The sequence below is a fragment of the Alexandromys fortis genome, unplaced genomic scaffold, assembly GCF_014885135.2.
Source record: "Alexandromys fortis isolate MF-2015 unplaced genomic scaffold, M_Fortis_MF-2015_v1.1 scaffold_266, whole genome shotgun sequence".
Classification (NCBI taxonomy): Eukaryota; Metazoa; Chordata; class Mammalia; order Rodentia; family Cricetidae; genus Alexandromys; species Alexandromys fortis.
This window is the reverse complement of record NW_026068155.1, coordinates 125288-197199: the sequence shown is the minus strand read 5'-3', so window position 1 is coordinate 197199 and position 71912 is coordinate 125288. Positions and strand designations below refer to the sequence as shown.

General features: G+C 43.3%; 1 protein-coding gene, 2 long non-coding RNA genes and 1 pseudogene across 3 annotated transcripts in view; 1 reads left to right on the top strand and 3 right to left on the bottom strand.

Moving 5' to 3' along the window:
• Positions 1-8409, top strand: part of LOC126491574 (phosphate carrier protein, mitochondrial-like) — an 11520-nt pseudogene extending 3111 nt beyond the window's left edge.
• Positions 8410-13506: 5097 nt separating this feature from the next.
• LOC126491581 (uncharacterized) lies at positions 13507-21868 on the bottom strand. Its single transcript, XR_007589421.1, has 5 exons — positions 20847-21868; positions 19637-19715; positions 18331-18411; positions 14428-14489; positions 13507-13895 (listed from the first exon to the last, which is right to left on the bottom strand). It is a non-coding gene; the product is annotated as an uncharacterized lncRNA (long non-coding RNA).
• A 7718-nt stretch (positions 21869-29586) lies between these two features.
• LOC126491582 (uncharacterized) lies at positions 29587-62996 on the bottom strand. The gene is made up of 3 exons (XR_007589422.1): positions 62610-62996; positions 39384-39540; positions 29587-32281 (listed from the first exon to the last, which is right to left on the bottom strand). It is a non-coding gene; the product is annotated as an uncharacterized lncRNA (long non-coding RNA).
• A 5743-nt stretch (positions 62997-68739) lies between these two features.
• LOC126491573 (cationic amino acid transporter 3-like) overlaps positions 68740-71912 on the bottom strand; it is a 4728-nt gene continuing 1555 nt past the window's right edge. Inside the window, exons 4-12 of the mRNA XM_050127324.1 lie at positions 71813-71912; positions 71622-71694; positions 71502-71562; positions 71321-71411; positions 71135-71237; positions 70250-70416; positions 69638-69804; positions 69230-69338; positions 68740-69112 (exon numbers count right to left, since the gene is read on the bottom strand). The exon at positions 71813-71912 is cut by the window's right edge and continues 19 nt beyond it. Coding sequence (XP_049983281.1) covers positions 68982-69112; positions 69230-69338; positions 69638-69804; positions 70250-70416; positions 71135-71237; positions 71321-71411; positions 71502-71562; positions 71622-71694; positions 71813-71912 — 1002 coding nt within the window. The 3' untranslated portion in view covers positions 68740-68981. The remainder of the gene's footprint in view (positions 69113-69229; positions 69339-69637; positions 69805-70249; positions 70417-71134; positions 71238-71320; positions 71412-71501; positions 71563-71621; positions 71695-71812) is intronic.

Below are 71912 nucleotides of genomic sequence, written 5' to 3'. Positions count from 1 at the left end.
CAGAGAAGAGACGCGAAAGAGAGACTGGAAAACCACACCTCTGCTTTCTGGGGGTGCAGTTTAAATATCCTGTGTGAGTGGTCTTGATCATCTCTGGGGGAGGGGTCACCATTTGGTGGACTTTCTGAGATGTGGCAGGGTGCAGAGAGAGATGAAGGAGGAGGCTTGGGGTGAAGCTTCCACCAGAACATTCCAGACTCTGTGTATTTGATGTCAGGGACTGGGGTGAAGCTTCCACCAGAACATTCCAGACTCTGTGTATTTGATGTCAGGGACTGGGGTGAAGCTTCCACCAGAACAAAAAACACAAGTTCTCTTAACCACTGAGTCATCTCTACAGCCTATACCTCACCATGTTTGATCATTCAAACACTGCCAAATCATAGGTTTTGTGTATTTTAGAAAAGAGCTTCCTCCGTTTCCGTCTGGCAACAGAATTTCTCTCAAGAGTCTCCCTCCCATAGCAGGCAGAAGTACAGAAGTACCTGGGCTCTCTTGGCATTGTCCTGGAGGTTATCCTTGTAGTTAGGGAACAGCAGCAGAAAAGATAACATCCAATCAGGATGCTCATGGCTACTCAGCCAAAGCCATACACTCAGAGATATAAGTGTTCACCAGCACCATCCTTTGCTTGCTTCATAATCGTATCTCTGGATCTTCATAGTGAAATGGGTTAAATCTGTTACAGTCTTAATAGCCAATGTTCTCAGTTCTGGACTTTGTGTGCTCAACTTCTGTTCAAATTTTATTTCTTCACATTTACAGTTGATCCATACTCAGATGGTCCTACACAGCAATCCAATTTCATCTATCTGAGTTCCCCGATCATCCTCCAATGCCTGGAAGTCAGCAGGACTGGAGAACCTAAACCCCTTTATAATCCCAGTGTCAGCTGGAAGCAGCTAGATTGACTTGATGTCCATATTCTAAATAATTTTAGGGTCTCAACTCTTGAGGGGAGAATACTATTTAGCTAGACAAATGTTAGCAGGCTTGGAGGCAACTAAGGAAGGACCTCTCTTGCACAGAATCATTCTCCTTCAAAATTTCTGAGACTGGCCAGGCAGTAGTGATGCACAGCTTTAATGTCAGCACTCAGGAGGAAGAGGCAGACAGTTGTCTCAGTTTGAGGTCAGCCTAGTCTACAGAGTGAGTTCCAGGACCACTAGGGCAACGCAGTGCAATCCTGTCTTAAAACACACACTCCCCCAACCACACACAAGGTCCCATTGATGAGGATGCCACTCTTGTCCAGAGAAAACAGTTACCAGGATGACAGCTGTGCCCACCCCTTCACCTGTTGTGAAAAATAACAGTATTCACTTTATAATAAGGATACTGGGCCGGGCAGTGGTAGCACATGCCTTTAATCCCAGCACTCGGGAGGCAGAAGCAGAGTTCTAGGCCAGCCAGCTCTACAGAGTGAGTTCCAAGACAGTCAAGGCTACACAGAGAAACCCTGTCTCAAGGGGGAAAAAAGATTACTGAATGGTTTTACAAGAACAAAGTTGGGTGGGTAAAATTGGGGGAATAGATCTAAAAGGAATGGAGAGTAGGGGTGAATATGATCAAAATACATTGTAGGAAAAAGAACTAATAAAAAAAAAGGGGGGAAGAGTGCTGGAAACGTAGAGAAGTGAAAACAAAGTGGTTTACTTTATGATTTTGCCTCAGTTTGGAATGGCAGGTGGCCTGAGTGCTTGAAGTTTATACACCCCAGCACATGACCTTCCCTCAGGAGGACACACTCTTAACATTTCATCTAGGTATTATTTTTCCCTGCCTCGCATTTTTTTTTCCTCAACCAAAAGGTGTGTGTGGGTTCATCTCTACATTTTACATCTTGTTTATTTGAAAGCTTATCAGATGCATAACCTTGCAGGCAAGCTTAGCTCTGAGTAATTTAATTCTCTCCACTTCTAGGTGGTGGTGGCAGCGGGTGTAGTTTAGCAGAGTTTGGGGGTAGAGAATAGCTAGCCGAGCAGGGATGAGAAGGTGCTGGCAGGGACTAGTGTTTTCTGCACCTTTGTAGCTGGACTTAAAGCTTGATGCACCTTTGAAAATGAACCACCTATGGTATTCTAGCAGCTGTCTGAGAGAAACCAAACTCAGGAATGTTAGCCAGGGCCATGCTATTTTGCAACATTCTTCCAATAACTTGTTTTTCTGGATTCTTGTTCTCTCCACCCTCATAGCTGCTTCAGTTTATAGGCCCCAGGCTAATAGGCTCCCTTCTTCCCCACTGCCAGTCAGGATGAGACAGCAAGTAAGTCAGTCCATCAGTCATGTGGTGTGGGACTTCTCCTTTTCTCTAAAATTATAATAAGGGACCCTCACTCTGACATGTGGGCCTTATCTTTCCAAAGGGTCCCCACCACCCGCTCTGTCAATCAATGTCATTAAGAATCTCTTACTGAAATAGGAAAAAAGCTGAAGGTCCATGTGTCCTCCACAGTATAGATTACCAGGGAAGTGATCTGGAGCCCAGCAGAAACCTGGACCAGGAGGCCTCCAGTCACTCTCAAGAAAACAATCATTTGGGGGCCACAGAGTGCAGAGAGAGAATGAAACAGATGGCCAGGTTGGGATGAATCTGTAGAAAACGTCTCCAAGGCTCTGGCAGCCATCAGACTAGGAGCTCTCCTCTCTGAAGCATCTCCACCAAATCAAGGACATTTGGAGGTGACGCTCAAGATGTCTGACTAGTCAGCCACCAGCAGGATGAGAATGGTGAAAGTGCTGTGCAAGACCAGGACAGGATCCACCTGCAGCACTTGTAGGCCAGGCTGCAGCCAACATGGTCGGGGAACCCACCACAGACAGCAAGTGGCATTTAATGCAGATTGTGTATCGTGCAGTTTTACTGAATTTGAAGCTTCCAACCAAACATCGAGTTGTAATATCATAATTTCTAGGTGGAGTCTTTGGGGTGTGCCATGTAATGTTACGTCAAGCATTGCATGCAAGCAGTGGTAACAACACATCCTGTCTTCCAGTTGGGTGCCTCGTATTAATTTTTCTTGCCTAACTGCTCTGGTTTATACGTCTGCTGAATAAACGTGCTGAAAGTTGGAATGTCTGTCTAGTTCCAGATCTGAGAAAGCTCCTTCCATTCAGTATTTATTAGTGTCAGCTGTAGGATTGTTATATGTGGCCTTTATCACCTTGCACATTCTGTACCAGCTTGTTAAGAGAGCTTATCCTTTCTCTACTGGAAACGTTTGCCTTTCATTATGGTAACAAATGACTTTATATTGAAACATCATTGCATCCGTGAGATCACTCTTACTTGACTGTGCTGAATAGTCTTGTTAATGTTGTTGGATACAGTTACTAGTGTTTCACTGAGGGTTATACATGTTGTGTTCAAAATAAGGATGTTAGCTGGGCGATGGTGATGCACGCCTTTAATCCCAGCACTTGGGAGGCACAGGCAGGCGGATCTCTGGGAGTTTGAGGTGAGGTCAGCCTGGTCTACAAGAGCTAGTTCCAGGACAGGTTCCAAAGCTACAGAGAAACCCTGTCTCAAAAAAACAAAATAAGGATGTTAGCTTGGAGGTTTCTCGTTTTGTGCCATTTTAGTTTGGACGCCTGTTGTGGATGGACCACACTGTCCTCCACCATGACATGGCCATTGCCTTCCTGAATCAGGTCACCTATGATTATAATGGGAGGAGACATTCCTTCAGTGAAGGAGGGGGAAGGTCATTCAAACTTTGCTCCAGCCAGCATCACACCCTAAACTGCCTGCAATCGGGCCAACTGCCTGTGGTCTCGGATGCTAGAGGAAATAGGAGGTGGAGGTTGGGCTGAATGGGGAACTCAATCCATGCAGCTTTCAGAAGGCTATCATCTATGCAGGGGTGTGACTTTTTGGTAATGGAGAGACTGTTATTTACATTCCTGTAAATAACCCCTCATCAATGCTCCTGTAAATTAGCTTAGTAAACTCAATGGTTCACTAACCTGGATTCAAATGGAATTCTTTTCTCTCTCCCCCTCCCCCCCCCCCATGGACTGCTGTTGCCCTGTCTGGAGTAAATGGATGTTTGTTTCCACACCCCCAGAAAAGGTAACACTATGTAGTTCTGGCTGGGCTGGAGCTCACTATAGCCACCAGGCTGGCCTTGATTGCAATGCTTCTCCTGTCTCTAGCTCCCAAAGTGCTGGGATTGTGGGAAGGCACCATTATGCCTGGCCATTTCTTTTCTTTTGTTGAAATAATTTGAAAATTGATGTCAACATTTCAGCCTTCCTTCTCTCTTTCTTCCTACCACCATGCTTGTTTCCTTTTTGTTTTTGGTTTGTTTTTATTTTTTGATTATTTACTTTAGTTTTTGTTTGTAGGTTCCTTAAATTATCCCTAAAACAACTTAAAGTTGGAATACTCTATTTTTTGTTTGTTTGGTTGGTTGGTTTTTCGAGACAGGGTTTCTCTGTGTAACAGTCCTGGCTGTCTTAGAACTAGTAGACCAGGCTGGCCTCAAACACACAGAGATCCGTCTGTCTCTGACTCCTGAGTGCCAGAATTAAAGGAATGAACCACCACCACTGCCCGGCTATTCTATTTTAAAATACTAAAAACTTAATTTTGATAGAAACATTTCTATGCACATTCCTTCTTCTGATATTGACTTTTTGATATAATTTGAACAATTTGAATGTTTTTGCTATGTGCACCTTCATAAATCACTGTAGTTATTTTAACATTTTTGTTTTGAAATATTTATGTAAAAACTTGTTCAATACACTATTTTATTCTCTTTTTAATCAGAATGTGTACTTAACTTCTGTGTACCAATACATTCAATTTTTTAATTCTATATCCTCATTTTTTCCACCTGGCAAATTATTTAATTAATAATGAGAACCTAGGGTTGTTTTCTTCTCATAAAACACATAGAATGCTGGAATAATTTTTGCCATTTACTTCAGTGCTTGTTTCATTTATAAGTTCTGTTCTTTCTTTTATCCAAAAAGTGGAATTTAGGAATCATCCCCCAGGCAGTGGGTCTCATCTTGTAGTCAGTTTCTTTTACTAATCTTCTTGGTATTTTGTCTTCCCCCCATTCTCCAACCTGGAGCTGAGGACACAATCCACAGTCTAGCTAGCAAGCACTACCGCTGAGCTAAATCCTCAGCCCTCAGTAATCTTTTAGTTGTTGCCCGAGAGAACAGTTTTCCTTTTTGTTTTTTTTTTTCCCTCTCTATTATCTGCAAGCTCTTACTCTCCTATATTCACACTCTTCTATTCAGACTGTTTTCTTTTACTTTGATGATTCCACTTTTTACATGGCGTGCTAGAACATTATGAGTATGAGACAAAGACAATATAGCCAACTTGCACACATCACACAGATTTCCTCGGGAAATTACATTTCCCATAAATGAAGAACAATACCCAAGCCCATTAGCATTGCATGTTATCACATGCATAGACTTGTGTAATGAGCACAGTCATGGAAACATTGTTTTCATCTGTTACAAACTGCAGAGAAAGGCCATGCATAAAGGAACAGCAGCAGGGATGTCACTATAACGATGGATGCAAATGCTGCAATAAAACCCATTGCTTTATTTGCTAATTTGAAAAATTAATTTCCAAAAGACTTCATGAATGATTTTATTTTACATGTGATGAACTTTGTTTATTTCCTTACTACTTGGAAACATCTTGTATGCTATAAGAAATAATAAACTGGAGGGTATTGGCCGTTATGGTGAGCTTAAGCAAAGCAACTCAGAGTAGAAATACTGCGCAAACAAGAGCGCATTAATAATGTATAAGAAGCATCAAAGTGTAGAGAAGAAGTTTCGCTGGCCCCAAAAACAAAGAAATCAAAGCGGCTACAGGGAAGCCAGGGCAAAAAAATGTGGCCAAACAAGCACAAAGGGAAGTTTGGAGGGGGAAGGGCTGCCTGCAGGATGCCAACACATCTAGCCAAAAAGAAAGTGATGATTCACTGCCCGCCAGCACCACAAAGGAGCCTTTTCCTTGCAAGCACACCGTGGTTTGCTGAATTTCATCCCAGTTCAAGAGATGAGAGCATTCAGGACTACTGCTGTATCTTGTCTTCCCTTTGGGATCCTTTTTTTCTTCACTAAGTCTCATCTAGTCATATCTTTTGCCTAATTACCTATTTTTCCTCTAAACTCTTTCAAACCATAATGACTTTGTTTATAAGCAAAGCAAGTTAGAGTTCTTCTGAATTGTTTGGGGTATATTTTATCATAAATGTTTTTATTTACAGTTACATATTTAAATGAATCTTTAAGGACTTTAGTATTAAAAAAATGACTGCACCTAGACGTGGTGATAAAAACCTTAAATTCAACCTAAAACTCAAGAGGCAGAGGCTGGTAGATCTCTGAATTCCAGGACAGTCTGGTCTACAGAGTGAGTTCCAGGACAGCCAGGCTAAATCAAGAATCCTTGTCTCTTAAAACAAAGCAAACAAAAAATTACCGCAACTTTTATTTCTCATTGTATAGTCTGAATAAAATTATTAGTAATCATTTGATCCTCAATTATTCTTCCGTTCTGGCCCTTTTTGGCAGCTAAAGCATATTTTAGACAAAACAGTATTATCATGAAGACCAGTCATAAAAAACAAAGGCGTTCAGAAAGACAAGGTTAAAAGGTCTATCCAGGAGCCAGGAAGATGACTCAGTGGGTCAATATGTCTGCCGCAGGAATCAGGTTGGCAACACTATGTCTGCTCACCTAAAAGCAGGACGCGCAATGAGGATGACGCGCAATGAGGATGACGCGCTAAAAGGACGACGCGCAATGAGGATGACGCGCTAAAAGGACGACGCGCAAGGATGCTAATATCTTCATGCCACCTAACAGGACAGTATCCCTCTCTCAGCCCATGTTTCAATGTTTCCATGAAGGAGTAATTTTAACTATCAAGTTTAATTATGAATCAAACTTCTCTTTTTTCTTCTTTTGCTACTACTGGGGACTGAACCTAAGACCTCAGTCATGCTAGTAAAGCACTCTGCCGCTGAATTACAAATACTAGCAGTGGCATTATACTTCGTGATCCATGGGAGTGCTGATTGAAACAGCAACACTGGGGCTTTAGGGCATTGAGTTTAGTGATGGAGCACTTGAGTTGTGTATTCCATCCACCTTCTCATAGGAAAAAAATATCAAAATTAACAGGAGTTTGGACAAAGCTGATTCCAACCCTAATGGTGATCTTGGGGATGGGTCAAGATTTTAGCAGAGGAAGAAACCTAAGCTGTAAGTAAAAATATCAAAAGTAATTCGGCCTCTGTGAGCCGCAGCCTTGCCGAGCGAGCGGTTGAGTGTTCGCCATCTTAGGGAGGATGTTCTCGTCCGTGGTGCACCTGGCCCGGGCGAATCCGGTTCCTTCAACGCGCCGCACCTGCAGCTGGTGCACGATGGCCTCTCGGGTCCCCGCAGCCCCCAGAGCCCGACCCGGCGTTCCCGCCACCTACCCGCCGCCGCCATGGAAGAGTACAGTTGTTGAGTTTGGCTCCATGAGGTATTATGCACTGTGTGGCTTTGGTGGGGTCTTAAGGTGTGGGCTGACCCACACTGCTGTTGTTCCCCTGGAATTAGTAGAATGCCGCAGGCAGGTGGACCCTCAGAAGTACAAGGGCATATTTAATGGCTTCTCCGTCACCCTGAAAGAAGATGGTGTTCGTGGTTTGGCGAAAGGATGGGCCCCGACTTTTATCGGCTATTCCATGCAAGGGCTCTGCAAGTTCGGGTTTTACGAAGTCTTCAAAGCCTTGTACAGCAGCATGCTTGATGAGGAAAACACCTATCTGTGGCGCACATCACTATATTTAGCTGCTTCTGCCAGCGCTGAATTCTTTGCTGACATTGCCCTGGCTCCTATGGAAGCTGCCAAAGTTCGGATCCAAACCCAGCCTGGCTATGCCAACACATTGAGGGAGGACGTTCCAAAAATGTATAAAGAAGAAGGCTTGAATGCGTTCTACAAAGGTGTGGCTCCTCTGTGGATGAGACGGATCCCATACACCATGATGAAGTTCGCCTGCTTTGAACGTACTGTTGAAGCATTGTACAAATTTGTGGTTCCTAAGCCCCGAAGTGAATGTACAAAGGCGGAGCGGCTGGTTGTGACATTTGTGGCAGGTTACATAGCTGGAGTCTTCTGTGCAATTATTTCTCACCCCGCTGATTCTGTGGTCTCTGTCCTGAATAAAGAGAAGGGGAGCACGGCTTCCCAGGTCCTGCAGAGACTGGGCTTCAGAGGTGTGTGGAAGGGCCTCTTCGCCGGAATCATGATTGGCACTCTGACTGCACTGCAGTGGTTCATCTACGACTCCGTCAAGGTCTACTTCAGGCTCCCTCGCCCTCCTCCACCTGAGATGCCAGAGTCTCTGAAGAAGAAGCTTGGGAACTGAGTAGATAGTACATCAGAGAAACATGGACTGAATCTGCTTTTTGATCAGTGTTGAAGAAAGTGAAAAGGAACTTTTATATATTGGACAATGTATGAAATTGTCTGTTCCTGGTATAATTACTTTAGTACCCTTGCTTAAAGCAAGAGTTTCAAACTTACTGCTAAATAAACCCATCCACTCAAAAAAATATCCAAAGTAGAATTAGGAAAGGAGTCTAAAGATGTTACTGAATCATTGGGCTTGGTGGGAATGGCTCAGCAGGGAAGAGGACCAGCTGCTCTAACAGGTAAGTTTCCCAGTGCCCACATGGCAACTCACATCTGCCTGTAACTCCAACTTCAGGGCCGCTGACTTATTTTTCCAGTTTCTGTGAGCATATGCGAGCATACATGCATGCACACGCATGCATGTGTCCCCCCTTGGAAAAAAATCCTAAAAAAAAAGATATTACGGAATTACTGCAATTTTATGAACAAAACTAATGGATGGTGAGTTTGTTTTGCTTTCTTATAAGAAAAAGATCAGGTTTTTTTTCTGCCTGGCGAAGATACTGCAAACACTGTGTGTCACAAAGAATTGAAACTAGTACACTTGCTTAGTTGATAACACAGTACAAGTGTGCATGAAAGCAATAGCTGAACTAAAGTTCAAACACAGCATGCTGCAGAGAAATTTTGTCATGAGAGGAAGAGGCAAGTGATTCGGCAAACTGTACTGTTTTATGTCAACAAATGCTCAGCTATGCATCACTATGGGCCAAAGGAGGGACTTTCAGACAAAAGGTTTATTCAAGGCAGCAGCACAGTATGGTCTGAGGTAGTGCTTTAGGCCACCCAGGGAAAGCAAAGGGTGTTCTTTTAAGATCCCGTAGCGAGGGAGAAGTGTGCCACAAAAAAGCCCCAAGTTGGGCTGAAGAGATGACTCAGGGGTTAAAAACTTTGGCTGCTCTTCCACGGGACCTGAGTTCAATTTCCAGCACCCACACAGCAGTTCACAACTGTCTGTAGCTCTAGGATCCAGGGGACCTGATACCCATGGCAAAACGCCAACGCACATAAAATAAAAATTAAAGAAAGCCCCAAGTTGGTTGGTATTACCAAACTGGGATAAAAGGCACTATAAATTTTGTGATTTGGGCTGGGCTAGGTACATCTCAAGCACATCTTAAGATAAAAAAAAAAAAGCATCTGGAGGTGGTGGCACACACCTTTAATCCCAGCACTTGGAAAGCAGAAACAGATGGATCTCTGTAAATTCCAGGCCAGCCATGTCTATGAGCAAGTTCTAGGACAGGCTCCAAAGCTATAGAAAAAAACCTGTCTCAAGGGAAAAAAAAAGCATCTGGAAAATTCCACAGGACAGTGAGCCTAATGAGTATAGAACTTATATGCATTGTACCAGTTCCCAGCAGCTTCTAGGCCCTGGGCCTAGTATGACCTTGCCTGCAGCTCTCTCTGTTTGGGGCCTTGCTACCTGGAAGGCCCGTTCTGAGGACATAGTCCACACTTTTTTTTTTATTTTGTTCTGTTTTGTTTTTAGAGACAGGGTTTCTCAGCTTTGAAGTCTATAGACCAAGCTAGCCTCAAACTCACAGAGATCTGCCTGCCTCTGCCTCCCAAGTGCTGGGGTTAAAGGCATGTGCCACCACTGCCCGGCCACACTCCTCATTTACATGACATAATATTTTCAGCCTTTTTGTCTGTGTAAAAGGAACAGAGGGACAATTTTATAGAAAAGGAGGTGGTGGCAGAGGCTAGGTGGCACTGAGATCATTCTGGACACTTGCTGCTGAAGTAAGACATGGTTATCAAGCGGCAGTCTTTGAATCAGAGGCGGGTATCTGAATTCACACATCGGAGATAGTACAGGCTTGGTGGTTTGATAAATCTGGATGGTGGACTAGAGAAGGACTTATCAAAGTGGTGACAGCTGGCTGGGTAGTACAGCTGGGTGGTGCACGCCTTTAATTTACTTCCAGCACTTGGGAGGCAGAGGGAGGCGGTGTACAGAGTGAGTTCCAGGACAACCAGGACTGTTACATAGAGAAACCCTGTCCTGAAAAGAAAAAAAAAGTGGTGACAGCTGGCATGAGACAGTCGCTCAGGATGAGTTCTAAAGCCATTTGTTCCAGAATTCTGATAACCGCTTCCAGTTTTTGAAATACAGCCAAGTCTGTTTCTGTAACCTGACCCAGGCAGAATGACTTACAGAAAAACACTACTGCTTTCCCCCAAAGAGTCCAAGTCCCCTTGTCTGTAATCAAGTAATTCAGGCCGCTAGAGTGATCACTGACAAGGAATCAACCCCTACCTGATACTAGGCTCTTTTTTTTTCTTTTTAAATATTTATTTTATGTGCATGAGTGTTTTGCCTGTATATACGTATATGTGCCACATGAGTGCCCAGTGCCTGCAGATGCCAAAAGAGTGTGTTGGACCCCCTAGAACTCTTGGACTTAAGAGTTGCAGGCAGTTGCGGGTGCTAGGAACTGGCGAGGGACCTGAGCCCTTACCCCCACCCACTGCCAAAGCTGGTCTCCAGCAAGGAACTAAACCTAGATTCTCTGAAAGAGCAGCAAGTGCTCTTAACCTCCGAGTCAGCTCTCCAGTCCCACTCTTAGATTCTTGTTAGAAACCGAGAAACTTCATCAAGGATTTCTTGTATGTCTCAGATAAGGAATAAGAGTGCACAAAGGATGCAGTTAGACCCTTATTCCTGTGCCAACATCAGTCATTAACCCTTTGATCATATCGAAAGGATAGGCTTAGTTATGTGTCTTTTAGCCTTTATGGACCAGTCAAAGGAGCTGGGAAGCTTTGACTATTGGTAGCGGCATTTATGTTGGGGGGCATACATTTATCGGGGTGAAAGTTCCAGTCTTGCTGATGAGAAGATACAGGTCAAGGTGCCACTGAAGAAGAAGCCTTGTTCAAATATATAGATGTTAAGATTAAGGGAGAGGAAATGGAGTAATTGAAAGGATCCTTGTTTGGGGGGGTTGGGGTCATCCTCCCATACTGAAAGGGAGCCCGCTAAGGCTAAGGTTGCCCCCATCAAGTGTTGAAGTGCGATGCCATGGAGTGCACGTGGAGGTCAGAGGACAACAGCACTCAGGAGTCAGTTTTGCCACTGGGCTGCTTTCTCCAGGTTAACTGATCTGCAAGCTTCCGGCTGTTTCACCGGTCTCTGCCTCCATCTCTCTGAAGGTGTGCTGGGATTCCAGATGTGTGCTACTGCGTGCAGCCCTTGTTGCTGTTGTTGGTTCCAGGAACCAAATTCGGTGCTGAGACTTGCACTGCAAGTACTTTTACCCAGTGATCCATCCATCTCCCTGGCCCAGCCCTAAGACCTTGAACTAGGTAGGAGGCCTGAGCTGTCTGCTTTTCTGCAAACTAGACTAGAGTACTACAGGAGGAGCTGGCTGGTTGTAGGTCCTGCATCAAAACAAGGTGAATGGCATACAGAATCCTGAAAGCCTCTTTTCTCCTTATTCCTTATGTGTTCTTGCCATCTCATACATACACCATAGAAAAATCACACAAGCTAAAAAAAACCAAAAATCCAAGAAAGAGAGCCATGAAAATATGAAAACTGTGTGAGCTGTGTTATTCATAGCAAGGTAGTCAGGAATCGATCTCGGGCAGCTCAGAAGGACCGAACACCCCCACCACGATTTAGACCTGCTGGTGCTGTACCATAACCTCCACCAAAGCCCATGTAAAGTGGCTTCATAAAGATAGAAGAAAACACCTTGGAAAAATAAAATGGAACTTAAACTTTAAAAAAAAAAGACATAATAAATCAAGCAGATGAGGCATATTTTCTGCCAGTCACAAGGCTAAAGGATGTCATCAAACACTAAAAATCAAGGACTGCTACAGGACTAAAGACAGTTAGTTACATGGAACATCTTGAAGACCTTTAAGAAATAGCACAAAAGCCACCTGAGGGTGACATAATTCTTTAGGAAATCAGAGGTTAGAGCTCCTTGTCAAACTCCCTGTAAAGCTGGGGCATCACTCCAAGAAAAACAAGCCACGTGTTCTGCCTTCAGCTGCAGAGCAGTGGGGCAGATGCGGAGCCCAGGATGCAGGGAGACACAGCCCAGAAAGGCATCCTTAAGAAAACTGATTTGGGACACAATGATGGGGGGGGGGGGGAGAAAGCAACAGCCTAGGGATGCTCCCAGTCACAATAGAATTGGTGATGAGCAGCAAACAGGAAATTCTAACTAGCTGAAAGCAATAAACTAAAGAATGAAGAACCATGGTCTAGTTTCGCAGAGAAAACTAGTTGATTGATCACTCAATCTATATAAAACCTCCCTAGAAGGAAGTGAGAGATCAAATCAAATAAGAGAACAGGCTTACAAACTTGTTATATGCTTGGAAGTAATCAAGCATAGTTCAGAAGCTTACATATGCCCCATTTTCCATTGGGGTGCAGGAAAGGGTGGTGTGTGTACAGTTCAGGGGGTGTAGTAAAGGGATTTTTATGGGACTTCACTGAACTTAGAGAAACATGGAATGGGGCTACGACTTTCTACTGAACCTATAGATCAGTGGTTCTCAACCTGTGGGTTGTGACCCAGTTAAACCTCTATCTTCAAAGAATATTTGTGATACAGTTCACAAGAATAGCAAGATTACAGTTATGAAGCAGCAATGAAAATAGTTTTTTTTAAGATTTCCAAATCAATTTATTCTTAATGTCCTGACAGTTGGCAGCACCAAATGTTAACAAAACCAATTAAAATTAGCCAAATATCTAAGATAAGACACATGTACAAAAGATATACAAATTAAAACCATTTAAAAAGCAATGGATACCATAATTTGTCTGTGGCTCTACCATTTACATTCTGAAATGATTGTGAAATTAAACCCCAAGATTAAAACTGTCCATTGTGAACTCTGAGTGACTCCCATTCTAAACAAAGGTAGTCTTTCATTCTTACACATTTAGTGTCTCTGGTGGGTTGAGAATGAAAATAGTTTTATGCTTGGGAGTCACCACAGCATGAGTGTTGCACTGACGGGCTGTAGCATTGGGAAGGTTGAGAACCATCGCTATTGATAGACAACTGCTTGTGGATGCTTTTCTTTCTTTCTTTCTTTCTTTTTTTTTTTTTTTTTTTTTTTTTTTGGTTTTTCGAGACAGGGTTTCTCTGTAGTTTTGGAGCCTTTCCTGGAACTAGCTTTTGTAGACCAGGCTCAAACTCACAGAGATCTGCCTGCCTCTGCCTCCCTAGTGCTGGGATTAAAGGCGTGCTTCACCATCACCCGGCTTGTGGATGCTTTTCTTTGGACCACTGAATGAAGCTTGAGAACAAGGCAATAGTGTGTGGCAGAGGGATGTCTATGTGTATATAGTTTCCAGTCTTTCTCCCTGTGACAAAATCAGTTTAATGAACATGTAAAGAAGAGCCAGGAGTAGTGGTGCATGCCTTCTGAGTTCAGGGCCATCCCGGTCTACACAGAGAAACCCTGTCTCAAAGGAAAAAAAAGAATTCAAGAAAGAATATAGAGGTAATTATTATATTCTTCAGCAGCTCTGAGCTTTGTAAGCAGACAGAGTTATACTTTTCTAGAATCTTCTGCTCTCGTTTACTATAATGAGTATAAATAACAGAGCATCATATTTGGGAGTAGCTATTCTTGGGCTCTTTCATAGGCTTCAAATACTCCATTGAAAAATGACATAAATTCATTTGAGTCACACCCTGGGACAGGTTTACCAAGAGCCATGAGAGATAGTTCATTGAGTTGAGTTGGCTCTGCAACCAATGAAGGCCTGAGTTCAGACCCCAAGCCCATCTGTAAAAGCTGGGGATGGTGGCACACTGCAGCACTAGTGGGCAGAAACACGTGGGATTCCACGGGCTTGTTAGCCGGCTAGTCTGCCTAAAGCGAGCAGCTCCAGGTTTCAGGAGAAACCCTATGTATTAGTTACTTTTCTAGTGTTGTGATAAAAGATGATCAAGTCAATTTAGAAAAGAAAGAGATTCTTTGGGCTTACAGTTCCAGAGGGTTAGTCCAGGAGGGTGGAGTTGAGGCAGCGGCACGGTAGCAGGAGAGCAGCTGGGAGGAAGCATGATGCGGAGAGGGTGAAGTCAGAATGGCGCAAGTCTTTAAACACTCAAAACCTGCATCCAGTGCCATGCCAACGAGGTTGGACCCCTTGAGCTTTTCCAAACAATGCCACCCATCAACTAGGGACCAAGTATTCAACTGTCTGAGACTATGAGGGACATCTCATTCAAACCTCTACACCCTGTCTCAAAACCATAAGGTGGGGGCTGGAGAGATGGCTCAGCAATGAAGGGCACTGGCTGATCTTCCAGAGGACCCAGGTTCATTCCCAGCTCCTGTTTACGATTGCCTGTAACTCCAGTTCCAGGGGACAGTTCCCTCTTCTGTCCTCCACCTGGGCACCAAGCACACAGTAGTATGCAGACATACAAGCAGGCAAGACATCCATACACATAAAATAAATTTAAAAGTTAAACAAACAAGGTGGAGAGTAATAGAGGAAGACACCTGAAGTTAATCTCTGAACTCCAAATTACTATGCCTGCACACACATGCACACATACATGCGTGCCTGGGATAAAAACAATAGATTAGCTTGCAATTAATACAAACTAATGGTTAAATATCATAACAAGAGCAGAAATTAAGCTTAAGTTTAATTTTGTTCCCTCCCAAGAGTGACATCAAGGATACCTTGGGCTACAAAGTAAAACTCTGCCTTCAAAACAGGAACAAACAAACATTAAAAATAGAAACAAGCCTGGCGAGGTAGCGCACGCCTTTAATCCCAGCACTTGGGAGGTAGAGGCAGGTGGATCTCTGTGATTTTGAGGCCAGTCTGGTCTACAAGAGCTAGTTCCAGGACAGGCTCCAAAGCTACAGAGAAACCCTGTCTCAAAAAGCCAAAAACAAACAAACAACAAAAACATCAGCTTACCTAAACAAATGAAAAGCAAAAGCCGCCCCTCAACTATTGGTCCAGATGCCCTGATTTCAAAACCAATGAGAATGCAAGTGAGTAAAGAAAAATAAAAATACAGATCAGTAGCTCTTGGTACAAGACCTGTACCAAAATATGAAATGAAATAAAATACTGTGTAAAAGGAATTAGTGCCTGGGAGATAGCTACCGGGGTAAACTGCTTTCTGTGTATGCATGAACATTTGAATTCAGATCCCCAGTAACTATGTTTCATTTTGTTTCTTAAGGCAGTACAACAGCGTCTATTAATCTAGTGTTGGGTGGCCGAGACACTTGGATCGTGGTGCTCGTAAGAAGATAACATACTAAGCTGGGCGGTGTTAGCACTACACCTGTAATCAAGGCACCCGGGCGGCAGAGGCAGACGGACTCTAAGTTTGAAGCCAGTCTGCTCTGCAAAGTGAGTCCCAGAACAAAGAAACTCTGTCTCAAAAACGTATGTATGTATGTAAGTATGTAAGTATGTACTTACTTACAAAACACAAAACATACCACAGGCCAATGGAGTTTATTGTCAGACCACAAGGAAGGTTAAACTTTTAAAAAAATCCATAGGCATGGTGAAACATACCTGCAATCCTAGCACTTGTGAAGCTGAGTCAGGATTGGGACTTCAAGGGTAACCTAGACTACAAAGTGAGGCTTTATCTTTAAAAAATTGATTAGCGAAAAAAAAAAACTGGGCTGGGAACACAGGTCAGTGGTAGAGTGCTTGCAGACTGCTCTGGACAGAGACTTATTCCCAAGTACTGCTGGAGTGACTGTGGTAACGCCATCTTGTCCTGATCATCCTCTAACTCCACTTTGCTCAGACACCTTTCAGTCCCTAACCCCTTGAAAAGCCATGCCTACCTTGGCAGCATATTCAGAACTTTCCATGACCCTGACCATGGTCTAGATAAATAATCAAAATATCTGCTGACTGTATAATCAAAACAAATGTTACAGGTTCCCCTGACCCACATCTGACAATGACATAATTATGCTTTGTTCCTTTACAAAGGTTCTACCTTTGAACTTCAGTGCTGAGAGTTCTTTGGGGCAAGAGCCTGTTCTCCATTGCTGGCCAATAAAGGACTCTAATTTGGCCTTATATGCATAGCGGTTTGTAACTTTCTTTCTTTTATGTGCATTTGTGTTTTGCCTGCATGTATCTTGGAGTTACACACACATACACATACACATACACATACACACACACACACATCTTAGCTAAATAGGAATAGAAGGAAATGCTGCCACAACATAGAGTATGCATAAATAAATCAGCAATGCTTAATAGTTCTCTTAAGATTGTAATAAAATGTCAGGTGGTAATGCACACGCCTTTAATCCCAGCACTCAAGAGGCAGAGGCAGGCAAATCTTTGAGTTCAAAGTCTGGTTCCAGGACAGCCTGTGCTATACAGAAGAGCCCTGTTTTGAAAAGAAAGAGAGAGAGAGAGAGAGAGAGAGAGAGAGAGAGAGAGAGAGAGAGAGAGAGAGAGAGAGAGAAGGAAGGAAAGAAGAGAAAAAAGCAAGGAAGGAAGGCAAAAGATTGTAATACAACACAGAAGTTCCTTACTGTCAATCCAGAACAGTGGTGGTTCTGGTCGATGCAATAAGGTTTGAAAATAAAAAAGGAGGGCTGAGAGAAAACAAGCAGAAGACTGATGGAAACACAACTGTCTAGAGTAGAGTATCCCAAGGCAACTTAGGCGCACTGGCACATCTCTGCAATCCCACCTACTCTAGATGCTGAAGGAGGAAGACTCCCTGCCTCAAAAGAAAAAAAATTTCAAGGGCTGAAGAGTAGTTCAGTGGTGGAGTGTTGCCTAGCATGTTCCATCCTGAGTTCCAACCCTAATACTGGGGAGAGGGGGCTAAAAAAAGGAAAAAGAAAACCTTAAAGAATGTACAAAAAAGATAACAAATAGGCAGTAGAGTGTTTCATCAAGCTAAAACTATACAAAGCCAGTAATGAAAATCCATGTGAAAACTGTGTAGTGGCGCACATCTGTAATCCCAGCAGTTGAGAAATGAAGACAAGATGAACAGGGGTTCAAGGACAGACTCAACTACAGGATGAGTTTGGGGCCAGCCTGAGTTACATAAGAGCCTGTCTCAAAAGAAAAATCAATGTACTAATATGCTCAAAACAAGCCAAAATAAACTGAAAATTTGTAATGTCTAATTTATGCAACAGTAGGAAAAACATCATTATTACATTGCTACAATACCGAAATGATGAATGTGTAACAAGGTCCATTCAACATTGTCTATATGCTGAAAAACAGCTGGACGATGGTGGCACACGCTTTTAATCGCAGCAGTCAGGAGGCAGAGGCAGGCGGATTTCTGTGAGTTCGAGGCCAGCCTGGTCTACAAGAGCTAGTTCCAGGACCGGCTCCAAAGCTACAGAAAATCCCTGTCTCAAAAAAACAAAAAACAAAATAAATAAATGAATGAATGAATAAAAGAAAGAAAGAAAAAAAGAAAGAGAGAGAGAAAGAAAGAAAAAGAAAAAGGGGGCATTAATGAAATGTGATGCTCTCCAAACAGACCTACAGATTCTAAGTAATCCAAAACTCCTAGCAGAAGTTTTATGGAAACTAACTAGCTGTGCCAAAAACGTATAGAGGATTTCTGGTTTACTCTCCAGAATGTTCAGAGCTTGAAAACTGTCATTCTAACCAGGCTGTGATGGCACAGGCCTTTAATCTCAGCACTCGTGAGGCAGAGGTAGGCGAGTCTTGTGAGTTCAAGGCCAGCCTGGTCTACAAGAGCTAGTTCTAAGACAGCCAGGGCTGTTACACAGAGAAACCCCATCTCAGAGAGACAGAGAGAGAATAATGAACAACAACAAAATAAACCCTGGGCACAGGGAGAGCGATGACATACAGAGTCCAAAAATTCTTTATGACTTTTACCTCAGGTTTCATGATGATCAGAGAAAATATGCTTCAAGAGGGGAGGCAGGTACAACCACCTTCATATACATTCAGCCGTTCCTGCAATACACAAGAGCATTTTCTTCTGAACAACGCTCAAACTAAACTGCTTTATCAGAGACTATAGGACATGGAAAGGGGACACACCCAAGTACCCAACTCCAGCCTGCGCTTTCCCCTTGGTAGAAAGACAATATCCACCCACATTTCTCTAGTAATCATATCCCACTTACACAGTCAGGGTGAGATAATTAGAGGGGCAGGAAATTGTAGTGACTCGGAGTTGATGTTCTAACTTATTAAAGCTTTGTTCAAAGCCTCCTTCATCTATGCAGTGGGAATAGTTGCCCTGTATCCATAAGTAATAGAGATTAATAACCGGCAAGGACTCATTATTCTGGCCCTGTAATGTCCTATGCAAATGAAAATACTTAAAAAAATTTTTTTGTTGTCTTTATTTATTAAAAAAATCAATTTGTTCTGGAGAGATGGGTTAGTGATTAAAAGCATTGGCTGCTCTTCTGAGAATCTGGGTTCAATTCTCAGCACCAACATGGCAGCTCACAACTTCTTGTCATTCCAGTTCCAGGGGATCTGAAACTCTTACACAAACATACATGCAGGCAAAAAACCAATGCACATGAAATAAAAATAAATACATATTTAAAAAACCAAAAAGACAAAAAATTAATTTATTTATTGCATGTGTATGAATGATTTTTTTCTTACATGCATGTTTGTGTACCACGTGCCTGGTATCCAGGGAGGTCAGAAGATGGGTTGGATCCCTTGGAGCCGAATTTACAAGAGACTGTGAGCTTTCATGCAAAAGACTGACTGTGCTAGAACTTCATAAGTCACCAAAAAAAAAAAAAAAACGGGGAAATGGAGAAGCTGGGCCTGTAATCTCAGCTATTTTGGAGGCTGAGGCAGAAATATTACAACTTTAAGACCAGCCTGGGCTAACATAGTAATATCTGGAAATAAGAGACACAAGCTGGGAAAGGTGGGAGTTAGAAGTGGTGAGTGAGAGACATGGATAGCTTCGGCTACATTAAGATTTTGTTTCAAAAAACGAGGGGGATGACTGAAAATAGGTTTTGTCCAAGTAAACGTGAATTCGACAGCTCTTTTTAGGCATGAGAGAAATGCAATTTGTTTTAATGAATAAAACGTATTGTATGTTTCATGATACGGTACAAAATGTTGATCTCTGTTGGAGAAGTCATTCACATCATTAAACTCTGCCTAATTATTTGTACCTCTACAAAATTAAGATTCTTACCCTATACTGTAACGTCAGCTCCAAGGAATCCTATGGTTTCTTCTGACTTCCATTGGCAGCTGTACTCATGTGCACATTCCTACACACATACAGAATTAAAAATAAATCTTAACAAAGGGGGAGGCCTAGATACAGTTCAGGGGTAGCATTATTGCCTAGCCTCACAGGGCCCTGGGTTCTATAACCAGTACTCAGGACGAAAGGCATTATAGTTACTCTAGGGGAGGGCAAAAGAGTGAGATACAATCATTGACAAATACAGCAAAAGTTCAACTATAATGTTAATGTTTGGTTTTATCCCGTTTGTATTTTGTCTTAATTAGCTCACAACATATAATGCTACCAAAATAATTTTCTAAAACATAAAGTTCATTTTAACATTCCTTTGTCACCCGATACATACATGGGAAAAAATGAGATCATAGAATTCTCCAACTTAATGTAACAAGCTATAACATCTGTTATACCAAAGAACAAATATACAAACTTTTTCTAACATTCTGCTACTGATGGATGCTCAGCTTATTTCTTGTTACTTGCCACAAAAAGAAAGCTGCACAAGCATCCACTTTTTTTATTTATATACTGCTGCTTTTCTTTCTGAAGGATGGATCCTTAAAAGCCAGACTACTGAATTCCAGATATTGAGCCTTAGTATTCCATATACTTGGTCAAGTAATATCTGTATTTTTCCCTAAATATTGCTACATTAATGCTTCCAAATGATTGTAACAACTCAAACTTTATTCAGCAGTACCTAAGTAAAAGATAATGAAATTTCTTTTGACCAAATGAGCATAGGACAACAAAACATCAGAACATTCTTTAAGTCCAATTATAACAAGCACTCATCTGCTTCCAGACCACATATTCAGTGTTATATACTCGGGTCCTCATTTGGGGTACATATGAAAGGCATGGAAGGAAAGCTCAACATACCATAATTAATATGTTACAAACAAGTTAGTTTTATCAAAGTACTAAGTTTTGTTAGAAAGAGCTGAGGCCCAATAGGTTACGCTGATCGTGGAGGCCTCTGCAGGGCTGAAGTAAACACTACATTTTGGAGATTCGCGGTACGCGTAAAACCCCAATTAGACAAAGGAAAACGAAAGGAAACCTCTACACTGAGCCTTTCGGTACGAATCGGCCTCACTGGCTTGACGGGCTCATCCGTGGAGGTCGGGGGACGCGGACACTGACCACTTACCACGTACAGTGAAGTAGGGGAGAAACAGGGAATGCAAGGCGGCTACTCCTCCCGCTTGGCAGAACACGTGGTCGGAGTAGTGGCTGATGTCCGGGTCACCTCTCTGACCAGAGCGAGGCCGGGCACTCATTCTGGCAGACACATTAACTGGCCAGTTTCTCCACTCTCCTTATAGAGTCATCCTCTAGCTGCCTTGCTAATCCCGGAAAGTAAGCATATGTCCCGACCCGGCCATTTTACACGTTATACAACACTGGATTTCTGGCGCCGAGAAAACGGGGGCGGAAGGGGGAAACACAGACGAGCTTTCATCACAGCCGAATAGTCCCAGATCCGCACCGCGCTCTCCACAAATGGCTACGCCAGCTACGTAACCCGGCGGCTTTCGCAGATGACTGACCGCTCGCGGTTCCTCTAAAAGCTGCCTGTGTTTGCTCTTTTTATGTTTCCCCCTCTTCTTGCCCACCTTCCCTTTGTTTTCCTTTTCCCCTCTGGAGTTTCTTCTTTCTGCTTCTGTAGAAGAGGGCTTTGTGTTGCATTCTGAGACCTGTGTCAGAGCAGCTTCTGTAGTTTTAGCCGCCAGGATTGCTTTAGCTGCTAACTGCTATGGCTATCCACATGTTACAGACATTAGCTAGAGAAGTACGCCATATGCCTGGGATTGTCCACAAACTTTGTATAAAGACTTACGAGATTATGCCTTGTCTCTAGGAAATTTATAGGGCAAGTCACAGGGCCGAGTCTGACAATAACCCCTTCGGATTTGGGCATTCTCACCAATACTGGTTACTACACAAATTAGAAAGGGATCCTGTGTTATCAATAAAGGGAGAGAACAAAACCTCCGTTTTAAAAAGAAGATTCTCATTTTACCTATTGCACCAAGAGGCACGGGGGCAGGAGAGATGGCTCAGTGGTTAAATGTGCTTACTGCTCTTGCAAAAGATAAAAGTTCAGTCACTTAGTATCCATGTAAGGATGATGGGCTCGCAACTGTAACTCCAGGAGCTAACCCTGCCCCCACCGCTGGCTGAACTAACGTGCACATACCGCTACACAGGCAAACGTATGCACATGTACACAAATAAAACTCAAAAGTAAGTATCTGTTTTGAATTTTACCCAAGAGCTAGAGAGATGGCTGAGCACAGAAAGGTGCCTGCCTCGAAACCTGATGACCTGCTTTCAATCCACTTCACAGGATCCGCATTAGGAATGGGGAGAACAGACTCCAGTAAGCTGTCCCTCTGGTCTCCGTCCATACGTGCATACTGTGATACAGGTGCTTGAGCACAGGCACGCGCGCACACACTAAGTAAATCTATATTCATACTTATATATACATATATGTATATATTTAATTATGAGCATTTTAAAACGTGACTCAAGGAGCCTCAATGAATGTAACTTGGTGCAATGAAAAAGCATTTTTTCTTGTGTGTAGTGTGGAAAATTACTAAGGTAAAATTTTAAGAGAACATTTGTCTGCTTAAAGGCTGCCACAGCCTTCTGGCCCTGCCAGATGGGGTGGGGGGGGGGGATGTAACCAACAACCGTGGTAACAAAGTAACCTTGCCACACAAGAGGGACCCTCACGCTTCTGTGACCAGTCGATACTGATAACCTAGGACACCTGCTTATCGGAAGGATCAAACGAGGGGCAGTTTCGAACTGGCATAAAGAGAGGGCTGAAGGAGGACAGTCATCTCATCTCACTTCTCACAATGGCTCGGTTATCCGGCCTCCGTGGAAAGAGAGATCCTCCAAGCCTGTCTCCCGAAAGGCAAAAAAATTAAACGTCTTGCCTAAACATTTAATGCTCTGTCTCACGAGTACAGAGCTTCATCTCCCAAAAGCAGACATTTAACACCTTGCATCCTGAATGCAAAGCCTTATTCCCTGAGAGTGGACATTGAAGGTCTGTCTCCTGAGAACAGACAAGATACTCTGCCTTTCAGAACGCTTTGCCATTCCAAGAGCAAAGCTTCATCTTCGAGAGTAGAGAACTAAAAGCCTTGTCTCCTGAGACTCGGTCACCCAAAAAGCGGAGTCCAAGGCCCTACATTCTGAGATAGACTAGCACATGGCCAGAGATTATGCGGTCAAGGATTGATCCAGCACCCGATACCAGCCTGGAACAGGACATCGGAACCTCCTGAGCGCAGACTAAGGGGTCAAGAGTTGAGCCTCGCTATCCATCCCCCTCCCCCCCAGTGCAGTCAGGCCAGCCTTGAACTCACAGAGCTCCAGCTGCCTCTGATTCTTTAATGATGGAATTAAATGCATAAGATGTCAGCACCACCCAGGAAAATAAACAAGTCCTTAAAAAAAGGAATTAAACAACAAAAAAATGTTTCTAACAATAAAAAAATCAAACAAACAAACAACATAGAAACAAACAATTAAACAAAAAAACTTCATTTACAACATAGTTGCCAAAAAATAATCCTCTGGGCTGTGCCAGAAGGGAGATAGGAGCACCGATTAGACAAAGTGGGAGAGACCAGACCTGCTTCTCTCTCCTGTCCTGACAGAGGCTCACTTCTGGTTTTCAGTCTCCATTTTCTGCAGGCAGTTTCTTGCTCAGCCAGTTTCTTGGTTAATTCCCCCCCCTTTCCATTTTCTCTCTGCTTTCCTTTTGTCTCTAGATTTCTCTTTCTTACTTGTCCTTTGGCTTCAACTCCACTTTTGTGGGAGCAGGGTTAACAGATCTCTTCCTGGTCTTTGGGAGACAAAAGGCTCCTTCAGCAAGAAAATAACCATAAAAGCCCAGTCACCTCGACACCGGCCCCCTTCCCTCCCCTCATTCACTACTACATCCACCTAACCGATTTCCTCTTCAGCTACCTGGTTGCTTGAAGAGTAAGGATGTGGGCGCTGAGGGGAAGCACTGCCTGGCCTCCCTGTCCAATTGACGTGGGTTGATCAAAGTTGCAAAAGCAATTCAATGGAGGAGTAAAGACAATCTTCTCAGGGCATGATGCTAAAATAGCCTGACAGGTATTGGCAAAAGAAAATTAATGAAAAAGGGAAACAAAACGTGACAAACACCCTGTACACCTTTCAGTTATAGGTCAATGCAAAACATCATTTTTATGGCAGCAAAAGCATGAAAAAATGTAACCAGTGGTGGCACATAAAGATTAAAATCTTGCTGGGCAGTGATGGCACACACCTTTAATTCCAGCATTTGGAGGCAGAAGCAGGCGGGTCTCTATGAGTTCAAAGCCAGAGTGAGTTCCAGGACAGCCAGAACTATTACATAGAGAAACCCTGTATTGAAAGACAAAACAAAACATTGAAGTTTTTGTTTCAAAAAATATGCACAAAAGACACCCTGTAGACTCTTGGAAAATGTTTGAAAGTTACATTTCTCAAAGAAGATGAATACCTAAAGATGTCAGTATTTGACCATGCATATATGACCGAGTTATAGTTCCCAGCACCCATATAAGGTGGCTCACAACAGCCTTTAGCTCCAGCTCCAGGAGAGCTAGACAGTCTCATCTAGCCTTCATGGGCACCTTCACATACATGCTCACGTAAATTCAGAATGTGTAACTGGCAATAAATTTCATACTGTGGAGTAACAGTGATAGGACCTGCAGTGACAAGGATAGAAACTCACAAATGGTCAAAATTCATGCCTAGTACTTGCACGATACTATTTATGTATATCCCGATGCACACCACACACACACACACACACACACACACACACACGTATAGTTTGCTTGCTTTGGCTTTTTCAAAGAGAGGGTCTTTGTTTTTGTTTGTTTGTTGTTTTCGTTTTTGGGTTTTTTGATACAAGGTTTATGAGTGTCCTGGAACTTGCTCTATAGATCAAGGTGGCTTCAAATTAAGAGATCTGCCTGATTTTACTTTCCAGGTGCTAGGATTAAAGGTGTATGCCACCACTGCCTGATAAGAGAGAGGGTCTTATGTGGCCCAGACTTGCTATAGCTAAGGATAACCTTGAACTCTTGATCTTGAACTTTCAACCCGCTGGGATTACAGCAGTAAGCCGTCATTTACGACAGTGACTCAACATGTCCAGCTTAAATCAGAACAACTTCATGGAAGGGACTTGTTTCTTAGTCACTAGAAATGTACTAAGAAGTGATTTGCTGTTCTTACTGTTATTGGTGTGTGTGTTTGTAGGTGGTGTGAGTTCAGGGAGAACATCATGTGTCAGTTATTTTAGGCAGCGTTTCTTTGTTTTTCCACTATGTATGCCCATAAGCTTCAGGTGCGTCTCCTGTCTCACTTTCCCGTGTCTCTGTAGCAGATTATGTACTAAGATCATGCATCTGGTTTTTATGTGAGTTCTGGGGAGTTGGAATTAGGGTCTCATGCTTGCCTATCAAGCACGCACATTTACACATGCTGCCACCTCATCACCTTCAACTGGTTTTTGAAGTAGGGTAACCACGGCTGAACTGGAACTCACGGAAATCTTCCTGTCTCCCCAGTGCTAAGATTACAGGTGTAAGCATCTTGCCTGCCTTCGTATTTATCGTATTTCTGTATCTGCTCCTTTTGAAGCTGTTACTGCAGTTTGTTTTTCTCTTCAATGAGCAGCACTAGAGAGTAAGACTTTACGGGAAAGTTTCTCAGTGTAAAGCCACCCCTTATCTTCATACAAAACCAGAAGAAATACCATCTCAACAGATGCTCAAATCACAAAAAGAGAAATACAAGAACTAAAAAACAACCTGACTCCCCCAAATGTTTATTGTTCTTTACTGACTCCAAACACTTTGAAATGTCCAAATGTCAAGTAATTCAAAAGTTGGTTATAAAGCCGGGCGATGGTGGCACACGCCTTTAATCCCAGCACTCGGGAGGCAGAGGCAGGCAGATCTCTGTGAGTTCAGGACCAGCCTGGTCTACAGAGCTAGTTCCAGCACAGGCTCCAAAGCCACAGAGAAACCCTGTCTCGAAAAACCAAAAAAAAAGTTGGTTATAGTAGACTATCTGTAGGGGAGTTGATTCAGTCAGTAAAGGGCTTGCCTCCCAAGCTTGGGGAGCTACGTTTGGGTCCTTCATACCCACACACGTTAAAAATAAGGACAGTAATATGTCTGCAACTACAGTCCTGGTGGTGCAGAGACATGCATCTCATTGGTCAGCCAGCCTCGAGCTTCTTGATACCTTGTCATAAAATAAGGCGAAGGATGGTAGGGAAGCCGGGTGATGCTGTTCTCTGTCATGCTAACAACTGCCTGTAATTCCAGTTCCAGGGGATCTGATAGCTATTTCCAGCTTCTACAAGCATATACACACAAATACAAACATGCATTCACGCATACAGTGCTGACACACATGCACTAACTCACACGAACATAACACACATACAAGCATGGAAGGCACTCACACACGTGCATATACCCACATGAACATAACACGCACACACAAATCTAGTTTTTAAAATGACCAGTGAGCAGCACACACGTGCAATTCCAGCTTTTATGAAGTGTAGGCAAGAGGATCCATTCAAGATCATATTTGGCTACCAAAAGTTGAAGGTAGTGCCTACTAAATATGACTGTTCCTGAACCTTTTGAAGTGGAACTGGCGCAGAGCCACTGGAGGAAACATCACTTAATCCTGAAGAACTTAGAAATGCACCCGTGAAATACCCATGAGGGCAATAGAATAAAACTAAGGCAATGAAGGAAGCAAGAAAGATCAAACAGAAATGCCAAACTGAAATTTTTCTTTGTGGCTTTCATTTCATGCACCTCAATCTCATTCATCTCCCTGTTCCTTCAGATCTACCCCCCTGCCCTTGCAACCTATTCCCCAATACTCTTTACTTGAAAGCGTTTGTTGCAATGAATCTTTGGTCTGGTTCGAGGTCTCTGCTTTCTGATACTCCATCAATACTGGGCCCTCACTAGGACTCCTCTTGGACCTCCTCTTGTTGCCCTGTGTTGGGGAGACCCAGCAGCTTTGGGTCTGCAGGCTGTGCCTCTTCATGTGCTCTATCAGATTATAGATGAGGTGGGTTCTGGGCCTAGTTGCAGGGTTTTCCAGACTGCCAGCTTTCTCCTGTCTTCACTATCAACTCAAAGGGTGAGGCAAACTGAACTTATTAAAGACAAATAAGAGCTTTTGAACTGGAGAGATGGTACAGAGGTTAAGAGCACCTGTTGTTCTTGTAGAGAAACTGAGTTTAGTAAGCTGGGTGGCTTACAAGCATCATTACCTCCAGGTTTGGGGACCTCACCCTCTCCCTGGGCTTTTGTAAATGCAATTCACATTCATGCCGGTAGAAAATTCAAAAATACTCAGAAAGCTCAAACTATCAAACAAGACGTGCAAAACACACATCTTGTCTGAGCCCCCTCTGTGGGTAAAGGAAAGCAGTTGGAAGAGAAATCAATGTGAGTCACGGGAGGGTATGCGTTCCCAGTAGTCAGACCTGAAAGTCTTTGGAGACTTATAATTCCGAAGTTACTGACTTTCATATAAGGCATGTATGTGTAAAGGTGATTACAAATGGTTTTACATCGCCGTCTGTAAGATGTTCAGTCACGGATATCATATCACATCTCAGTGTTCCATCTTCACTTAGAGGTATGGCCATGTAAAGAGTATGTTTCCTCTGCTCACATCATCTGGATAAAGGCAGCAGGCACACAGAGACGTTGACAGTCCATTCGTTAGGAGAAGCAGGAGTCACAGAAGGAACTTAATACACATGAAGACTTTGGAATCTCCATTTTCATTTTAGTATTTCCACATATTAGCTTCAGAGAGGAGCAGAAAGGCCACATGCAATGAAGCTGAACCACAATGGGGTAATTTTTACTTGACCTATTCTGAATGGTACCTTATTTCTGATTTGAACTGCATGGGCAGCTATACTCGCATGCACATTCACCCTCCCCAAACATACATGAATAGATTTAAAGCTCAATATGAAGAGTTGCAAGACTTTTTGCCATAGTGTAGGCTCACTGTGGAAGTTGTTTCCTTTGGTGTGTAAAGCCTCTTAATTTGATTGTCCTCATTTGTCAAGTCTCGCTAATGTTTCACAAGCTATTGCCTAGAGTTTAATTGTTCATTAATAGCTTTGTTTTCGTCAGTGTTGTATTGCTGTGAAGTCAGAAATAGACAAGATAGAAGACAGTGTCTCATATAGCCCAGGCTGGCCTCGGATCACTTTATGTAGCCTTGAACCTTGCTGCTACTGTTTTCGCCTCGAGTTTTGGAAAAGACATGTGTCACCATGCCTGGTTTCTGTGGTGCAGAGGGTTGACCTTCGGTCTTTGTGCATGCAGAGGAAGTAGTCTACTTTATCCCCAGCCTGAACTGTCATTTATAAAGATTTTGTATTTTTAAAAATGTGTCACATTTGTGAGGGTGCTCACGTAGGCCAGAATAAAACTTCCCTCGGAGCTGGAATTGTCAGTTGATTCTGTGAAGGGTGGGATAGGTATCCACTTATAGTCTTTCACATATGGGTACCCAGTATGGCAAACATCACTTGTCAAAGATGCTGTATGTCTCAAATGTATGGTTTGGGCACTATTGTCAAGAATCCAATGGCTATAGCTGTGTGTGTTTCAGTCCGTTATTCTACCTTACTAATGTATAAGCCTGCCTGTGTGGGAATACCAGGTTGATTTTGTGGTGTAACTTGTTTATTCATTTGAAGCTAGATGTCATGTAGGTCAATCTGGTCTCAAATTCTCTGTGCATCTTCCAGATTCTCCTGCCTTCAACTCCCAAGTGCTGGGTGGGATTCACAGGCACGAACCTCGTTGTGTAATACATTTTTTTTTTTTTAATTTTCGAGACAGGGTTTCTCCGTAGCTTTTTGGTTCCTGTCCTGGAACTAGACCAGGCTGGCCTCAAACTCACAGAGATCTGCCTGCCTCTGCCTCCCGAGTGCTGGGATTAAAGGCGTGCGCCACCACCGCCCGGCTGGGCTGTATAATACAATTTGAAGACAGGTATTTTGAGGTCTCTAGCATCACCTTTGGCTCAGTATTGGCTATTCAGATTTTGTTGTTCCCCCCCACATATGAATTTTTGTGTTCTTTTTTTTCAATTTATGTGAAGAATGTCACATTAGAATTGCGAAAAGGATTATACTAGATCTATAGACTGCTTTAGAGGGAATTTAGACAATAAGCTGTTGACTCATGAACTTTGGAAGTCTTTAGTCAACTTTTGTTGTTTTTTTTTTTTTTTTTTACGAGACAGGGTTTCTCTGTGGTTTTGGAGCCTGTCAGGGAACTAGCTCTTGTAGACCAGGCTGGCCTTGAACTCAGAGATCCGCCTGCCTCTGCCTCCCTAGTGCTGGGGAGTGCTGGGATTAAAGGTGTGCGCCACTATCGCCCCCGGCTTTTATTCAATTTTTTTATAAAAGACCAAATCCCCCCAGTAGATTTTAGGCTGACAAGATGTGGGTTTCTTGAGGCCAAGATTGCCAGTGTAGTTAGCTGGCTGCCTGGATAGGTAGCCTTTGGCCTTCAATTCAGATCCCAATCTTGGACTCCAAGGCTGGCTTCAAATGCCTTTGAAAGATTCATGCCGCCATCTGCTGGCTTATTCAGGCTGTGTATACTATTTTTTTATTCATTATTTTCATTTTCTTTTGTTGAGACAGAGTTTTTTCATTTCATCGTAGAAATGAAGGCATCGTTTCTTCATTCCCCTCCCTGATGTGAACCACTGTGATGTACAGAATAGTGAATTGTAGGTACTTGGAAGGTCTCTAAGCAAAACAATTTTGTGTTCTTTATTATTTATTCATCTGATGCCCAGTGACATATTTTGTTTAATTGAATCAACCAAGCATTGTATTCTTTGATTGTTCTTAACACCTGGTGTTTAATCTCTTTCAGGCTGCTGTCCCGCGGTTTTCAATGAATAAAATTGAACAATTCTCTAAGTTAACTGTTTCTCTAGGGCAAGTGCCACACCGCTGAGATATTTCTCAACTTTTGCTTTGGCTTTTAGAGATTTTTCTACCGCTGCTAGGAAGTAAACTTTTTAAGTGCCTTTTTGGTTCAAGGTTTGGAGTTACCAGATTCCCGGAAAGTACAAAAATGATACAGAACCAAAATTCTGCGCGCAATCAGTACAAATAGGTCACAGCCAATAATACTCTAATAATTTAGGAACCAAGGAACCATTTTGTGGAGCACCTCTTCTTTTTCCTTAACTCGAGCGCACCAATTGATCCGTAAAGCATTTTAGTCACCAAGACGAGGGGCTATGCAAGGTCGGATGTCCAAGTAGACTATATATTGAAAATATGCATATATATTATACAACGTTTATGTGCCTTTCCTATAAGCTATAAAATAGAGGATAATCCTTCAATATCACACAAAATATGCAAATTTGGTGGTTCTCTCGATCGCTGTCATTGAGTTTTGGTACAATCATAATTAATTTTCATCTTACTCTTTTTAGAAAATAGTTTGCATTAAAACGCCAATAAGAAGTCGGGACTTTTCCGCATTTCTGGCCACTCCTCTTCTGGTCTCTCCGCCTTCGGCGTCACGATCATTTAAACCCATGCAAGTGCTCGCCGCAGCCATGTTTGCCAGTTTCCCGTGGATGGGAGCCTCCTCTGTGGTCTCTGTCCATCTACCGGGGTCTCTGGGAACATTTTTAGTTCCCTTACCACCATGCCTTATGGTGTATTTAAGAAAATATATCAAGATTCCATAATATTTTTGAAGATTTTATATGTTCTGGTAGGTTTTTCTTGACACGTCTTTCATATTTTGATATTTGTAATATTTTTGGACAATTTTTCATTTTTAATGACTATTTCCTTGTCAGTCATTTTAGTCGCCATCTGTTTTGTGGACTTTTGTGCACTTACCTTTCTTTTATTCCATCTGTTTTTGCCCATCGGGGCTACAGTTGAATGTGTGTCCTTCTTGCCTCTCCCTTCACCCCATGTCCAGTGGGGCTGTGGATACTTACCTGCTTTTAATTCGTTTTGGTTTTTTTTCCCTCTTCCTTCTCTTTCTTCTAAACTTGCCCATCTGGGCTAAGGATACCTGCTCCTTTTTTTTTTTTTTTTTTTTGTTTCCTTAGCCCACCGGGGCAATGGATACCTGCTTTTTGTTACAAGAAAACGTATTTCTTGGTCCATCGGGACCTCGGATACCTGCGTTTAGTCTTTCCTTGCCCATCGGGGCCTTTGGATACCTGCTTAATTTTTTTTTTCTCTTTTTGCCCATCGGGGTAGTGGATACCTGCTTCATTTTTTTTCCCTTTGCCCATCGGGGCATTTGGTGGATGGATATAAGTTGGTTTTGTGAGTTATTATTGCACTATCTGGAATAGCCATACCTCTTTTCTTTCCTCTTGCTGCGCTGCTGATCGTTTGGTGGTGTGTGAGTGAAACTATGGCTTAGAAAAATGACTGCGCTTAAGCCGAGTGGGTGTTAAGGGCGTGGAGAGCCCGTTTCCGCCATGTTACAGTTGCTGCGTGACATGAGCCAGTTATGGCTAGAATTAGGGGGTCGAGGTAGACACTGGACTGGACAGAGGCAATCGTGTGCTGCACCAGCTAAAGGCTTTGTATGTGTGTGGGTTTGGACTTGATTTGTGGCTTTTTAAGACTCATGGTAACGGGAAGCAGAAAATCAAGCTCTCGTGTTCGTGTGTGGTGTTATGTAAAAGGAGCTTTATAAGACTTCAGGATAGGGCTTGAAATCAATGTTTCGATATTGCTGGGGGGCTCTGCCCAGATTCTAAGGGGTGCTTGTTAGGGTTTATCAAATGGTGTCTCGGCTGCTCTACCCGAGGCTCGACAACCCCACCTTTATTCTAACGTGTAGCGTGGAAGTAGAGCATTTAGGTTACACAAGAGAAGATGGCGTCTCGAGCTCTTGCTGCAGTATAAGGTAGCGGGCTTTGTTTTTCACAGGCCAGTCTGGTGGCCAAAGTTAGCCTGGAGGACAATGTAGCACATGCTTTGGGGTGGCCAAGATGGCGATGTCACGTGATTGTCCCTCGAGGGTTTTTTCTTCCTGGCGGGCTTAGTCTTGGCGGGCTTAATCTTGGCGGGCTTTGCTTAGTCACGCATGGCGGGCTTTGTCCTTGTCCAAGATGTACTTAGTGCATTAAGATGGGAGTGGTTGGTTTTACCTTGTGCCACTCGAAGCCCAGTTGGAAGTTTGCCACTTAATCAGAAATGTGTACTACTTTGGAAGTGTTGGTTGCCTCTTGACTTAACTAGTCAAAAATGGGCACTTCTACTTGGTGTAGAGGATTGAAGTAGACTGTGAAGACTCACTGTCCTACAAGGACTTGAGTTACCTTGGCTACCCAGATGTGAAGGCACGGGCTTTTAGTTCTAACATTTGAGGTATTGAATGGCGATCCAATCTGAGAGACTTGCGGGTGGAGGTTCTTGAGGTTGAGGTCGATGTGGATTGCACATTGAAGCCTCACCTATTAAAAAGAAGGAAGAGAATCAGTGAGGAGGTCAGGTTAACGTTTCTCCTCTCCGAGGAGAGTAATTTATCACTTGCTCTCCTATTTGTCTAAATCGGTCTTTTGCAGTGCTCTATATGGTGGTACAAGCTAAGCCTCACTTCATTTCTTTGTATTGGTTCAGTGGCCTGAGACTTGTCTACTCACTCCCTGGCCTAGGATTTAGTCCGCACTGCCGTATTTAGTCCGCACTGCCGTATGTAGTCCGCACTGCCATCTTGAGCAGTTCTCCAGGCCTGCTGTGGGCTTTGTGGTGACACTGGCCAGAGTCGTAATGAACTACAAGTAAAGCCCTGGCCAAGAGGTGGAATCCTGCCTCCTTCCACAGGCTCGTCTACCCCATGGCTAATGCTGGGGTTTAAATTTGATTTATGTGAAGGTTTTGGATGTCAGCGAAGTTTGATAGTGTGGTTTGCTAGTGCTTGAATCTAAAGCTGGAGTGATTATAGAAATGTATTTAGGAGCTGCTTGTAGAATTCAACTGAATAACTGTATGCTTTCAGTCCAGAGTCCTTAGTGTTTTTAGCTTCTTTTAAATTCATTAACTTTTTTGGCAGATGATACTCAAGTCACTTAAATTTACGTTCTTTCAAACTATCTATTGAAGTACTGTTAAAAACTTTTAAGAGTCTTATGACACAGATATCGTTAATGGAAAGTTAATCTTGTGATTGGATATCAAAAGGAGTATTTGAAAATCTACTTTAGTCCAGGCTTTGCTTTTGTTGCCATTCTTGATACTACATTGACTAATGACTTGAGTGGTCTGGTGCCCTCTGTCGGACTTACTATTGGGATATTAATGCCCACATATCAACTTTCTATGGCTCCTTGCCTTTGTAGCATCCAGTTTCTCCTTAGACCTAACAGCCCTTGCCCTTGCCCCCAGCCCCTGCCCCACCCAACCCCAGCCCCCCCCTAGCCCAACCCTAGCCCAGCCCTAGCCCCGTCCCTGCCCCACCCCAGCCCAGCCCCAGATTCTTTCAGCCCTAGCCCCAGGCTCTAACCCCAGGCCCTTTCTCCCTAGAGACATTCCAATCTTCACTGAGTATGCGCTAAAAATGCCTTGCCCATTACTTGTCCTGACTCTTTCCCCTCCATGGTGACTGCCCGAGTCATGATTTTCACTTAATGCCACAGTCCTACTTGTCCATGGACTCTAGTATTATAACAAAGAACTCTTGTCCCTCATGTTAATCAAGAAACACCAATTGAACAAGAGTTTCATTTCAGAGAATTACCATCAAGGCGTGATCTCCTAAGTCTCCTTTCTTTAAGAAAGGAAAAACCATTCTGTCATTGCTGCAGTAGCCACAGTCCCAATTTTCTGAGCAGTGCTCAGTAGTCTTTTCTCAGTCTTGAGCACTCTTTGCACTAATTCTTATTGTCCCTAATTTATTCATTTGGTTAGACTCTAGCTAGTCCAGCCCCATTTGCATTCAGCAGAGGGGCAAATACAAGTCTGTTAACAGACAGTTAAGGTGCTCGCTTCCAATTCTCAAGGCCTTGGCTATTAAAGGGGGGGGGGCACTATAACCTGGCATTGGTGCTATCACCCCAGGTTACAATTTTTGAGTTGATGATGGACATAAATTCATTTGTCCATGATACTGAATACTAGTCCCATCAGCTCCCCTATTGATATGGACAATCCTAATTAGAAACGGAACCATTTCTCAAGGTCCTTCCTTGTACAGCCTTGCTTTACGTTAAGAGGGTGCTGATTACCTAAAGCCTCTTATACAGTTGTGCAAAACTGCAGTTGCTCAAGCCCCATACCCTCACACCGTAATGGGTGACAATAGAGGGTGCCACCGATAAGGCCCTTTGTTCTGGTCTTTTGGTTGTGCTGGGGATCAAACTTAAAGCTTGTGCACGCTGGTAAAGCACTCTGCCACGGAGCTACAGCACCACCTTGTGGCTGTTTAAGAGTAAGTCTCTTTACGGAGCCTGGGCTGACAATTCAGTCCCTTCTCAGTCCCGGTTACTGGAACTACGGGCATTGTCACCGCTTCTGCCTGTTTTTATGTGTACAGCTGCATTTGTCCTTATTCCTGAGCATTGGATAAAGAAACCAAACTCAGTCGCTTATTTAGCAAGACCTTTGAACTCAGATTCAAACTGTTTTTGTTTAGAATTTGCAGGCTGATCAGGAACTTACTATATAGCCCAGGCTGGCCTCGAGCTCAGGATCAAGCCTTTATTTCACAAGTACTGGCATAAGTGGCATCCACCTCCATGCCCTGCAGTCTCGCAGACTCTGAATGTGCATACTTCATTTAGCTATCATAGTATGCCTTGGGTAATAATAACCTTAACAACCCGTTTTATTGCAGCAAGAGGTGCCTAGTACTTATGATCCTTAATACAGTAAACGTGCACAGTGTTAATTGCCTCATAGATAGTACGTCCACAGGTGTGCCTTTTAGATCACAACTCCTGTACGTATCAAAGCAAAGAGGCTCACTAACACTATAGTCTCTTTCTTGAAGCTATAGAAATGATTCCAATATTGTTAATGGTCCTTCATTTAATGAAACTATGTAGGGGCTGTTGATGTAAAGTTCCTTTCTCAGCCTGCTACTGCTCATAATGATAATTTCAGAAGGATCCGTTTTAGCCTCCTTTTGAAGCACAGCAGTGGTGGTGACCTATAAGGTCCCATGTTGTGGCTTGCTAAGAATGTCTGATTGCATTTGCTCTTTTCTGTCCGCTACAGGACATCACTGGCCACCCTATGCACTCCCTTTCACCAGGGAATGCACATTGCCAAAGATTCTCATGTTTGAACAAAGTGCAAAACTATGATGGCCACAACCATGTACCTTGAGTACAACTGCGCATGACTCCTTCCATTTGAATAAGATCCTACTCTCAGACCCTTTTGCAGTACCGCAAGGGTCACTAATCTCTTGGCTTCTCCGGCTTCCTGGACACTGAGTAAGGATCTCTCCTCTCTTTTCCACTGCCTTTGATTTCCAGCAGCGGCCATTACTTTAAGGTCTTAATATTTGTGGAAAGGATGTGGTTTTAATTAACCATACTGTGTCCCTTGAACATTAATGTACACAGAAGGGACATGATTCATTCATTTTAATAAGAATATTTGGCCAGTTAATGTGCAAAATTGCACTTATCCACGACCTTATTACTTTGAGGACCATTGTGTCTCTTTTGCACTATTGCAAGGGATACTAGTTTCCAAGGTCCCTGCTAGTGGACCATTAAAATACAGTGGATATTTTCCTTTGTCAGTAGACAAAAGTCATATTCTTTCACCTTTCATTTGCAGTGCGGCAGGGTATGCGGATCAACCAAGGCTGCCTTCTTTTGGACTGTCAGTATGTATTATATGTTGTATGTGTGCATATGCGTTTCCTCCTGCTCTGGGCACTAGAAAAGGATCCCATTTGCTCCTTATTACTTTTAGGAGGAAGTGGAAAGTTCACATGCACAGTGGCACTTCTTTGTATCAGAAACCCTATACCCTCTTCCTCTGCTTTAAAGCAGAAAGAGGTTTTCCCACTGTGCCTTTCATTTGGACTTCAGTGTGCATTAACGCAGTTGTCCATCCTTACCTTTGGAGTAGGATTTTACATCCTTGGACTCCTTTGACATCAGAGGCACATAAACTATTTTTTGAGCACTTCTCTCTTACGTATATTAATATGTACACTTACACCTACGGACCTGTGTAGCGCAAAAAGGTTCCTAAGTTTCTACCTTTTGACTGGGGCTGCTGAGGAGTGATAACTGCTTATAACCTCAGCATCTGGATGACTGATTGCTGTGCAACCATGTCAAGAGTACCAATTATTAGTTGGACCTCCGTACTCTCTTTACATACCATTAAAGAGTACTGACCAACTGAGCCCCTGAGTTATTAATAAGTGTGCGTATTTGCAATTACGAATGCCTAGAATACTATTTTCTCATACCCCCCTTTGCATTACCGCAGGGGCTGCTGATCCATCTAAAACATCTGGGACTGTTAATGAGCACAGTGGTTATGACCAACGGCTTATTCGGGGACTATTAACAGGCACAATGGCAGCTCTTGATGGTTTATTTTCTACTCTGACATGTTGAGCAAATCCCCTCCTCTAGTTTCCCCCTGGCATAATAAAGTAAAATACTGCCGTATGCCTATGTTTTGTCCACCCAACAGTGGCCCATCTTTCCATCCCTTTTGCATTGCTCCAGTACACAAAACCCCAAATAGCCACGATCTCATACTTTTATGCAGTCTTCCTTCTGCCCGGTCCCTAGTTTGTCCATGGACCACTCTCCTGGACTACTAATTCTCACAATCCAATGTTGAAGACCTTGGCACCCTTTTCCCAGTTTCATCACCCTGTCCCGTCTGCCTCTTTGTTGAGCCCTTCTCTTGACTTAAAGTCAACAATCCCAGACGTCATCAGCTTACCCGCTGCACATGGCTGCAGTGTTGCAGTTGCCCTCTGCTTGGACCTCCACCGCACTATGCTGTCGATTATCCAAAGCAACCTGTGTGTCATTAATGAACACAGCACCGATGGACGGTCCCACTTTTCAGCCCATGTGTCCCAGAGCTCCCTGCAACTTTGATGTATTTGTACATGTAAAATTTCAAAAGCGGGCCAAAGCTAGGTGGATGAGGCATCGCTCTTCAGCCTGCATTTCTTAATTACTCCAATTCCAATTGCTGGCATATTCTAGGGCCAGGAATCATTCCTGCCCACCTTTATTAATGCTTTATTGTGCAAAAAAATATTTCAGGCAACTTGCTCAGGGAGCTGGATTTGGAGCTTTCCTTATACAGTATCAACTGAAAATTGTCTCCCAAAGGAGGGTGAGCTAGTACTTTCTTTACACCCTTCCTCCAGGAGCTGACCGCCTGCTTAACAAACTCAACTTGTTTCTTTTGGTATATTGCTACGTACAGTGCCAACTGCCAGAAAAGTTTTTGATAGTTTATGCCTTTAAGAAAGGCCTCTGGCTTGCCAGGTGGAATTGATTATGTGATCGTTAGCTTTTCTGAAGTGAAAATATCTTGCTTCTACTATATATCTGATGACCAAGCAGTGTCTCTCATTTTACTGAGGGTGGCGAGTCTGTGGAGAAACCACTGTAACTGTTATTCCAATACCATCAAAGTGGTTGTAGAATGGCTTGCTTAAGGCCAGGATGTATGTTTGGTCTGTACTACCAGTTTAAATACAAAACTCAATCTGTGTGTGGCCTTCAGTATCATTATCTTTAAGGAAAATGACCAAACATTTTAATATTTAAATTTGGCCTGACATTGAACGCTAGCCCCTACTGACTTTAAGAAGGTGGCTGCGAAAGGATTAAGTGAGAGGACATGTCAAGTTGTCTTTGAGTAGGCCACCATGTGATTAATTCACTCTATCTGCCATTAAATTTGGGCAATGATTTGAAGCAGCTTGAAAAAAAAAAGAAGCCACCCTAAAGTGGGAACTTATAAAATGATGGAGCCTGTTTCCCCACTTTATATTTTAATATATATATACATATATATATATATGCCCAGATCTAATCATTCTTGAGAGTACACTTCAAAGAGAGATCCGCCTATTAAGAAAATATCTGTCTCTATTGGCGCCGAGTATTTAAGCTTTCTGGTTTTTGTTCTTTAATTATTGTGCATGAATGAGTTTGTGTGTGTGTGTGTGTGTGCGCGCGCGCGCGTGTTTGCATGTGCACTTGAGTATCTGTACTCGTGCATTCGCATTGGTGACCAGAGAGCAATGGGAACTGGTTCTACCTTTTGGGTCCCTGGAGATAAAAACTCAGATCGTCAGGTTTGGCAGCAAGCGCCTTCACTCTGAGCCATCTTGCCAGCCCGCAAGAATTGCTGATGAAACCACAGTTCTTCAAAGTTTCTGGGGAAAAAAAAATACTATTTTTCTGAGAAGGATGTCAAGAAATCGACCCAGTTCAGGATACAGGTGGAGCTTCAGCCCTTCAGATGGCTACAGAAGACTCTGGAATACGGTAAGTAACTACTTTGTAGCTACTAGGCAAACTTCCCAATTCGATTTTTCATGTACGTGCCACCCACTGAAAAGTCAGAGTGACTAAGTTCCTCTCAACTTATACACGATGCAGCTGTATGCCAAGGAAATTGTAGAGTTGATACTGTGTGTCCAGCCCTATGACAGTGAACACTGAATGAGAAGCAATCCTATTTTACATAATTTCTTTTCCGATGCTTGTGTTGTTGAAGACTTACTGTAAAATAAACACGAGCAATCGTTTTAGGAAATGATGGTCAAATATTGTCTAGTGAATTAAGTATTTTAGAAAGTCTACTGGGCTTGCAAGGTCGTGACTTCTTCTTTAGGAAGAAAAGCGTGCTTACATTGCACCCTTGGTCCAGATTACTTGTGCCATCTGGGTAGCCCAGTTGGTTGATTCGAATGCCATCTGTTCTTGCCTCTTGGGGGCATATAAAGGTATTAAGAATACAGGAGGCAGCCATTATACTTGGCTATATGCCAAGGATGGCAAGGGCCAGTCACTGAGTCCCAGAAGCTTGAGCTTGGGAATTAAGTGCAGGAATTGGGGATATAAATTTGATAATTTGGCTTTTTCAACCATTTTTTTACTACATTTCTTCCCCAGAACAGACGACAATGGCTCATAAAGATCAAAGGTGACTTTTAAATTTACAATCTTTACCTTTTACCTAAAGGGCAATGGAGAAGCCTGATCTACTTTATGCTGTGGTTTTTGCATTCTCTCCTCCCCCATTTTCCTTTTTAAAATTAATTCTTTGATTATTGGTATTTTTTCTTTTGAGACAGGATTTCTTTCTCTGTGTAGCCTTGGTTGTCCTGGAGCTCTAGACTTCAAACTCAAAGAGATCCCCCTGCCTCTGCCTACGAAGTGGTGCCTAGCTAGGAGAGCTGCCCAAAAGAACTGCCCCGAGTTGCTTTGGGAAAAAGGAAGCGCTTCCTGGAGCGCTGCCTGGAGTGCTGGGATTAAAGGTGTGTGCCAGCGCTCCCAGGCCCTCCGAGTGTTTCTTCAAGGGTACTTTAAGTTTAAAAAAACATACTTATTTCTGGAAGCAGAACAAGGTCCAGCTGGAAAAACATTCTTGCCCAGAACACGTTTTGCATTTGTTTTGCTCTTGCAAATGATCTTCAGGCAGTATCATTTTAATTCCGCTAAAAATTCCTTCTCGCCTGGTTCCCACATTCCTAGGTCAGCACCTAGGGATAAGGCAGAGGTATTGAATTCTTTGGGAAAGAAAACCCGGCCATTGTTTTTCAAATTCAAGTAAACCTTTCCAAGGAACAAAAGTTTCCTGAGAGTCTAAAGAATGTGTCTGCCTCAACCTTAGCATCACAGACCGCCCCAGGACGTGCAGACCGCCTGAACCCATCACCCACACCCAGGCTTGCCTAGGCACCCAGTTCTTGCAACCTGCCCCCTCTGGACCTAAATAGAGGTTAGAACTCAAGAGTTCAGACAATGGCCCAAAGGAAGCTAGTGCTGCCGGTATGGTATTCACCATCCAAACCACTGTCACCAATGGCCATACCCTTTTCAAAAGAGATCGGGTTGTGCCAGCAGGCAGCTCTTTGATAGCAACCTGGTCCTACATGACCCCAGTGGCACTATAAAGTACCCATGAACCACACCTCCATTAAGCCATGGGAGTGGAAGTAGTGGATTTTGCCTGCTGATTGTGCAAAACCCTGTGCCGGAAAGCAGACCAGGCCTCTGCATGTGCACTACCCTATAATGTAGCCACTGCCCAGCCTGCATCCTGCCCTCCCAGTCCAAGGAGCCCGTTCTGTCTGTCTCTTGCCCTTAGTCCACCGGCTCACTCCTGGGGAAGATCTGTGTAGTCATCAGGGAACTTCGTTCCTTAAGGTTTTAAAAAGGAAAAGAAAAGTCTTTGAAATGTGGACATGTTTTTCAATTTCAAAAACTTTTTTTCTCTTCACAACTCTTAGAACTTGGAATCCATGAGAACATATCCACGATTCTCTAACCAAGTTCTTACCATCCCAATTCAAGAAACACTGGTCTGTGCATATATGGATATTGTAATCAAATTATCTTTTGGCATCATGGTATAACTATCATTGGAACTTGTTTTCCAGGGATGAATTTGGAGTTGGTTTTGTGCCTCAATTGAAGAAGGATGGCCTGGTTTTAGAAGAATGGATTCTAGACAGCATCCAAAGATGAGTATAAGGTAGAGTTGATAACTTGGCTGATTGAGCTATATATATAATCTGTCTTTAAGGGTCTAATGTGTCAGGTTATAATTCCTAGATATTTTGTTGTTTTCTTTTATCATTTGGGTTTTTCTCAACAGTTCTTATAGTCTAATAAAAGCCTTGTCTTTCTTCACAGGGATAATTCTGGCAGACGTCAAGGACTGCCAGCAGCTGATACAGCCTTCATTCAACTCTATTCAAATCCAGCAGTGCTCTCCTTTCGAGACTCTGGACATGCTCTAGCTAATCTGAGCAAAGAACATGCAGGCCACATGAAGAAAAGGGTACTTGGGAGAAGTTCCTATTCTTGGGGTTCTGTCTGATTTTAAGGCTTTAGTTTTCGGCAGCCTTTTCTTGTAAAAGCAGAACCAGCCATTCCTACACCATTTTCTCCTTGCACATAAACGTACATTTGTAAACTTCTACCATGTATTGGGTCTGTTTCCTTTATACTGAGATCGTGTATTTGATCTGTGTCCTCTATACTGATATGAGCTCCACTGAGGTGGAAAGGGTAGTAAGCGTATTCGATCTCCATTTCATGAGAAGAGTGAGAGAGGCAAATCAATAAAGCACACCTCTTCTCATTGCATAGTCACCAGTGAGACCCTTGCCTTGTGATTAGGCCTTGAAATGGTTCCCACCTTTCTACGGCAAACTTGAATCTGTTCTGCTTTGAACCGCTTAAAAGGTAACACATCAGAGGAATGACAGCCTGTGAAGGCTAGTTTCTGGTACTCTGGCCTTTAGCGATTGACACAAGGACATTTTGTGGTTGCTCTGATTATCCTTGAGCTCTGCAGGTGCAATGCTGCATCAGGTGCTAGAGAACATAAGGATGGAGCAAACCCCAGTTCTATTCATTTTGGCGGTGTTCCAGCATGGGTATTACTTAAAGCACCAGTTAAAAGAGGGAGATGCCCCACAACCAGGTGACAACAGGCACTTTGATTAATATAGACCACTCAGTTTGCTCTTTCAGAAGTCCTGAGTTCAACGCCCAGCAAGCAGGTGGTGGCCCACAACCATCTGTAATGAGCTGGCGCCCTCTCCTGGCCTGTGGGCACACATGCAGGCAGAACTGTATACATAATAAATCTTTAAAAAAAACACACGGGGGCTGGAGAGATGGCTCAGTGGTTAAGAGCATTGCCTGCTCTTCCAAAGGTCCTGAGTTCAATTCCCAGCAACCACATGGTGGCTCACAACCATCTGTAAAGAGGTCTGGCGCCCTCTTCTGGCCTTCAGGCATACACAGACAGAATATTGAATACATAATAAATAAATAAATATTTATTAAAAAAAAACACGGGAAGCTGTAATGAGATCTGGCGCCCTCTTCTGGCCTGTAGGCAGAACTGTGTACATACCTAAAAACATGGTGGGGGGGAGGGGCTGTAATGAGATCTGGCGCCCTCTTCTGGCCTGCAGGCAGAACTGTATACATACCTAAAAACACACACGAGGGAGCTGGAGAGACGGCTCAGCAGTTAAAAGTGCTGTCTGTTCTTCCAAAGGTCCTGATGCCCTCTTCTGGTCTGCAGGCATACAAGCAGGCAGAGCACTATACATAATAAATAAGTCTTTAAAAAATAAAACACACAGGGCTGGAGAGATGGCTCAGAGGTTAAGAGCACTGACTGTTCATCCAGAGGTCCTAAGTTCAATTCCCAGCAACCACATGGTGGCTCACAACCATCTGTACTGAGATCTGATGCCCTCTTCTGGCCTGTGGGCAAACATGCAAGGAAACACTATGTACATAATAAATAAATAAAATCTTAAAAAAAAAATAAAGCACACACACCATTATCAAAGAAGTCAGAGGCACATGTGGAGGATTTTTACAGATCATAAATGGCTTCATAGCCTAATCCTTCCACTGGTTTCAACTCTAAGTTTGCTTAGCCCTTTTATCCCGAGCGTTATTTGATTATAAAATACACAAGTGCTTAAACATCCCCAGCATATTTGACTATAATATACAAGTGCTTAAACAATCTGTAAGGATTACTCATGGGTAGACACCAGAGAATAAAGAGCTCAGATGGGACAATTCTCATGTCACTAAGTTGATAGGCATAACATAAAGATCTATCTATCTATCTATCTATCTACCAATCATCTATCTATCTTACCACCAACAAAAAGTCTATATGATTAACAGAACTGCTGAATACCACATAAGGGTGCACATTTCCCAGTGGACTTGACTTCAGTAATTTGTTTTTTTCTTTCACCCTTTTTCCAGATCTTTCCCCAGAAGTATGGACTTGTTGCTTTGCCGTCCTGGCGACCTATTCCCTTTGACGACCCCTAGGTGGAGATGGGGCATGAGGGTCCTCCAGGGGAATAGCTCACCAGCACTGGGCAACAGTCCTAGCCGGGAGATTTGGGGGAGACAGTTCGCTGAACCCAGCAAGGAAGATAAAGAGTCAAAGACAGCCACCCAACATCAAGATAGGTAAGTTTTCTCAGTGTAATAAGTAATGTTAATTTTGATCTTGTTTTCCATTGTAATCAGCCTTTTATTTGTATGAGTGGTCTGTCTGCATGTACACTTGCACGCCACAAGAGGGCATCGGATCCCATTATAGTATAGATGGTTGTGAGCCACCATGCGGTTGCTGAGAATTGAATCCTAACGCTAGGTGTGAAAATAGTTTTAATTTTGATCTTGTTTTCCATTGTAGCTAAGACTTTGACTTGTTATGTTTTATTTTGTTTGAATTTTTTTTTTTACAACGCATGAGTGCTCTGGTTGCATGTACACTTCATGCCAGAAGAGGGCATCAGATGCTGTTATATGAGATGGTTGTGAGCCACTGTGTGTTTGCTGGAAAGTGAGCTCAGGACCTGGAAGGCAGCCAGTGCTCTTTACTGCGTAGCCATCTCTCCAGTCCCATAGTCGAGTTATAATTATCATTTGCTAAGAACAGCTTCCTGACTACCAGGGAAGCATCTCGCTGTGAGGCTGTGAAAGTGGGGGTGTAGGGTAAACCTGCACGGTGTACTAGGGAGCTGTAACTCAGCTGTGCAAACGGTTCTTTCTTCTAGGAGAAAAGCTGCCACAGCCCTGGCACTTCTCAAAGCCACCCTGGAAGCTCTGTAGGAGAACTTAACCAGCTGTTTCCACACTGCAACATTCACTGTGCTTCCAGTGAGTAGCTTCTCTTTTAATGCTAACATGAATGGTAATGAATGGCTCTGACTACAAGTGGAAACCTAGCTAGCTGAAAATGATCCAGAAGCATCTATTATCAGGCAGAATTTAAAGAACCAGCACCCTCTATGTCTTCTTTCCTGACATTCACCCAGCTTCTTTTGTTCTTTGTAGTTCAGTAGACCAAATCGTCATCCTTACCAAAGCTGGGCCTTCAGCAGGATCGCGAAATGGAACACATGAAAGGAAGCCAGCTTTATAACCCAAGGACCAACATGCCTGCATCTTAAAGCAACAGAATGAAGTAAGTTGCCGGCATTGCAGTCCTCTGGGGGTTTGCATTTGCGGGAAGGCGGTGCCGGGTGGAGTGTGGTGGTGGTCTAATGCCAGTGAAGTCGGGCCAAATACATGCTGGAAGAGGACCAGGCTTCCACACTGGCAACTGGGCTCCCAGCAGCAACTCCAACAATAGCCTGCTCACCAGCTGCATCATAGAGAAATGTGGCCTCCTGCTGTCTCTGGATTGGTGCTCTGCCATTCATTCTCAGCCGTTTGCCTACTGAAGCCTTAAATAGTTTGTTTCCCACTGAAAGGATTTGTTTATGTGACAATTGTACAGTTAAGGTTTAGTGTAAAAAAAAAAAAAAAAAACCTAAATCCTGAAGCAGCCATTGTAATTGTAAAGGATGCAAAAAACCAAACCCATTTTCTTTTTTTTTTCCAAGCCTATTTTCTTAAAGAAATGGGGAAAGTGAGGCTGACAATTAAAATATGCAGCCACCTGTGGCATTTGGCGCTTATGGAAATTAGGGAAACCATGTAAAGAGAATGTTAAGAGGTGTTCAGTCTCTGTTTAAATTGGCTACTCTTTGGTTGTATGACTTTTGCCAATTTAGTCCCCTGGAAGACTTGTCTATTTAAAAAGGTCAAATGAAATCGTGAATGGAAAGGGCTTAATATAATGCCTGGCAAGTAAAATGGACACCCCGGAGAATAAAGTCAATGGGTGCATCGTTAACTGCGTGCAAACACTCAGTACTGCCTGAAGGGATCCCTAAGCATTAGAGCCTCTGCCTTAGAGTAGGGGATTATGATGTACTATTACTGGGGTTAACATAGGTAGTACTGGTACATGACTGTACTAATGACACTTTTCCCTTCCTTCCCTTTCTTTTTACCCTCTTGTTGAACTTTGCTTACTTCTTCCAATTGTAAGTGTGTACTGTGTTGGGTGTCTATTTCTTAATTGTTTTATACATCTATTTCTTCCTTCCTTTGTGTGTCTCATTCTTCGATGTATTCGTTTCTTCCCTTGGTTTGTGTGTCTTTTTTCCTAGCTTTGTGCGTCTTTCTTTCTTGCTCTTTTTCTTTGATGTATCTATTGATGTGTCTATTTCTTCCTTGCCTTGTATGTCTTTCTTCTTCGCCTTGTGTCTTTCTTTCTTTCTTTCTTTCTTTCTTTCTTTCTTTCTTTCTTTTTTCTTTCTTTCTTTCTTTCTTCCTTCCTTCCTTCCTTTCTTCCTTTCTTGCCGTGTATGTTTTTCTCCCTTGCTTTGTTGTATGTCTTTCTTCCTCTCCTTGTATGTCTTTCTTTGCTTTGTTGTATGTCTTTCTTCCTCTCCTTGTATGTTTTTCTTCTTTGCTTTGTTGTATGTCTTTCTTCCTCTCCTTGTATGTCTTTCTTTGCTTTGTTGTATGTCTTTCTTCCTCTCCTTGTATGTTTTTCTTCTTTGCTTTGTTGTATGTCTTTCTTCCTCTCCTTGTATGTCTTTCTTTGCTTTGTTGTATGTCTTTCTTCCTCTCCTTGTATGTCTCTTTGCTTTGTTGTATGTCTTCCTCTCCTTGTATGTTTTTCTTCTTTGCTTTGTTGTATGTCTTTCTTCCTCTCCTTGTATGTCTTTCTTCTTTGCTTTGTTGTATGTCTTTCTCCCTTGCTTTGTTGTCTTTCTCCCTTGCTTTTTGTTGTATGTCTTCCTCTCCTTGTATGTCTTTCTTCTTTGCTTTGTTGTATGTCTTTCTCCCTTGCTTTGACGTCTATGTCAAGTGTCTTTTACTCCTACTCTGTGGACAGTCTATCTTACCTATTGCTGTGTTTCTCTGCTAATTTCTTCCTAGCAGAGCTTTGTGCTTTGTCTTATTTTCTCCTCTCCTCTCTGTGATTTGTGCCTTGTCTTGGTTAGATGTGGCTCTGTTTTTTCTATCTGGTTGCTGTTTCTCTTAACTCTTCTTTTACTCTTTCTGCCTTTCACGACTCTCCTTTGGGTCACATGTTGCATGCAACCCTCTCCTTTCCTTGTGTTCACCTCACTTGCTTTTTTTTTTTATAAATATTTATTTATTTATTTATTTATTATGTATACAATATTCTGTCTGTGTGTATCTCTGCAGGCCAGAAGAGGGCACCAGACCTCATTACAGATGGTTGTGAGCCACCATGTGGTTGCTGGGAATTGAACTCAGGACCTTTGGAAGAGCAGGCAATGCTCTTAACCACTGAGCCATCTCTCCAGCCCCCTCACTTGCTTTTTTCTGTGTGATCTGCTTGTCAGTCCTTTGACTCAACATTCATATTTTCCTTTCTGCTGTTTCTATCCTTAGCACATGAGTCTCTTTACTACATCTTTTTTCCTTCTTTGTAGCTGTGTCTCTCCTATTTGATTTCTGACCTCAGCATTACTCTAGTGTTTGTTTCTTTATTTCCCTTCTACTTTCTCCGCTTACTACTCACTTTGAGAATGTCAGTCTCCCTCTTCCTCTAATCCTCTCTTGGATATTTCTCTGTGTGTGTGTGTGTGTGTGTGTGTGTCAGAGGGTCTTCCTAGCCTGCGGAATATCACCAGTGGAGCTGTTCTTCACGCCCTGTGGAATAATCTAAGAGAAAATCCAGCGCTTTGGTCAGGACTGAAGTAGACCTGAAAGGAACATGTAAAGACCCAAAGTGGAAGACAGACTTAAGGACCAAGATACACAGAAGGCCTGTCTGAGCTGGCTGGAAAGTTTGAGTCTCAAGTTGGATGCTGACAACCCATAGAAGAGGGGGCTGTTTCTACAGGACCCATGTGAAGTCGACGAACTGAGACCTGCATTTGAGTTAAGTCTAAACCTAAGATCTAAGACTCAAGCCTATATGGACTAGAAGTTGGAGGCCTGTGGCCTAAAACTCTGGGGGGGGGGGGTTTAAAACCCCAAGACTAAGGGAAATCTGAAGATGAGACCCTCCCAATTTTTATACTGCTCCCCCCACGGACTCGCTTCTCAGATTTCCATTCACGCCAGTTTTACTTGATGTACTTTTCAATAATGTCATTCACCATAAAGGAACAAGCTTTTAGGTTGACAGCATTGTGCAGGGGTTGATCTTTAGTCTCTTTTAAACCTGATTTTAGCCATTTGTTAAAGTTTTGATGTTTTAAAACTTCCATTTCTCTTTATGTCTGCTCCTCTTGCAAGACAGAGAGAGAGAGAGAGAGAGAGAGAGAGAGAGAGAGAGAGAGAGAGAACAAAATCCAGCCAGTGTTATCTAGTGTGACTTTTGATATTCCCCTAGCAGCCGTACAGATACTATACTTCAATCCACTGTAACTCTGCAGCCTTAGGCTATGAGAAAGGAAAGCATCAGACTGTTAGGGGAAAACAGTAGCAGGCTATCTAAAGAAAATATGAAGATATGCTCCAGACCAATGAGAAGAATTAGACGAGCAATATGCAAATGTGCCAACTTGAGAAGCACCAGCCAACATCAGCTTCTTTGGGCTTAGGTGAGCAGGGTACGGAATTTCTAATAATGATAACAGTGATTAGATTTGGGACAGACCGAGGTCTGAACTAACTCCCTGCTCACTGTAGTGGCCAAGGAATTTTGGTGTATTCACTAAATCCTGGGTTTAATACCCACCTTTAGGATTAATGATGAAAGAATTTAGGACTATTTAACAGGCTTCATGCTTCTGGTTCCCCCTATCCCCCTTTAAGAGGGAACTTGACTTTAATGACTGATACAACACAGGAGAAAAAAGTGACATGCTCATAGCACATGGGCAACCACACATAGTTAACATTTGAAAATGCAATTTGAGTTTTTCCTAGAAGGAGTCAGACTGTAAATACCTGAGGCTTTGTGGGCCATTGGTCTTAGTTGCTCATTCTTTTAAAAAGAAAAGAAACCTTTTCAGAAGGTAAAAATCCCTCACTGGCCCATTGCTTTGGACTTGACCAAGCCCTGATCTAAATACCAGGGACTATGTCTGAATAACACAACTTAGGCCTGCCTATCTTTGCGCTGAGTACTAAGGATGTGCTGCTTATTGTGGTCACTTCCAGGTAACATGAAGACATAGAAATATGTTTTATAAACCACAAAGCACACTAAAACTTCTATGTCAGCGCTGAATGCATGAGTCTTACCTAGTGCGTGCATTCTCTAGCAATAGCTCCCTGTGCACAAATGAATGAGTACTAACTATCTCCTGTGTGTCAGGTATTGTGTTAGGTACATAAAATACAGGATGAATTGTCTTGACTAACTCTGCCATGAAATAGAATGTTTCCATTCTATACTGCTTAATTTACAAGGCATGAGATCACAGTTAATTTAAGCAGTCAAGACTTTAGTGATGAGGGCCAGCCTTGCCCTATAAAACATTTGCCCTATAAAACACTACAGAAGTGTAAGACATTCCACATTTCCTATAGAAATAAAACTGCCTACATAATAGGCACGGGCTCTACAAAATTCTCATTGTCTTCTTGGCTTACACTGAGAAGAATGGGACAAATAGTTAACCAGCTGGGTGTGGTAGCATATGCTCTGACTTCAGGCAGCTGAAACAGCAGGACCATTTGAACCCAGACACTTGAGGCTAGCCTTGGAACACAGTGAGAGAAATCTTGGTAAACCAAAATGTTAAATGCCTGTTGAATGAATATACCAATATTGATTGCCTATATATGGTATATTCTTTTTTAAAATGATTTATTTATATGTATACAGTGTTCTGCCTGCACGCCAGAAGAGGGTGCCAGATCTCTTGGTAGATGGTTGTGAGCCACCATGTGGTTGCTGGGAAGTAAACTCCTCTGGAAGAGCAGCCAGTGCTCTTAACCTCTGAACTATCTCCCTAGCCCTCGGTATATTCTCTTTTATGGGCACTGGAGAGATACACAGACTTAAATTTATTTCATTTGTGCCCAAGGCTGAGAGTAATATGTATGTTGGCATTTTATGAACTTTGGGGTACCATATAAATGTAACAAATATTTACTTATTTGGTACCAATTTCCCGGCTTTTAGAATTCTGTCACGTTTGTTTGAATGTGCAAATAAAGCAAAGAAATTACTGTTGAACACTGAATATATGAGACAGTCATCAGTGGATGAATGCAAGATTGAATGACAATCATTACAAAACAATGCCCTTCCTAGGCATTGAGATGCAAAGACCAAGCAGCATCCTTAGTGTCCTCTATAACTAAAGAAATTATGTGCAAGACTAATTTATAACTTGTAAGTTGCCATGCATGCCCAGTAGTCAATTATTTGCTTTTATCCCCAGACACTGGGAATAGAAAAATTCATTACCATTATTATTACCCACAACATCATTGCCCACAACAGAGATCTGTGTGGAGCTTTATGAAGTCTGCAGTTCTATAAAGCTAGGACCTAGCTGTTGGCTTTGTATGTGAATAGTGACAACTTTCTGGGTTTCCTCATGGCTAAAGCTTCTTCAGAATGCTTGTCACCTAATACTTGCATCTTACTGTGCTGCGTGCTGTGCAAACAAAGATTTGCTTTCTCTCACAAAGCACGCCCAGCATGTCTGAGAGCTAGGCCAGAACTGCTCTTGACTTCAATGATGAAATGAAAACAGAAAAAAAAAAATGGATTTGTATAAGGTGCTGTGCTAAGTAAATATTGAGCTAAGTGGACTGTCCTGTCCAGTGTCAGGTAGTTCCACAGCATGGACGTCAGGGAACAGAAGGATAGGAAGGGGTCAGAGCGTCAGATGCTACTACATTACTTAGTGTGGTCCAGAACCTCACAAAATAGAAGTACAGTCTGAGGGCCAAGCACCCAGAGCTTGAGCTCAGGCTGCTTCTAGTTGCTGAATCTCCAGGCACAGCTTCTGAAGTGCTGCTGAGATTCCAGATGTGTGTCCCCATGCCCAGCCTGTGGAACCTATCTCATTACTGAATAAATATTATTTTAGTGGCTGACTGCTTGCAGTCGCTATGCTTGACGGATTAGTTAAATAGGTAGGGTCTAGAAGACCCACTGACTTGACCCAGAGATTTGAAAATCAAATGAAGGCCAAGATTCATTCAATATAAAATGGAGATGTCCCTAGCTAAGGACATCCCTAACTAAGACGTCCCTCCAAAGGTCATTTGCTCACTGGCCTACTTTAAAGCCAGGATAAGGGGACTTAAAGTCTGACCTTAGCTCAGAGTGCAAAAGACGCTACTGGATGCTAAATGAAACACATCTGCTCCAAAAGGCACTTAGTGTGACTTACGGATGCCCTGAAAAGCAGACTGGTGTTCCTTATTAAATAGAAATATTAGCTTGAGCACTCTCTAGACTGAAAGGCACTGGCTTTTTAATTGACTCAGGTTAGACCACAGGAAGAATGTTAACTATTCATTCATTTTCTTCATTCATTCATTTATTCATTCATCTGTTCTAGAAACATTTGCATATGATTCTCAGGCCTTCCTTGTTTGGCTCCTGAGATGTGAAAGAAAGAAACCAATAGGCACACCTTCCCCAGAACTGCTGAACACTGGGGACTGCTGCTTAGGTAGTGGCATGACTCAGTCCCCAAGTAACATGCAGTTGAAGTACCCACCTTCATCTCTCTGGCCACTACATGAACAGGAAGCTGGGTTTTGTAGTAAGCCTGCTCCTAAAGTTGCAACCCTTCTGCTCAAAGAAACGCTTCAATATTCTAGCTCATGACTTATTTAATTTATGACTGTGACCATTACTGATCAGAAGGGATGACAGTCACTTAGCTCCCCAACTTCTGTCTCCTTAGGATTATCCCTGGGGGAAACAACCCATTCTTGAGCTGCAGCAGGCTTTGAAATACATTTGCAAATTTTGTCTGTCTTAATTAAGCCTTTCTCTCTTAAACATGCCAAGGCATAGAACTGCCTGAATGGGTCTCTTTCATAGAATCAGATAGCATACAGTAATTTAAAAAATGTTCTCCTTACTGCAAAAAATAAATAAAAATAAAAAAACCCAAAAAACTACTTAAGGGGCTTGCTATGGTAAATAATGCCAGTGGATGAAAATAACCTCAAATTTTAACATGCTTGCATAAAATTTGAGAATAAGAGAATTGGAAACAATCAGAAAATTGGAGGAAAGGAAGACTATCAAAAAAAACTTGAAAAAATGCCTTCTTTAATTAAGGAGGTTGACTGTGCTTTGACCTCTTCTATTTTTTTTTTTCACTCACAGAGGGTGGGACAGGAGGCAGAGTGAAGGAAAAGGTCAAGCCTATGTCCGCAGAGCAGCTCATCTTTGTTCTCAATGCGTCTTGAGAACATCACTGCGGTCTGGAACTAAATTGGGACCGCCTTTTCTTTACTTGAATGCAGTTCCAATAACTAAAAAGTATTGAGAAAGCTGGCTAAATGTTTCCAAAAATATATTTTCATCTAAATGGCTATCAGCTAAGCCTTGTGTTACATAGGAATGAGATACATTAATCAATGTGACCTCTATATCCAAGTTGCCTTGAAACTGGTCACAATTTGCTATAAAGGGGGCTTATTTATTATAACCCCCCCTACATACTCTTAAAGTATCTAAACTGTACTTTGCTTGGCAAGCCAATGTTGACATCCACAAATGGAGAAGGAAAGAGAAACAGGAAAGAGTAGGCGGAGCCAGGTTGAAGAGGTCTGGGAGTTCAACTTCTTTAAATTTTCTTTAAAACTAAGTTGGGCCAACAGACACAGCTGAAGTGCTACTGAGGTCAGGTTTTAACTTGTGGGATTGGCTGCACCCAGTAACATCCCTTTGTATGGGTAGGAATGGGGGCTACAATTCTGGAAAGTGCACAGGAAAAAGTAACTAAAAGCCTTCCTTCCACAGTTTCTGCCATCAGTATGACTACCAATTAAGCAACCGTAAGAGCACTTTATCATCATCTGCTTTGGTCGCATAAATGAACTCTGTAAACAAATCTAAAGACAGCGGCGTCACCTCCTCAATCAACTGCGAACTCCTCAATCAACTCTATACCGAAGCGCGTGGAAGACACTTGGACTTGCAGAACTTCTTTGTTTGACTCTTGGGTGTTTTAAAGACTAGAAAAATGAGTCAGGGTGGGTGGATGGGTGGGTGGGTGGGCGGGCTGGCGGGCGGGTGGGTGGGCGGGTGAGGGGAGCTTTATGTCAAATAAAATGTTTTATTTTGAAAACATTGTGCTTGTTTATGACAGTTTCTTCCCTTTAAAGTTAAATAGTTGTATTTTATGTATATGAAGGCTTTGCATGTCTAGACATCCAGTGTGGGAGTTATGTTCTTGGAGGCCACAAGAGGGTGTTGTACCCCAAGGAACTGGACTTAAGAGTTGCCACCTTGTGAGTAGGGCTATATAACCTGGTTTCTTCAGAAGAGCAATAGTGCTCTTAACTGCTGAGCCATCTTTTCACCGCTACCCCCCCCCCCCCCCCCGTTTTTTTGTAGATACGTTCACATAGCCAAGTCTAGCTAGCCTCCAAGTCCGAAGTAGCTAGAAAAATCTCCCTAGCATTACAGGATTGCCCCACCAAGCCTGTTTTCCATGTCAGTTTTGAACTTAATGACCTTGGCTTTAGTCCCCTACACAATGGGTCTCACTGTGTAGCCCTGGATACCTGGCTGGCCTGGAATCCGTGAAAACCATGCTGGCCTCAAATCCATAGAGATCCACCTGCCAGCACCCCAGGCCTGCACCTCCAGCCCTAGCCAGTTTTTTTTTTTTTCCTTCTCTTTAATCACCCTGTTTGGTGGGTGATTTGAGGTCCCATTTCGAGGGAAGTTATTCGAGGGAAGAATACTAAAAACATAAATTCAATAAAATTGAGACGTGAAACACTATTTGAGGCTAAGGAGTAGGTGGGAGGGGGGAGAAAGAATATTGGTAAATTGTGGAAATGGAATGGACTGCTGCTGGGGGGGAGGGGAGGCTGAGTAGAGGAAAGGGCCTCTGTTTCTCGGTCCTAAATGATGGAGTTGCCTCATACAAGAGGAGGTAAATCCTCAGAAAAGTTTGTACTGTAAGTAATTTAGAGTTAGACATGATCTCCCTGGCCATAGCTAACCTGTAGAAGTGCTCCAAGAAAATAGAGCTTTCCTTCCCATCCAATGGGCCAGAGGCAACAATGTTTAACCTGTTCGCCTGGTTCCTAATATCAGGAGCCAATGGAAACACAAACCTTGTCTCCAATCTGATGGGGAAGACAGGTAGACAGGTACTGCAAAGGAGCCTAAGTGAGGGGGGTGCAAGAGTCTGTGGTACCAGTGCAGTGCGGTATCGCTGGTACCACAACACCAAGTTTTGGGGAGGACTATGGATAGACTTTGCAACTTTGGGCTAGAAAAGCCATTGAGTACTGAGAGCTCAGTAGTCTGTTCTCTATAGGAACTTGGAAGATAACAATACCAAGAGCAGCGCAGAAGATGGCCTGGCTTGTGACATTTCAGAGACAATATTAAAGACTCTGTCAGGGCCGTCTGCTGTTTTGAATTAAGATCCCGTGGTTCTGGTTAGCTGCAGCTGAAGAGTCAGCTGTGATTAACCACCAGAACTACTAATCTGGAACCTTTACGTTCTGTTCAGTTGGAGCTAAGAAATTAGTGGTGATTAAGAAGAGACCAGCAAGCCGGGCAGTGGTGGCGCACGCCTTTAATCCCAGCACTCCGGAGGCAGAGGCAGGCGGATCTCTGGGAGTTCGAGGCCAGCCTGGTCTACAAGAGCTAGTTCCAGGACAGGCACAAAAACTACAGAGAAACCCTGTCTCGAAAAAATCCCCCCCCCCAAAAAAAAGAGACCAGCATCACTGAGGTGAAATCTTGGAAGTGTTTCCTGGGAGCACAGGAGCACAAGGAAACTGTTCTAGAGGCGGCCAAGCTTGTACCTCATGCTGGCAGCTGGACTAGGTAATGTGTAAGAGTCACCCAAGTGGTACAGGTGGTACTGGTTTTGAAGGCATGACGGGGTCAGAGAGAGCAACTGAGGCTTGGCACTATGAGAGGCCAGGAAAGGCCATTGCTGGAGGTGCGGACAGAAGGGGTCATGCAAAGAAGTTGAGGGTTGGTGCCATGAGGAGAGCCTATGGGAAGCTATTGATCAAAGTGTAGCCCACTTGCAGCAGACAGACAATCCCAGCATTTTGGAGATGCCAGTACTATGGGATGATCACCCAGAACAGCAACAGCAGTGGAGTGGAGTCAGCCCGAGCCTAGAAGACGAGCTGCGTGTGCTGGAGAGGGTGGAACTGACGAAGTGACCATAGCTCTTTGCAGGAGTCTAGGAGGTTAGGAGTGAATCCCGGATAACTAGACATTGAGTTATTTATACTGTTGGAGTTTGACTTTGCTTGGTTCGAATTGTGATGGTGCCCTGGTTCTTCCCTCTTGAAGAAGGTATTTAATTTTGAATTTCTTAAAGGAGCCCGCAGTTGAAAAGACTTATACTTTTAAAAGAAATTGAATTTTTTTTAAAAAAGAATGTTATTAAGTGTAGTGTTCTGCCTGAATGTCCACCTGCCGGGCAGAAGAGGGCGCCAGATCTCACTACTAAAAGAGATTGGATTTTTAAAAAAAAGAATTTTATTAAGTATAGTGTTCTGCCTGCATGCACATCTGCCTGCCAGAAGAGGGCACCAGACATCATTACAGATGATTGTGAGCCACCACGTAGTTGCTGGGAATTGAACTCAGGACCTCTGAAAGAGCAGCCAGTGCTCTTAACCTCTGAGCCATCTCTCCAGCTTGAGATTGGATGTTTTAAGAGACTGAAATTTCAATGTGTCTGAGTTCATAAAGACTGGAACTTTTAAAATTATGATTTTAATGTGAGATCTTATGGGGGAAGAAGAAAGGAAGAGTTATAGCTTAATTACTGGTCAGTTGTACTGGCTGGTTTTGTGTGCTAACTTGTTTCTTTTCTTTTTTTTTCTTTTTTGTTTTTCGAGACAGGGTTTCTCTTGTGTGCTAACTTGTTATAAGCTAGAATCATCAGAAAGGAAAAGAGTCTCAGTTGAGGAAATGTCTCAATGAGATCCAGCTATTAGGCATTTTCTCAATTAGTGATCAATGAGGGAGGGCCCAGCCCATGGTGAGTGGTACCATCCCTAGGTTGGTGGTCCTGGGTTCTATAAGAAACCAGGCTGATCAAGTCGTGGGAAGCAATCCAGTAAGTAACACTTCTCCATCCATGGCCTCTGCATCAGCTCCTGCCTCCCGGTTCCCTGTTCTGTTCGAGTTTCTGTCCTTACTTCCTTCAATAATAAACAGCAAGTTTGAAGTATAAGCCAAATAAACCCTTTCCTCTCCAGCTTGCTTTTTGGTCTCGGCGTTTTGTCACAGCAATAGAAACCCTAATTAATAAAAGACGAAAGATTGTCTGTTGGGGGAGCTATTCCAGGTGCATGAACTGGCTTTTTGGAGCCCATTCCCTATGGATACCTTGCTCAGCCTTCATATGAGTGGGGAGGGGCTTGGTCCTGCCTCAAGTTGGTAAGCCAGACCTTGTTGACTCCCCAAAGGAAGGCCTTAGACCCTCTGAGGAGTAGATGGGGGGATGGAAAGTGGGGGAGAAGAAGCGGTGGGAAAAGAGGAGGGAGAGGGAACTGGGGTATGTAAAATAAATTTTTTAATTAAAAAAGAAAAACCCTAATTAAGACAGTCTGTTATGTTAAATCTTTTTTAAATATTTATTTATTTATTACGGACACACTATTCTGTTTGGATATATGTCTGTAGGCCAGAAGAGGACACCAGACCTCATTACAGATGGTTGTGAGCCACCATGTGGTTGCTGGGAATCGAACTCGCGTCCTTCGGAAGAGCACACAATGCTCTTAAACACTGAGCCTCTCTCTACCTCCCCTCCCCCCGTTACGTTAAATCTTAACATCTTTGAAAAAGGAGCCCATGAGGCCCTATCACTTACTATTGGCAACTAATGGATTGGGGGGTAAGATACCCAAACGTAGACACTGATGATCCCACCAGGCTCTGATTGCTCCAAACTCAAGGTCAAATGTCTTTTCTTTTTTCCTTTAAATTTCTTCTCTGGTTAAGTTTGCTTAATTAATTAATTAATTTATATTTTAGATACCAGTGCTCTGCAGATATACCTATGTGCCAGAAGAGGGCACCAGATCATCATCATAGATGTTTGTGAGCTGCGCTGTGGTTGTTGGGAATTGAACTCAAGCCCTCTTAACCCCTGAGCCTTCTCTCCAGCCCCACATGTCTTAAACTGTGAAACACTAAACTAAACAAAAACAAGTAAATGCAAGGGAGATTTTGTAAGGAATAAGCAGATTGACCAGGGTAGGAGGGAAATCACGGGGAGGGAGAGTAAGCAGAAGGAATTATATATGCCTAAGAAATTGTCAAAGAACAAAAATTTATAATAAAAATCCTAGCCAGGCGGTGGTGGCGCACACTTTAACCACTTGGGAGGCATAAACAGGCAGAATCGAGGCCAGCCTGGTCTACAAACCGAGTTCCAGAACAGTCAGAGCTGTTGCAGAGTAACCCTGCCTTGAAAAAGCTAAAATAAATAAACAAAAATAAAAAATCCTATTCAAAATATCTTCCCCAGTTCATGCTCTCCAGTAGCAGCAAATCTATATAAAACCCATAAAGGATTTCAGAGTAATAAAACGTTTGAGTTAATGGTCTCAAAAGAAATAGGATAGAACTCATCATCATTGGATTTTCCAGGAGGTTAAGCAGGAGAAGAATAATTTGAGTACCACTTTGTGTGGTGGTGGGTTCAGACAGAAAATACGAGTTAGAGGCTTTTTCATCAGATACATAACATCTGTGAAAACAAAGTTGAAAGTGGCAAATGTTATTAGTGCTAAGAGCTTCACTAAGAACTTTGGTTAAAGAATCATTCATGCTTGGACTGGTGAGGCACACCCTTAATTCCAGGAGTTCAAGACTACCCTGGGCTACATATTGAGTTCCAGGTCAGCCAGGGGTACACAGTGAGACCCTGTCTTAAACAAACAGAAGTACATTCACACTTTTCCTACTGGTAGTGAAATCCAGTATTAAAAGCAGCAATTACTGTCACAGGAAATCTTGAAAATGAAATCAATATAAGGCTGCGATTAAAAAAAATATTTATTTATTATGTGTACTACAGTGTTCCATCTGTATGTATGCCTGCAGGCCAGAAGAGGGCGCCAGATCTCAAGAAAGAAGGTTGTTGAAAACCTGTTGGTTCTCACAACCAAATCTTCACTTATGTCAATGCCTGCCAGTTACTCTGGGTTCTTTTTGTTTGTTTGTTCATTTTTTGAGCAGGATTTCCTTTCATAAGCCTGGCTGTCCTTGAACTTCCTCTGTAGACCAGGCTGACCTTGAATTCACAGAGATCTGCCTGCCTCTGCTACAGAGTGCTGGGTTCATGATGTGTGCCACCACCACCTGGCTACTCTGGATTTTCTATGCATATAGTCTCTCCAATTAACATCACCTATTTTTTTCTATAATTCCATTTACCTTGGACTTCTCTTTCAGCTTTACTCTAGTTTCTCGAGTTTTCATATTTATTAGTCAATTTACACTTTAACTATACACTTTTGTTAAATGTCATTTGTGTTTATCACTTCATGAAAAAGAAGTAGCACAAATGATAAACTATTTGTACATGGAACTAATAGTGTTTTGTTATTTGCTATGAATACTGCCTAGGTTGCCACATGTGTGGATTTAAATAGAAAGTTCTTATGTTTACTATTTATTAAGAAGTCCACGTGTCCTCTAGCCAAGTTGACGAGGAACTGATTATATAGCCCAGGGTGGTCTTGAACTTGCTGCAATCCTCCTGTCTCTGCTTTTTTTTTTTTAAAAAATTTATTTATTTATTTATTTATTTATTTATTTATTTATTTATTTATTTTACAGTGTTCTGTCTGCATGTGTGCCTGCAGGCCAGAAGAGGGCACCAGATTTCTTTACAGGTGGTTGTGAGCCATTATGTGGTTGCTGGGAATTGAACTCAGGACCTCTGGAAGAACAATCAGTGTTACCATCTGAGCCACTGCATGTGTGCCTGCAGGCCAGAAGAGGGCACCAGATTTCTTTACAGGTGGTTGTGAGCCATTATGTGGTTGCTGGGAATTGAACTCAGGACCTCTGGAAGAACAATCAGTGTTCTTAACATCTGAGCCATTTCTCCAGCCCCTGTCTCTGCTTTTACAGTGCTTCCATTGCAAGTGTGAGCCACCACGCCAAACTACAATCACCATTTTAAAGGAGCTCGGAGAGCACGTCCTGTTCTCACAGAGGCCCTAGGTTTAGTTCCTAGCACCGTACAGAACTCCAATTTCAGGGAATCCCATGACCCCTCTTCTGACACTGGTAGGCAACAGGGCACACACACAGTGCACAGACCTACACACAAGCAGAATACCCATACAGCTAATATCTAAAAATATTTTTAAAAATTAAAGTAGACCTATAGAGTGTAATTTCATGTGGATTTCAATAGAAGGCCCTGCTTCCATTGCCCTGCATACTAAACAGCTGTGGAATGCGCAGCAAAGGCTATCTAATTGCTTCAGGCATGCCTATACCAGTACATGTGAACAAGCTTCCAACTGTACTTGAGAAATCCAGTTCCATCAAACTACTCACCAGACTGTCCGAGATCATTTCTCTACAAGAGTGGAAGAGAGAAACCATTCAAATTTGACTGCATTTGGCCATAAAGTCTTTAAAGGAAGTACTTTCAAACCAAATGAGATCTTAGAGTTCACCAGGGCTCCCATTCTTAGAGGAAGAGGAATTAAGCCTTCTCTCTCTTTACAAGACAAGGTGCAGCAAGAAGGCAGCTACTCGCAATCCAGGAAGACAGAAAGCTAACGCCAGAAATCAACCTTCATTTTAGAGACACCTATTCTCCAGAACTAAAGACAGAACCGTTGGCTTTCTAATTGCCCAGTCCAGTCTGGTATTTTGTTATGCCAGTGTGAGCTGAGTTGATTAATTCATTAGGCAAAGGCGTTTTACAGAGCAGCTGCAGAAGACATGCTCTGTGCCCTAGCCTATCTAGCTCATGATTCCCTTTCTGGATGTTCCCATAACCACTTTAACCTCTAAGAAGAGCCAAGTACAGAGGTCAGTATATACTTCCTTACTGGATTTGTTACTTGCTGTTGTTACAAATCACCACAAACTTGGGGGCCAAAAACAACACAGATCTATGGCCCTATCATTTTAGATGTCAGAAGCTGAGTGTGACCCATCCAGGTGAAATGGACAGATCAGCTGGGGTGCATTACTTTTGAAGTTTCAGAAGAGAACTAATTTCCTTGCCCTTTTCAGCTTCCAATTTCTTAGCTAGTGACTGCCTTCCCCTAAGTCAATAAATAGCCTTTAATGTCAGCATTCTCAATTAGAGGGCAGAGGCAGGCAGATCTTTGTGAGTTTGAGGTCATTTAGTGAGACCTTGTCTCAAAAATCAAACAACAAAACTGAAACGAATCCCCCCTAAACACCATCAAAACCCAAACTGATCACTAATGTCCCTGCTTTCTAAACTGGATAGATTCATTCTTTAGCACTATTGTTGGCTCGTCTGCAGACACTGCATATAGACTCCGGGAGGGATTTGACATGCCCGTCTCAATAACCAGAATAGGATTCTGCACTTACAAAGCACTGAGAATTTTCTTGTCTTTCCCACCCCCTACCCCAGACCTACTCCCTGCCCCAGCACTCAGATTATTTGTGAATTTCAATTATTTGAGAGATCAGCTCATTGTGTACCTTTGAAATAAACAGAATGCATTACCAAAATGTTAGGTCTCAACTTCAGGGCCTTTCTTGGTTAGCAGAGAATTAGTTATTAGTTCTCAGTTGCTTCACATGCTGCCAGCAAGTTTTCAACTTACCGAATCCATGCTTTGGTTTGGCTAAGAGTGCTCTCACCCCATTCCTTGTTTTTCATGACTTTAATCCAAAGCCATACAATGAGACAACTCCATTAAATTAGAGGTTAGAACACACTGTTCAGTGTGATCACACAGCAGGAAACTTTAACAATATATTCACTAACTAGGGAAGCAAGGACCTTACATGGAAAAGGAACTTGTTATATGACATAATATTGCTGAATTTAACTCAAGACTGGATCCGGGCTATATCCTGCACTTACAAATGCCATCTTGCATTTACCCCACGGCGCATCTTAGTTATCTGCCAGGCATCAAACTCTTGTCTATGCTATCCCAGCCACCTCTGCTCGATCTGGGAGATACTTTAGTTTTATAATATCTCCTGGGTATGCGGCAGGTGTTTTAGGCACCTGTCGAGGTATGAGATGGACATAACTATGTCTTCAGATGCAGGGCGGGAAGTTTTAGCTATCTCTCCAGGTAGCAGATGCTCATTTTAAATTTCTCTCTAGGTACCGGGAAGGATTCTTACCTATGTCTCCAAGTTTTCCAGCAGATATCTTACACCCCAAGTCCCAGCACAGAGCAGGCAGAGCGGTATGTCTCCAAGCTTTCCAGTAGGCATGTTTCCTACACCCCAAGTCCCAGCACAGAGCAGACATGATAGGTATGTCTCCAAGCTTTCCGGCAGAACTTGTTTACCACACCCCAAGTCTCAGCACACAGCAGGTATTTCCGGCAGACATATTTACTACACCAAGTCCCAGCACAAAGCAAGTACTTCCGGCAGACATTTTACTATACCAAGTCCCAACACAGAGCAGGTATTTCCGGCGGACATTTTCTGAACCCCAAGTCCCAGCATAGAGCAGCCATTTTGGGTATGGCTCTAAGTTTTCCTGCAGACATATTACCCTCTATTGGGGCCCGCTGCTTGTTTGTTTCCTGGCCACCCAAACTACAGAAACAATCGCACATCAATATCTATTCATTGTAATGCTGTTTGGCCAATAGTTTACAATCCCCCAAGTTCGACTACAGAGCAGACATGATAGGTATGTCTCCAAGTTTTCTGACAGACATATTCACTACTACACCCCAAATCCCAGCACAGAGCAGGAATTTCCAGCAAACAAATTCACTACTAAACCCCAAATCCCAGTACAGAGCCAGTATTTCCGGCAGACATATTCACTACTACACCCCAAGACTCAGCACGGAGCAGGTATTTCCGGCAGACATATTTGCTACACCAAGTCCCAGCACAAAGTTAGGTATTTCCGGCAGACATTTTCCCGAACCCCAACTCCCAGCAAACAGCAGCCATTTTGGGTAGGGCTCTAAGTTTTCCGACAGACATATTACCCCCTACTGGGGGCCGCTGCTTGTTTGTTTCCTGGCCCGCGTTACCCCCTATTGGGGCCCGCTGCTTGTTTGTTTCCTGGCCGCCCAAACTACAGAAACAATCGCACATCAATATCTATTCATTGTAATGCTGTTTGGCCAATAGTTTACAATCCCCCAAGTTCGAGTACAGAGCAGACATGATAGGTACGTCTCCGAGTTTTTTTGGCAGAGATATTCACTACTACACCCCAAATCTCAGCACATGGCAGACATGATAGGTATGTCTCCAAGTTTTTCTGGCAGACATAATTATTACACAAGTTCCAGTACAGAGCAGACATATAACCCGTGCCTCCAAGATTTCAAGCAGACCTCTTACACCCCAAGCCTGAATACTGGACCAGCATCTAACATAACCTATGACTCCGTGTTTCCCGGTAGACATTTTAGCGTGTCTCCGGGTCTCAAGCTGGTATCTTAACAAGTATCTTTCATAACCCGTGCCTCCAAGATTTCCAGCAGACCTCTTACACCCCAAGCCTGAATACTGGACCAGCATCTAACATAACCTATGACTCCGTGTTTCCCGGTAGACATTTTAGCGTGTCTCCGGGTCTCAAGCTGGTATCTTAACTAGTATCTTTCATAACCCGTGCCTCCAAGATTTCCAGCAGACCTCTTACACCCCAAGCCTGATTACTGGACCAGCATCTAACATAACCTATGATTCCGTGTTTCCCGGTAGACATTTTAGCGTGTCTCCAGGTCTCAAGCTGGTATCTTACCTTAACTAGTATCTTTCTTTTCATGCTCTGAGCTGAACCTTAGTTATCTGCCAGGAATTTAAGTCACCTCTACACTATCCCTTAGGCATTTTGTCACCTCTGCTCTATCGGTAGACATTTTAACTTCTCAGGGTACAAGACCGGTATTTTATCCATCACTTCGGGTACAGGGCGGCCATTAACTATGTCTGCAGGTCTCAGGGAAGGCATTTATTTAATGTATCTCTCTCAGGGCATGGGCATTTCACCTGTCTCTCAGGGTAGCGATCAGACGTTTTAATTTCCCTCTCCGTTTCCCGTACAGACACTTTAACTTTGTCCCCAGGTTCTGGGCAGGCCTTGTAGCCACCTGCATGAGTAGCGGCCAAGGATTTAATTATCTCTCTGGGACTGGCCTATGGGAAAAGCAGTAGCCACCGCTCCATTTCCCAGGTAAATATTTTAACTTTGCTACCAGGTCTTGTGTACAGATCAAATAGTTTGGTAATTGTTTAAGGTCCCAAGGAGACATTTTACCTCCCTCAGCAGGTAGCCATTTCGTTGCTCTCATAGGCGTTTGAGCCATTTTGCCTCTACCTCGCCCGCCCGCCCGCCCGCAGCTCACTCACCACTGCGTTCTGACGGTCCTTCTGGCCTCTTCCGTCACGCCCTCCGCTGCAGCTGCCGCCGGTCACGCCCTCGCTGCAGCTGCCGCCCGGGAGTGGGTGTGGGTCCAGCGAGAGCTATTGGGTTCCAGAAGCCAAGAAACCTGGTACGTTGGGTTCCAGAAGCAAGAATAACACGGAAAGAGAGGGAAGCAGAGAGCAATTTTGTGGAGCTCAGGAAATACCCAGAGCGCCAGGAAAGTGGCGATCGGGTCTTGCTGAGACCATGTGGAGCTTGGAGCGTCTCTGCTGATCTTGCAAAAACAAATACCAGGGACCAGGGACCTGGGACCGGACCAGGGACAGGAGAAGCACTGAAAGGCTTGCTAGCTGGCGCCAGCTTTCTGAGTGAGGGAGCGCAGGGAGAGATTTAAAGCTCTTGAGGCTGGAGTCCAGCAGAGAGGGCGTGGTCAGCGAGCAGGGAAAGAGGACAGAGGACCCCTGAAAGGGGAGGGGAAAAAAGGAGGAGCAAAGTGTGGGGTGGGAAGGAGAGCAAATGGGTCAGTGCTACTCCAGATGGTTGAGTGGCAAGCAGGTAGCAACTTGCCTGATCATGTGGCCCTGAGCCTGGAGACCCAGAACACATGGAGCAGCTCCAACAAAGCCTCATTTCCACTATGGCTATCTACCTGCATGTTTTCTTTGTGGCAGAGAGCCTGTACCCCCACCCATTTCTGCCCCTGACCCTTCGCCTTCTCCTGTCCTTTCTTTTCAGCCATTTCTAACGTGGGAAACAGAACTTACCACTAAGTGTGGAGGAAAATTAATGGATGCACATACCTATTTCCCTAGTTGACAGGAGACTTAATTACTAGTGAAATTTTCCTTAAACCATGCACCTTCAAATCGCAAGAAAAGACTATAAACGCCAATATCAAAACAAACTGCCTCAAATGTCAATTTTCTTTTAAAATTTTATTTTTATTTTATGTATGTGGATGCTGCAGTTGCTTGTATTTCTGTGCTCCACTTGCATGCAGGGACCACGGAGGCCTGATGAGAGCATCAGATCCCCTGGAACTGGAGTTACAGGTGATTGTGAGCAGCTACGTGGGTGTTTGGGTATCTAACCTGGATCCTCTACAAGAGCAGCCAATGAGTGCTCATAACCACTGTGCTATCTCTACAGCCCCAGTGTGAATTTTCAACGGGCAAAGCTTTGTTGGCATATGATACGAATTTCATAAAGTGTGAAAATTTTTACCAGGAAATAGAATGTAGAGGGGGTTGGAGAGATGGCTCAGGACTGGCCGCTCTTCCGAAGGACCAGGGTTCAATCCCAGCACCAACACGGCAGCTCACAACTGTAATTCCAATATCTGACACCTTCACAGAGACAGACATACATGCAGGCAAAACACCAATGCATATAAAATAAAATAGATAGGACGTAGCATTGTTGAAGCCCATGCAGGGGGAGGGGGCATGCTGAGTGCAAAAGGCAGGTTCTTTAAATAAAATGAATACAGAAATCTCCAAGAACATGATATTTTGTCAAAAAGTTTTTTGCACCATCCAAACAGGTCTGAAATATTAAATTTCACATTCTAGAGTATTGAATAAAAGCTAGAAAGGAGACTGAAACACTTTATTTTTTTAATGTATCTATTTTGTTTTGTTTTTCAAGACAGGGTTTCTCACGAGCTGTGCAGTCAGTCCTGGAACTGGCTCTGTAGATCAGACTGGCCTCGAACTCACAAAGATCTGCCTGCTTCTGCCTACTGGGGTTTAAGGCGTGCACCACCACAAACCCAGCCACTCTTATGTTCTTTGTACCATCTTTGTACTCAAACAAATGTTGGAAAATGGCTTCTTCCCCAGAAGCCATCAGTTCGCAGAAGCAGAAATTCAACAAGTAAGCATGGACACCCACAGTAAGCTGCATCCAAGCTAATCACCCACCTTCCCCAACAATATTGAAGTAGCTCCATGTTCTTAGTGAGGCAGGAGGATCTTCTTGGGTTCGAGGACAGCCTAGGCTGAGTAAATTTCAGGACAGCTGTCTTAGGGTTTCTATTGCTGTGACAAAACACCCTGACCAGAAAGCAAGCTGGGGAGGAAAGGGTTTATTTGGCTTATACTTCAACATTGCTGTTCATCACTGAAGGAAGTCAGGACAGGAACAGAAACTAGGGATCCCTAAAACAAGCTAGCTGGTACGACTAGCCATATTGCAAGCTCTGGGTTTGATTGAGAAACTGCCTCAATGAATAAAGTGGAAGAACAGTCAAGGATGATCCCCGACATCAAGTTTGGGCCTTCGCCAACAAGCACGCCCACATGCATTTGCACCTACGCTTGTGTGTGTCTCCACACACACACACAAAACATGCATGTGCAAATGCACATGAGAAAAGAAAAATAGGAAATAACTTTAAAAATTTAAAAACACATAAAAGGCCAGAAAACATGGTTCAGCAGGTAAAAGCATTGTCCTGCAAGCCTAGAAACCTGAGTTTAATCCCTAGAGCTGATATAAATGTGGAAGGAGAGAGCCATCTCTACAAACCGTCATCTGTCCTCCACGAGCACGCCGTGACGTGAAAACTCACACAGGCTGCATGTGCGCACAAGCAACAACAATAAGTAAAATGTTAGCCTTTTTTTTTTTTAAAAAAAATCAAAATTTTACATTTATGTTTGAATCAAAATGTCTGGAAGGATATTAGCAAAATGCCAACAGCTCTGCCATTGAGAAGCGGAATTTAGGAGCATTCTCTCTGTTTTTAGCTACCAAAAATCAAACCCTGGGTTCCATGCATGACAGGCAATCACTCTGCCACTGAGCTAGACCCTCAGGCTACCTTTCCTTTATATTTTTCTGTGGTCTTAGTCTCCCTACAATGAACAGCTGCTTTGTCATTAGAAGACAAAGTTAAGGTTAATGTTCATAAGAAAGGAAAACACACAGAAAGATGACATTTTTATCGGCTTGGCATATATTTTCCCCCAACAAAACAGGAGGCAACTCAAGAGTGGAGAGTAGGAGGGGATGACGTGAAGAATGTGAACAAGGTAAGAACGAGCTGTTTAAGAGAGCGAGGTGATTAAGAGCGTGCAGGGCCTAGTCGTGAGTGATCCTCATTAACCTTCCCAGTCACGGAAATGTCTGCAACAACTGTAGATCTGCACAGGTTAAAGTGCGGCTATGAATATTTGGATTCCCGCAGGGGTTGGAAGGGAAGCTGGAGCCTTGACTGGGGAGTTGGAGGCATTTACAAAATAGCAATCGTGATAGTAATTCAGGAATTTAGGTGCGTAAGAAAGCAAGTGAAGACGGAAAGAGAATGGTGTAAGGAGAGAGTGTGGGAGGGGTTAAAGAATTGGGGGCTTCACGTGGTGTCAAAGAATTGCAGCGGGGTTGCTTGAGCAAGTGAGCTGGGAAGCTAGGTGAGTCGTAGACGCAGCCCTGTTTGAATTAGTGATTGCTGAAGCCTAAATTCTGACAACTTGTGTTGTCTGGCTACATGAGTAGATTGCAGAGACTGAACCACCCTTCTTCCTGTCCCAACACTATCATCGTGCATTTTTACTATTTGTCTAGAGGTCAAATGCACTGCGCATTGCACAACACTCCGGGCCGTTTCCACTTTGTAACTGATACACATTATATGCACGCATGAGGTATAATGTAATCATTCGATGCGTAATGACCAAATCAGGGTAATTGGCACTTCCGGCTGCTCAAACAACTGCCATATCTCTTTTGTTTTAGACAGGGCCTCACTCAGGCTAGCCTTAAACTAGCAATCCTCCTGCCTTTGTCTCCTGATGCTAAGATGTTAGATGTGTGCCACCATGCCTACACATTCTCTGTCTCTGTCTCTGTCTCTCCCTCTCCCCTCTCCCTCCCCCCCCTCAGTTTTCAGAGATAGAGATTGAATCACAGGGTACTGGCATGTCAGGCAAGTGTTCTACCACTTGAGCCACTCCTAGACCAAAGCCACTATTAATTTGAATTCATTTTAACAGACACATAAAAGCATTAAAACATGCATATTAATTGAGTGCCATGTGGTTATATACTACATATGATAAATATAACTATTTAATACTGTAAATAATTCTCAGATAAGACCCAAAGGGTAATGTAGTTGAAAGATTGGTGTCATAGCAGGCACAAAGACCTGGGTTTGATTCCTAGAACCACATAAACCCAGGCACATAGCACATGCCTATAATCCTAGTACTCAGGAAGATGGAAGCGAAAGGCTCAGTTCAAAGTCATCCCTAGCTACACGTAAAGCAAGATCAAGGGCAGCCTGTCTAAAAAATAAGTACTAAAAAGAATAAGGAACCTCTCCAATGCTCAAGGAACATTGGAAAGAGAGAACAGCAGAAAGAATATATAAGCCAGTTAACGGGAGAGAAGCTGTAAGATAATACTGTCTTCTAGACATGACCCAGAGCAACTATATTTACCTCGGAAGACCAAGCCAGTAAGGTCAATCTACATTGGCATACACCACCACACCCAGCTAAATCTTAAAAAAAAAGAAAGGATGGTACATATGCATAACAAAATTTCATTCAGGTGTAAAAAGAAAATTGAAATCATTACATTTGCAAGAAAATGGATGCTGCTAGAAATCATGAATTGAGAAAAAGGCAGACTCAGAAAGACAAACATTGCATGCTGCCTCTCATACACTGAACCTAAAATTATCCTGGAACTAGCTCTTGTAGTCCAGGCTGGCTTTGAACTCAGAGATCCTCCCAACCCCCACTTCTGCCTTCCTGAGTGCTGGGGTTAAAGGCACCGCCCAACTGCTTTTTCTTTTTAGTAAGTGAGGATAAGGATTTTTTTCTTGTATTGGTCATTTCTTTTGGCCTATCTAGTACTCATATTTATCTCTCCATACATAAAGGAAATTATTCAACTTTTGCATTTTCCCTTTTTATCCTGGAACAATCTTTAGTTCCACAAGACTTCTATCACATATGACCCGTGTTGATGACTTAAATCTGTCACCCTGATCTAGGCCTCTAGTTCAAGTTACTGGCTATTTTTACCTATGTGAAACTAAACCCACATGCATATTTATAAAGTCACCAGACCTGTGACTGAATTTCCTTCTGGCCTCAGTCTTTTGAACTTATGTGACTAGGGCACACCCGCCAAAATCCTGTTCTTTCATCTGTAAAACACAATTATATCTACTTTGTAGGCTTAATAACAAAATGAGATTTATGCAGAATTGGCATAAATACTCCATAAAAGGTAGCATTCTCTCCCTGCCCTGGCTTCGCAGCTACACTGAAAATTCACCCTAAGTCTTGTGACTCTCTATCCCTTCCTTGCACACAGGCACCCCATCCACAAGGGAAGTTCCCAGTTCCCTGGGGTGTACGAAGACATGCACGCATACATAACTACGTGCACGCTACGTCCAGTTCCACTAGGACTGCAGTCAGGCCAAAGACTCTGTTTTCTCCTAATCTGATTGTTTCCCAGCTCACTGGCAATCACACCCTCCCTTCAGTCTACTTCTCAAGCCCTCAGGTCAAATGTGGTCCTTTTGTGCTTCCACACTCACCGGGCTAGTCCAATCGGTTCCTCACTAGATGGGGAGTTCCTTGAGATCAGTTTCACTGTTTGTGGCACCAGCTCCCAGCACAGGGTCTACAGTTTTACATATTTGTTGAGTAAGTGAATAAACGCATACTTTTTTTCTTTTTAAATCTGAGTGGAGTTTTAAGCACTAATCTCCTACTGTTCTATGGCAAGCAGTTCCCTTGCATATATGAACCTTAAAAAAGACCCTCTAGTGCCCACAGCACTGATTTACTGTTCTATGACAAGCAGTTCCCTTGCATATATGAACCTTAAAAAAGGCCCTCTAGTGCCCACAGCTCCTATGAGCTGTGTTGCCCAGGTAGTGACTGGAGTCTGAGACTGATCCCACTGAAAGATGTGCAGTTGAAGACACTGGTCTGACTGTATAAGCCAGCCAGTGTTGAGACCAGAGTCCACCCCAACCCCAGAGAACATTGTGGCCACTAGAGAAAAAGACAGGACACTTCCTGGAGTCTCTCTAGCCTTAGAGTCAAGCTGTGTATCACCTCTAATAAGCAAAGAACAGGACAGTTTTTTCCGAGTTTTCTTTAATAGCATTTTTCCCAAAGCCAGGAAACAACTAGAGACGATTTCAAAGTAGACAAGTAAACAAAAAGTAAAGGAGAAACAGTAAAGGAGACACATCCACTGTTCCACAATAAATAGAGCTCTATTTAGTATCCCCACTAGTATCACAGGAGAGGCCCAGCTCTCCGTGGGGTCAAGAGTGCTCCCCATGATTGTGTAAGGGGCTTAGACAGCACTCAGGTATGATTAGGTCAAACTGTGTGAACACAGGAAGCGGTGAGATCAAGGTCTACAGTTCGGGCCCTTGGTCTGGGTAGGGTTTGATGATTCTTAACTTCTTCCACACTGTGCTGGATCCCATAGCCAAAGTAGATAGCAAATCCTAGTAAAGAAAGACAACTGTAAGGTGGGGGAACGTAACCTGGAATGGTTTAATAGGTCTCCAACTGGAGATCAAGAGAGAAAGGAGCCAGTGTAGGACAGAGAAGCAAACACCTACCAACCAGCATCCAGATCCCAAATCGGGCCCAAGTGCCAGCTGTCATTTGCATCATCAGGTAAACATTCACAAAGATGCTCACCAGTGGGAGCAGAGGCAGACCAGGCACCTGCAAAACAAGATAGACATACAACACAAGGGTTCTTACCTTACTGGGGGCAGGACAGGCCCCTACTCTTCTCCTCATGGCCTGGATCCCAGTGGCTACTCATTTGCCACACATATTATTAGACTCCCCACATCCAGAACTTAAGAAAATGGAACCAGAAAGGAGGAACTAGAGAGCATCAGCAACGAGTCTGGCCTCAATAGTTCTAACACCTACCTTCTTGTGTCCAGTTAAAGAATATAAGATACAAGCCCTAATTGTCCCAAGATGGATTGGTGGGGGGAAGAGACATCATTTACCTTAAAGTGAAGGGGGGTGTTGCTCTGTGGCTGTTTCTGGATAACTCCAACAATTCCAAGAATGAGCCCCAGGATCAGCACAATCACTGTGACCCACACTGGGTCTCTAGAACTAAGTGGAGTTGTCCACCATTTCAGCACCAGGCAAAGAGCAATCAGTAGTAGAGCTTCAAAAGTCAAGTAGAGAGGAATCAAAACCAACTCTTGTGTAATATGCAAAGATGCTAAGGCCTCCATTCCCAGAAGGGTTGGTTACCCTCTTGCTTGACCTCTCTCTCACCGAATGCTACCACATAATGTCCACCCTGTCAAGCTGGGCTCTCCAAAGTTTCCCAAAGAATAAAACCACTGCTTGGGAATGGTGATATGGCTCAGCAGTTAAGAGCACTTGTTGCTCTTCCAGAAGACTTTGGTTTGGTTCCCAGTACAATTTGGCAACTCACAACTGGCTATAACTTCAGTTCCAGAGGATCAGATGCCTTCTTCTGATCTATGTAGGTACCAGGCATGCATACAGCACACAGACACTCATGCAGGCAAAATGCTCATACACATAAAAGTAAATTAATAGATAACAAACAAAAGAAAAGGAAAGAAGAATCTACTGCTCACCAAGCAGTGAGGAGCAAACATAGACAACTCGGCCAGGAAGGGGGGTGGGGATGGAGCTGACTGGGTAAAACAGGGCCTGGACAGTCAGCTTCTCTGCTTCAACTGTCTTCTCCTCCTGTAATTCCACTTCCTCTTCCCCATTCTTCATTTCCTGGTCAGGCTGATATCTGTGGCAAAAGTAAGAACCAATTTTAAGAGCATCTCCTAACAGTTCTCCGTATTTTTTCCAGGTGGCTTCTTTATGGCCGTTGAAGGTGGAAGCTTGGGCTGGGGAGATGACTCAGCCTGGAAAGGGTCTGGAGAGACGGCTTGGCAGTTAGTTAAAGGTGTTTACTTCTCTTCAGAGGACTTAAGTTTAGTTCCTAGTACTCTCATTGGGCAGATCAAGACCACCTATAGCTCTAGCTCCAAGGGATTCAATATCCTCTTCTGGCCCCCAAGGACACCAGATAGACAGACAGACAGACAGACACAGAGAATTGATTTTTAAATATCCAAGTGTCTACCACACAAGCGTGATTATTGGACTTGAATTCAGATAGCCAGCACTCATTTAAAACCCAGGTGTCCTGTAACCCCAGTGCCAGGGGGTTGGAGCTAGGATTCCTGGAATTCCCATTAGTCAACCAACTTTGCCAACCAGTGAGCTCCAGCTTCAATGAGAGACTCCATCTAAAAAAATACAGTGGAGAGGGGTGGAGAGGGATGTGGATAGACACCTAACTCTGACTCATACACACACTTACATACATGGGGGTGGGGGTGGGGAGAAGCTCTTTTGGACAGGACAAGATACCCACATTGCTCAAGGAGAGTCAGGATGACAGAAAGCAGAGAGGGAATGAGCACCTCAGCCTTACCCAGAAACACAAACACAAGTCTTACCTGAGAATGAGAACACAGATGGAAACCAGAGAGTAAGCGAGCAGAGTCCCAATCGACATGAGGTCTACAAGATCAGCCAGCTCGAAGAGGAAGGCCATGAATGCTAAAATGGGAAGGCAGAAAGCGGTGAGAAGGAAGTAAAAGGAGCTGGTGAAACAATAAAAAGGGGTGTTTCTGTTTTGTTACCTGCGATAACACCAGATACCACAGTGGCCACAATGGGGGTGTGTGTGTCACTGCGTACCCTAGCAAGGACACGGAATAGGAGGCCAAGAACCTATAAGATTTACCCTAGAGCCCAGTAGCCCTGAAATCTAACGTTTCTGCTTCCTGGCCTGCAGCTCCTGGTTAATCAAAAGGAACTCACCTCAGGACAACTCTGAGAGCCCTTTCTCACACCCAATACCCACATCCCTTTCCGTGTGCGCCTGGAGGGCTTCAAAGAGACATGGCTACCCACCACCTGGAAGAGAGGGACTGACCTCACTGCGGGTTAAAAGTGGGCACTGCCTCTATCAATCCCATAGGGATGGAGCGCTGTGGATTCTGAGCCTCTTCCCCTGCAAGAAAACACATGGCACAATGTTCTGAACCAGGGGAGTAGGCTCGCTCCCCTACCACCCCCAGTCTGTATGATCACACACTGCATCCAAGGTGAACCAAGAGGGTGTGACTGACCGGTGGTCGCAATACAGTCAAAACCAACGAAGGCATAGAAACAGGTAGCGGTAGCAGCGCCACGGAGCATCCCTTCCACGCCAAAAGGCATGAAACCTCC